This window comes from Delphinapterus leucas, chromosome 17 (genome assembly GCF_059928025.1).
Source record: "Delphinapterus leucas isolate spDelLeu-1000000601 "Yukka" chromosome 17, BTC_Dleu_Yukka2, whole genome shotgun sequence".
Taxonomy (NCBI): Eukaryota; Metazoa; Chordata; class Mammalia; order Artiodactyla; family Monodontidae; genus Delphinapterus; species Delphinapterus leucas.
In genome coordinates this window covers 70,583,984-70,656,072 of record NC_143145.1, presented here as the reverse complement: position 1 = coordinate 70,656,072, position 72,089 = coordinate 70,583,984, and positions in this window count along the sequence as shown.

Genomic DNA, 72,089 nt, shown 5'->3' with positions numbered 1-72,089 from the left:
GCCCGTGTACCGCAAAAAAAAAAAAAAATTAATAATAATTATTTTATTGAACTATAGTTGATTTACAATGTTGTGTCAATTTCTGCTGTGCAGCAAAGGGATTCCTTTATACACATATATACATTCTTTGTCATATTCTTTTCCATTACGGTTTATCACAGGATATTGAATATAGGTCCCTGTGCTATACAGTAGGACCCTGTTGTTTATCCATCCTATGTTTAATAGTTTGCATCTGCTAATCCCAAACTCCCAATCCATCCCTCCCCACCCACCCGCCTTGGCAACCACAAGTCTGTTCTCTACGTTGTGACCCTACTGAGTCTCAGTTTTCACATCAACAAAATAGAAAAGCTATGTCCCATACTCTTCTCACAGGGCCAGCACATGGATCAAGTGACATGATAAAAAAAAGCTAACAGTTTGTAGATTAACAGTGACTAAAAAACAAAATTATTCAAGATGACATGGCTCAGTCAGTGAAAAGAAATGGGCTTGGGATCAGAAGGCCTAGCTCTGGAACTAGCTTGAGCACTTACTTATTTCACTTCTATGTATATATATATATATATATATATATATTTTTTTTTTTTTTTTTGCAGTACGCGGGCCTCTCACTGCTGTGGCCCCTCCCGTCGCGGAGCACAGGCTCCGGACGCTCAGGCTCAGTGGCCATGGCTCACGGGCCCAGCTGCTCTGCGGCATGTGGGATCTTCCCGGACCGGGGCACGAACCCGTGTCCCCTGTGTCGGCAGGCGGACTCTCAACCACTGCGCCACCAGGGAAGCCCTCTATGTACATATTGTTTGACTTTCTGAGCCTCCATTTCCTCATCTCTAGAATGAGAATATTTATACCTGGCATGCCTACTTGAATGAAATTACTCATTATGTAAAAATAGAAGTAGTTAGCATTTAACTGCACGAGGCACAAGGGGTACAGCCCTGAACAAGACAACTTGACTGCCATGGTGGAGCCTATGGCCTCCTGGAAGAAATGATGGATGTAGAACTACTTTGTCAACTGTAAGGTGGTAAGCAAATGTGCACTGTTACCATTTTTGCTAACATTACAAAATAGAAGAAGGGCATTCTAGGTAAACTTAAAAATTTAACCAAAAAAAAAAAAAATTTAACCATTTATCCTGTTCCAAATGTTCCAAATATAGGCAAACTCTCAATAATTTCTGAATTGCTGTTCAGAAAATACGTGAAATCAGCTTTAAAAAGTCGGATTTGTTTGGGTTTCCCTATTTAATTATCAAATATATATGTGAAAATATCTAGCAGAGTGTTTCAAATGTTTACAAAAAAGTAGATAAGATGACACCAAGTCAGATTCTTTAAGTGTATAATTGAATACTGGATATCATGAGGGCCTAAGAGAAATTCCACTACTGTTTTCAGGCCTTTGGGATACGCTGTAAGGAATTCCTTGTCATTTTAGTAAATATAGCTAATTCCATTATGTCCTGATAGGCTGTGTCAGAGGTCATAATGCTATCCTAATGCCAGGGAGATTGTGGTTGATGGTAGTTTGACTACAATAGTAAAGGTGACAAGGAATGGCCCATGATACCTGGTGAGAGTTTGTTTTAAACAAGTGCTTTTTTTTTTTGAAGTAGATTCCCAAGATTATATTAGTTTCAGGTGTACAACACAGTAATTTGATATTTTTATAGATTATACTCTATATAAACTTATTATAAAATATTGGCTATATTCCCTGTGCTGTATATTAACCCTCAAACTTATTTTTTTGATACCTAGTAGTTTATGTCCCTTAATCCTCTTCACCAATCTTGCCCTTCCCTCCACTCCTTTAAATGATTTACATTTAATATAATTTTAGAATAAGGGCTAAAGTTGTGGTAGGTTTTGGCTTTTTCACAAATAATTCAAGTTGCATTTACATTAATTTTCTTTTAGTATATTCTGTCCCTCTACTGACAACACACAAAATTAGCTTTCTAATTCTGTTTATTGTACGTTTAAGTAAATTTATGTGAAATGGTCTAAAATAAAAGGCAAACCCTTTGCATTCAATGGGCAACTCCTGTTTTATATAGTCTCCCTTTTTATTTTTTCTTATTGATATTACTGTAACTGCAAAAAAAACCCCCAAAAAAACTATACTTACCTTTACATGTGCAACTGGATGAAGCTTTCTAACCATTGAAAGTACTAGTAAAGTGAAAATACTGAAACTCATGCTGTAAGAAATACAGGTGTGAAAATAGAAACTAGAGGATTTGACATGTTTGGGACTGACATGTACACACTGCTGTATTTAAAGTGGATGACCAACAAGGACCTACTGTATAGCACAGGAACTCTGCTCAATATTCTGTAATAACTTAAATGGGAAAAGAATTTGAAAAAGAATAGATACATGTATATATATATAACTGAATCACTTTGCTGTACACCTGAAACTATCACGACATCGTTAATCAACTCTACTCCAACATAAAATAAAAAGTTAAGAAAATTCTCAGGTTGGCTCAAAAACAAACAAACAAAACAACAGTAACAACAAAAATAAAAAGAAACTAGAGGGAAGGCTTGGTAAGCTGTCTGGTTTGACTGGCATATCACTCAGATGCCTTTCCACGTGGAAACTTCGTTGCATTTGGTAGATGAAGCTCCTCCTTCCTGGTCAGCAGGAGGTGACTTCTCCAGTTAGCCCTGTGTGAGGCTGGCAGAAGCCGAGGGGCTCGCTGGGTGGAGGTCTCCCTTTGGCACCCGTCCTGTAAGCTGTGAAGGGCTGACATTTGGCATCCATGTGCTGTGCTCAGCAATGTACTTCAAAGCCAACCCTTCCCGCAATTTTCAAGTTAGTGAGCACATCACACTTAAGTCCTGTCTGGTGCTTTGAAAAGCACTGCTGTGTTTTGAATGTGATCTCTTTCACACAAAGCTTATTTTCAGGTCATGAGGAGGATTGATGCTCAGAAACTATAAACTCTTGGCGTTGTTTTCATGCCGGCTTTAGAAATCATTGGCCTGATACTTTCCTGTATAACATGAAGGTCGCACAGCAGGAAGCTTCAAAGGCAAATGCTTACAAAGAAAAGAGTAGGGGAAAAAGGCCTCATGAACCAGGGAACAATTCTTCAACAATTCCTCCTTTAACTCTTTAACGGTGATACATGTCATGTCACCGAGTGCAGGCAGAGTTAGAGAATGAGGGTGTGGTATTTTTCTGGCTAAAGTTAGTTTCAGTAGTTTTCTTTTTCAACCCAAGGCTTATTTCCCGGTCACCTTTCCACAAACTCTCTGATAAAGTAACGGATCTAACACCTAACTAATCCCTGCCAATGTTTCGCCAGGGAGGCTCTCCTGTAAAAGGCTCTTGGCTATTTTCTGTGTCAGGCTGTGGGCCCCTGGCTTCCTGCTCCATCCCAGCACCTGGAATGATGTGTAGCACCTAGGAGGCACCTGATACATATTGGTTCAGTGAATGAACACGGATGTCCCCTCTATCTAAATGGAAGATGTATCCAAGGAGAACAGAGTCATCAACTTTACCAAAAGTGAGTGACTTGCATTTCTGAAAACCCACAGACTTGGTGTGGTAGCTAGTTCATTAAGCCTCTGACCCTCCCAGGAATACCTTCAGAGGTATTTCTTTGGGGACAAAACTTGTAAACAACTCAAAATGTTACAAAATCTTATGGGCACTCAGAGAGGGGAGCATGAGCTATGGATGGAGGGGAAGGTATTTCAACGTGATGTGGAAGTATGCCTAGTTTACCAGATGCAGAGGAGGAAGGGCACCCTGAATAGAAAGAACAATACATTGAAAAGGAAGCAAGGTGTAAATGACATGGCCCTTGTGGGGAGGCAGGGAGGGTCAGGTACAGGGAAGTGTGGGCAGGAAATCAGGCCCGTAATGTTGGCTGGGCCATCCTGTGAAGAACCATGGTATCAAACATGAACTTCCTTTTTTATTTTTTTTTTTGGCGGTACGCGGGCCTCTCACTGTTGTGGCTTCTCCCGTTGCGGAGCACAGGCTCCGGACGCGCAGGCTCAGCGGCCGTGGCTCACGGGCCCAGCCGCTCCGCGGCATGTGGGATCTTCCCGGACCGGGGCACGAACCCGTGTCCCCTGCATCGGCAGGTGGACTCTCAACCACTGCACCACCAGGGAAGCCCAAACATGAACTTCCTTTAGGAAGGAAGCAATAGAAGAGTTGCTGGCAGCGTGGTGCTATAATCAGGTATTGAATGATTTCCGTGTCATCTCCAGGAGTGCTGCAACTGTGCTGCTGCTCTAAGCGGCGTGTGACCAGTGGGCTTCAGTATCCCGGTTAATAAGGGCAGATACTGCGGCCGCACACAGGGAATTTGTTAGCAGTTCACTTGCCGTCATAGAGAGAAAGAGTGTGACATAAAGGACGCATGGTCATTATTTTAATAATGTGTGAGGCATTGTTTGGTTTGGGGATGGGAAGATGACTAAAATGGAAAAAAGACAAATAATTGTAAATGAAGACAGAGGTGCTGCCTTTGAGAGGATTACAGTTTAGTTGGGAGATAGACTGGTAAGCAGTTCTTTACCAGATGCTGGTAGAAATCAGCACAATCCTATGGGGGAATCTCATTTTTGTGTTGTCCCCTTTCTTTAACAGGGAGTAGGTGGCTATTTCTAAAGCTGCCACAGAAGACGTCCCAGCTTGAACGCACAAGCGGTTGTGGAGCTTGATCCAAGTAAGTTGGCAAGGAACTGAAAGCTGCATTTAGCAGAATTCAGACAGTCCTTGGCACTCTGACTGGGGGAGGCGGGGAAAGGGGGAGGGTGCAGATGCTCACTGAGTGTGGGAAGAATCGTGTCGTGGGAAAATCTCTGACCTGGAATTACTGAGGCCTGGATTCTTGATCCTGTGGTGTTGGAAAATTCATTTAATTTTTCTGGCCCTCAGTTTCCTCATCTGTGAAACCAAAGAACTGAACTAGATGCTTTCTCAAGCAAATGTTATGGTTTATGATTTCATGAACCACAGGGACAATTCTTATCCACATCTGGCATTGGAAAATATGGGAAGTTTTTAAATAAACAAGTGGAGATTCTTGGTTTTCAATTGAGCATAAACATCCAGGCATATTCTGTACATTTTATTAGAGAAAAAAAAAAATCAAGATGAGAAGGAAGAGCTCCTCACTCAGTGAGTTCAGGAGCTCAGTGTCAGCCCCTCAACAGGGTCTGAGTCGGAAGGCCAGTCCTATCCTCGTGTCTATGAGGATGTTTCCTCCTTACAGCTGCCAAGATGGCGCCCTTGCTAACCTCCAGGTGAAGAGTTGTCCATTTTGGATCTTTACATTTAGGATTTTATTTGGCCACATTCCATAAGAGGAATGTTGTTCATAAAGGTACTTTCCTGAGAATCTAATCAGTTTGAGATGACACATCTTGGGGGTTGTTAGTTGCATGATTTGACCTGAAATGAGCAGCCTAATTTACTCAGATAAAAGCATGGAATGGTTATATTCTTTTTGATATGAGAGTTTTCAGGCCCTTTAGACCAAATAATTAACATAAAGGCAATAAATAGTAAAGAGTTAAATGGCTAAGGATAGTTCATGCCTATTGGAGAGAGTGGAGACTGATGTTTATGAGGGATGCAAAGGAACCCGAGCCCTTACAGGACAAAGAATGGGGGGAGAGTGCTGTGGTACAGATATCGGGTTGGTGGATGGAGATGTCAGTGAGAAACTTCCACCTAAGAGAGTGAATTTCTTTCTTGAATAGGCCTCCAACTGGCATACCTAGGCAGTGGAGAAAGTATTCAATCAAAGATACAACAAATAAGGGAAATCAGACTAGATTAACCAGGTTACTTTTCAGGGACACAAACTAATCCAATAGGCATCTAGCATTATCAAAAGAAAATGTTTGATCTGCTTCTCTGTATGTTGAAGGCTTTTGGAGTGGAAAACAGATTTATGATTAAAAAAACAAAACAAAACCAAAACGGAAGCAGCCATTGTTGTGGGCCCCTACAAGGGATATTTGCTTCCACGTGGGTTAACTTACCTTTGTTTTTTTTAAAACAGGGGTGGAGTTGAGGAGACTTAGACACTAAGAAGTGTCTACAGGGATGCTGCTTAAATGAATGGTGAGTGATATTGGTGATAAAAGATTGGGGACAAGTGGATATATGATTCGAAAAACTTGGTTGTGGAGCGTGTAATAATGGCTCTCTTCATGGAACGTTATCGGACGTTTCAATGTCTTCAGGTTCCTTGTAAAAACCAGACAGGCTTTACCCTGAGAGTCCTGCTTGTATGGAACCTCCTACTCCCCGGCATCCAATTATGTAGCAAACAATTCTTTCTGAATGTCTGTGATGATCTGTACGTTAGTTGTTGGGCCATATAACTCACATTCTGTGGGACCGGAGGAGACGTGTGGAAGAAAGCCATACTGTTCCAATGGCCCAAGAATAATGCCTGTTTGGGGAAAATTATTATAATCCTTCAGAGTAGATTCAATCTATGGGTTTTCTTATTTGCTTCCAGTAACTTTTAGGTGATTCGTCATTGAGGGCGGGTATGATCTCTATCGTGAGGAGCTTGAAGGCCTGTTGTGAGTCCTCAACCATCTCTGTTTGGGGACTCTATCTGTGGGTCATTCATAAACTCAGAATGAAAAAAAATTAAAAAGTAAAACCTCCTAGACAATAACAAGCAAAGTAAATGAAAAACATAATCAAAACAAGGACTTTGAAAGCTAGAATGAACATAAATAGTATAAGAAAACTAATAAGAGGGGTAAAAATGTGTTAGGTTAAGGAAAGCCAAAATACAATGTAGACACTGAAATAAAGAGGTCAAAGGTGAAACACTAAACCAGAGAATTAGAAAAATAATAAAACAAAACAAGAAATATACACTGTTAAAAAGGATAAAAGTAGCCACACTAAGAGGAAATTTAGGATATTTCTCCAGGGGAATGGTCTGAAAGTGTACACAACTTCAGGTTGTATGTGATTATCTTTGGGTGAATGAGAGTGTAATCTCTAAAAATTATTCATTTTGCTTGCTTGTAAAATGTGATTTCTCTGAAATTATCCTACATTATATATATAATTATAATTATAAGCAAAGCTGCTTATGAAAAACATGAAATTAAAATAAGTAGACAAGATTTAGAAACAAAAAAAGCATTAAATTAGACTAAATGGTAAAAACAGTAAGAAAGACAAAGAAAGCAGGGAGTAATGAATATTCCATCAAGCTGTACAAACCAGAAATTAAAATATTAAAAGAATGAAAAAAGTACTACAAGAATATAAATATTTACAAAATTTATCAGAGACGAAGGGATTTTTAGAAAGCAAAAAATGAAAAGGCCTAAAGAGTTCTTGGGTTCAATGCTCTTTTTTAGGGCCTGAGCTGGAGCAACCCCTCAGCATGAGGTTCCCACACAGGTCCTCGAAGAGGGGGTCCCAGGGCAGAGAGCAAATCCCTGGCCTCTCCAGCTCTCTTATGTTGAGGGTCCCGGCCCCTGTGATCCTCTAAAATAACCAGCAAATGGTGCGACAAAATCAAGTTCCCCTTGCTGCGTGTACGTATTATAAAGCCATCGGGGGGCAGGCACACTCACAGTTTCTGAAAATGCCTGGAGCGTGGCAGCCGTGAGCTTGCTGCCAGCCTTCACCGTCTTGACACTTTCATCTCTGCCTTGAGCTGCTGCAGCAGCATTCAGAGGTAGACACTGAACTGTACACATCCCAAGAGAAGAAAGGAAAGAGGAACAAGAGAATGAATATGGATTGGGCACCTATTCGGGTCAGGCAACGTGCTAGGAATATCACTACGCTCTTTCTTGCTGAGACAGGCTGGGACCTGGGACCTGGGACCCTTTACTGGAGTGCTTGCACCTGGACAAATGTCTCCTCAAGCAACAGAATACAAAGAGACTATTAGGGACTAAAAATAACTGTGTGCATGTGCAGTTGGGACAAGTTATGAACAAGATACAAAAAGGCCAAATCCCAACTGCCACTTCTGAGGTGCCAGGAGCAAAGCAGGGTCCTGCTATGATCCCAGCGCACAGCACCGTCGGGGCTGGGCCGACAACCTAAGCTACCCCTCCAGCCGGACCCACTGATCCGCTATACCACTTAAAGGACCAGCTCGCGCTCCTTGGGGAGCGAACAAGGACACCTGTTACTTGTTTTCTCTCCCTGATGCTGTAGCACAAGTCCCACTGTAATAGGGCTGAACCTTTGTACTCTATTACAAGTTAATCACTAAAGGGATGTTGCTTACAAGCTTAAATTATACATAATGGCCCATCTCTGGGAATGCTGCCTCCCAGGTAATGAGCATTAATCTAAAATACCTTTGTTCAGCTCACAGGGAACATGTGAGCAGGCCCATCTGTGAACGACTGCAGTCAGATAGACGTTAACACACCCCCCTCTAGAGGCTGATGGGAACCAGGAAGTGTTTGACTTTACTCCGTCCCCATTTAGTATGAAAGAAGCAAGATGGGTCTTTGGGTCATGGATTCACCTTCTTCTCCGTCTGCCAGCTTTCCGAATAAAGTCACTGCTCCTTACCCCAGCAACTCGTCTCTCTATTTATTGGCCTGGTGAGCAGTATGAGCTTGGACTTGGTAACACCGATAAAGTCTTGCCTGAGTTTTTCGTCCAGCCTCTTGTCAATTTCTATTGATTAAAGAGCCTAAGAATCCAGGTCAGTAACATTTTGGTCTTTACTATATCTTTTTTAAAAAATTTGATTTTATAGTGGAGTATGGTTGATTTACAGCACTGTGTTAGTTTTTAGTCTTTACTATGTCTTATAAGGTAAATATTTTAATGCCAATTTTGCAGATGTCTCTTTTTTTGCAGATTTTGCAGATCTGTTTTAGTCTTTACTATGTCTTATAAGGTAAATATTTTAACGCCAATTTTGCAGATGTCTTTTTTTACAGATTTTGCAGATCTGTTATCAGAGGCATAGAGAGTTCACATCATTTGCTCAAGGCCACATCTAGTAGTAGAAGTCTGATTCTAAAGCCCTGGGAACTTTTAGCACACCACGCCCCCGAGAGAGCACTCCTCTCGAGTGGGGAGGAAGCCAGTGAGAGTGGAGGCTTTCCACTGAAGCCAAGCCAGGGCGTAGGGTCTCAGAACACATCTTCCTGGTAGTCCACGTTAGCGTGAGGGCAAGGCTGAGAGGTCCCAGATGTCTCCGCTCTTCTCCTGCCAGTGAGAAGGAAGGCCTCCAGCCACGGGGAAGTGGCAGAGAGACTAGAGTCAGGCTGGTGGAGGTTCTCAAAGAGTGGCCGCCAGACCAGCTAAGCACCTGTGAGCTGGTCATAAATGCAGAGTCTCAGGCCCCACCCTGAACTATTGAGTTCGAATATGTCGGGATGGGCCCGGGAAACGGAACAAGCTCTTTAGGTGATTTTTAAACACAATAAAGTGCAAGAACCACTGCTGTAAGGGGGCCAAGGAGTTGGACGTGGGGTTTGGAGGAAGGGAGCTTAGATGCTGGGGGAGAAGATGGTGAGCAGATGAGGCTCTGAGCTAGTCTACGGTGTGAGAGGTGGGGTTTTGATGGGAAGGATAAGAAAAATTAGGCACGGGGACAATGGAGCCAGTCGTGGGAGTGGGAAATGGCCTATAGTTAACATCAGATTGAATCTCATCTCCGTCACCAACAGCTGAGTGGTCTCCAGCCATCCCTTTCCTTTCCCTAAGCCTCGCTTGTTTAGGCTCAGGTGTTGCCTCTTATCTCATGGGGTTGCTTTAAGGCTGCAAAGCAAGTTAATATGTGTGTGTCCTTGACATATAGTCAGTGCTCAAAAAATAGTACTTGAAGTTGGAGCTGAGGTGGGTGAGGCAGAAGAGTGGTGAGGAGAAGCAGTTCCTCCTACTCTCTGGGTGACCTTGGCCCACTCGAGCAGGTCCTGTGGTTGAAACGTTCCTTTCTGGCCTCCAGGCAGCCTGAAGTTGCGTGGAAAGGTCAGTTCTCAGCTTGGACTGATTTAAACAATGAAGCATATTTTGCCTGTCTTCTGTTGAGACCAAAAGCTAAGTACATCCCACAGAAGAAAAAAGGGGTGGGTTTTCTCCAAGTTATAAGTTCTGTGCTGTGTGGAGGACGGAGGAAGGGGTTGGTGAATGCAACCTGAGAAGCGGGGGAGCATATACACGATTCAAAGCATCCTGTGCTCGGAGGGAGAAGACCTGGATTTGAATCAGCCCTGGTCTGTGATTTGCGTAACCTTAGCAAATTATTTAACCTCTCTGAACTGTAGGTTCTTCATTTCCAAAAGGGAAATTTTGTGAGGATTGGAGAAAAATGAAGGTGAACACATTCCTAATGGTGCCAGGCGCACGATAGCTGATAAGAAGTGTTTTCTGAATCTCAGTTCTGTCTCAGCCTTGCCCTGAATACAGCGGGGGTGGGTGGGAAGCTATTCCACAGCAACACCTGAGAGATGTCTCCTCTGCGAGGTTTGTTAACGCAGGCCCTTTGAAGAAGCCGTGTTTTTTTTTTTATATTTTATTCTATTTATTTATTTTTATTTTGGCTGCGCCGGGTCTTCGTTGCGGCACCTGGGATCTTTTAGGCTGTGTCTTTAACAACGATCCCTACGTATTTGCTTGACACTGTTCATTTGCCTGTGAATACATCCCATTCCCCGTCTTTCCCCGGTTGGGGAGAATGTTTGCCAAGCCAGTTGATCAATTTCTCTAAGCAAAAGAGGACGTTTCAGGCCCTGTCTTTTCTTATGTCCGCGTTCCCAAGTCAGGGCAGCCCCTCCCCTTTGCTAGTGTCTCGTGTTTGGAGTTGGGAATGGGGTCTCTTTCTGGCCAACGTGAATAAGACTGAGACAAGAAGCAGCTGGAAGACAGCATCATTTCATGGGCACTGATTTTACTGTAAGGCCGGGAGGATGGCAAAGTGGGGGACGTTTTTAGTTTCTGTAATAGTCTCCTCTAGAAGGATGGCAAGAGGGAAAGAAAAATCAAACAATCGGTCGGCTCTCTTGCCCCGGGCTCCATAATTTGCCTTTTACTTTCTGCATTTTCCTATTTGAGTCTGAAAAGCAGAGGACCCAAGCAATCAGCAACAGATGTCCTCGTGCAGTCTGCGTGGTACATGAATTCAGTTAGCATGCAAATTGTCATCCTAGGGCGATTCCTGGGGACTGCCGAAAAGACAGAAGGCTTGCTTTGCAAAATAGATAGAGGGCATGATTAAAATGTCTGGATCCAATCATATGTTTAATTACAATCCCTTTTTTATCTCAACTACAATGACTGGTAGCTATTATGACACAATATTGAAAATGTGTATGACGCATGGTGGCACTTGGAAGGCTGATAGGTGGTCTGTGTTTGATCAAAATGATCAAAGCTCCTCACCATGGAGAGCCCCCTCTCCTTCTCTCTCGTCTGATCCACTTAGACGAGCAGAATATGATTTACAGGAGACAGTTTATGTGATTTCCATCCCCCTAGAGCAGGGGCATAATTTTTGCATCACTATTTTCCCTAGAAACAATGGGAACTTGACAATGCTTATAAACACTCAGTAACAGACCCTGCTCAGGGTTGTCTACAAGGCATTTCTCCTGCTTCAGCTCTCGTTGACTCTCATATGTTCAAATACTTTTGAATTTTATTATTGGGATAATTGGAAAAAGACAAAAAAAATTGAAAGTGCTGAGAGGAGAAACTCTTGATTATTTCATTGTATTCATACAATCCGATTATATTTGGGGGACCCCAGAGAACACAAGATGACTTTCTCACCAGATCATGTGTTGAGCATGAAAGTTAACTACTTGGCTGAGGATAAGGATACATTTCACTTTGTAAGCTGTGGAAGTTGCATCAGCTGAAGCTGCTGGTGTGTCTGTTATAAAAAGAATTTATACTGGAATTTTTTTTCTGTCCTTAAGCTGAAACTCTGGAAGGCAGAGAAATAAGGCACAAAAACAACACGCCTCATTATGGGGATTTTAAACATGTAACCAGCATTATGGGGAGAACTAAGTTTGGCAACAATTTGATGAAAACATCCAGTATTAATTTGGACTTCACTTTATCAGATGAAAGTCTTTTACACATTTCATGGCTAGGTAGTTGCATATTTTTTCACATCTTGAAGGTTTCGGGTTAGACCTTTACGTAAAACTTGGGTTGTGGTTTCACGTATATTTGCGTCTCTATTCTAGAGGTGTCCTACCCTCCCTTGCTCTCCTTTTATGTTGGTTAATGTGGTATAAAGAAAACACAACTATTCTTTACTAGCAATAAGAAATTGAACCAAGTACTTATCGTGCTACTGCTCTGCACTCAGTAAGGTGCTGGCTGTGAGGCTGTGAGGGGCTTTGGTGGACTTAAGGCTTGAATCGTGCCCTCAAGGATTTTACAGCCCAGTGCAAGCTCTACAGTGAGCCATATCTGAGGCAGAACAGAGATAAAGAGATGGATGATAGAAAGACAGATAAGGAGAGAGTTGGGGAGTTGGAGAGGGAGGGATGAAAAAAGCTTGGGCAGAAGGGTAGGCAGAGAAAGAGAAATGGCTAGAATCCTCGAATCCTTTATCAGCTGTGTTCTCTTACTGTAGATTCACAAGGAAGTGGGTGGGGGATGGAGTCCAGGGAAAAGCTATTTATTGTCATAAGGCTTTGGTTGCAAACTCTTTTGTTGGAATTCCAGCTATAGTTGGCTGAGATGCACCCTGGGTGAATCACAAACACTGTTTTTGTTGTTTGTTTGTTTTAACCTGCAACCCAAGGTTTACCCTAAAAACAGGCTGAATGACCTATTTAGCTTTTACTCTAATTCAGCCCTTTAGATCCTATACCAGTAGCTAATATTTATTGAGCTCTTACATGTGCCAGGCATTGTACTAAACACCAAAGAGGTGTTTTCTCATTGAGTCCTCAGAAAACTCCCCTTGGAGGTATCATTTTTCCAGTGATTCAGGTGAAGAAAGTAAGCAACTTATCCACGGCTAGGGCTCAAGTAGTCAGTATTCAGAACCTGGGTGTTTAACCACTATTCTGAGCTAAGTTGATACTAATGGGGAGAAGATAAACCTAAGGAAAGATTGAAAAGCTTGAGTGAAAAAAGCTGACCCTTACCCCCCATAGAGTCTTACGATATTCCTGTTATAGAAACTCTATTCCTTAACAATAGAAACCAATTGTATTCCAGTCTCTGCTTATATCCAATCTCACTCTCCTCTTAGGGAGAAGGATGGAGTTGTGGGGTGTGGGATACTCCCTGGCATGAAGCGTATGCTGTAAGGACAGGTGAGAGGGTGAAGTCTGAGTAGCCTGGAGCAGAACTTAAGCTGGTCTTTGTGAAATGAGCTGAGTAGGTAGTGAGGGAAGGAGGGTGTACTCCACTTGCGTAGGAAGGTATCGAGAAGGATGGAGGATACAGTGTGAATTTTCATGGAGGGTAGGGACCAGGGTGGGACTCTGCAGAGCTACAAGGAGATCTTCCCAGCAGAGGTGGATGGCTTGTGTTGGAGATGAGGGTCACGATGGAGGGCCTTATATCAGGTTCCTTTAACTCCTTAAGTTGCCGGGGCTCCCCTTCCCCCTCTTGTGACTCTGATGGTATTTGAACGAGACTGGGTACCGTGACCGTGCGGCCTGGCGCGAGCTCTCGTTCAACCCCACGGTGGGGAAGATGCCAGGATTGCCATGGGGACAGAAAAGAAGCTGGACTTGCCACGGGTTGTTCCCGCGTTTGTCCGAGTTTCAACGGGAGGGAGCAGGGCTGCTGCTGAGCAGAAGCAGATCATAAGGAAGCCTTAAAAAAAGACAAGCAGCGAGAATAGCTGCCGGGAGAATGTCTCGCTTACCACAGCTGCGGGGGCGTGTTAGCTACTTTTATTCCCTAAGGAACTCCTTCCTGCTTTGTCACTTGCTCCTCTTGGTGCCATGCTGGGAATGGTCACTAAATGTCACTGCTTCCGGGTGTCAGAGCCTCTTGAATGTTCTGAGGGACTAGATCAGCATTCTCCCTAGTAGTTTACATCCATGCAGCGACTCTGATGTGCCCTCCAGATGCAGCTACCTCGTGATTGAGAGCAAGATTTTAATTTAATGGCATTTTGCACTTTATAAGAGTGTGCTGTCTGTGTGTGTAGCCAAATGTGAGGTGATTACCCGACCATAGTCAGACTGAGTTTTGTGTTGTTTTCCAGGGCTGGAGGTGGATCAGCCCTGATAGCCCAGCGCTCACCACCTTGCACCCATTCTCCCTCATACTAGTAAAGCTTTGTGAATTTGAGTCCCAGGTAATTCTGTGACTCTGGGGTTTTCCCAAGTCTGAGCACAATGGGAGTCAATCTTCCAGGCACAGGGAGAAAAGCATCTTTTCACCTTGGGGTTCCTCTAAGACCTTTTCTGAAGGAAGCCTAGACATCTTCTTGATTGAAATAACTTGACTGACAAAGCATTTGATTTAGTTGGCATTTTAAAACTCTAACATAATTTAATATCACTGTATCGGTTTCCTGGGACTACTGTGACAAATTGCCACAAGCTGGGTGGCTGATAACAACAGAAATGTATTCTCTCTCTGTTCTGGAGCCAGAAACCTGAAATCAAAGTGTTAGCAGGCCCCTAGAGAGAATTCTTTCTACCTCTTCCAACTTCTGCTGGCTCTGGCATTCCTTGGCTTGTGGCTGCATCACTCCAGTTTTTACCTTTGTCTTTGCATGCCTTTATCCTCTCTGTGTCTGTATCTTTTCCTCTTCTGTCTCTACTTATTGTTGGATTTAGGGCCCACTTGGATAATCCAGGATAGTCTCATCTCAAGGTTCTTAGTAATGTCTGCAAAGACTCTCTTTCCAAAATAAGGTAACATTCACAGTTTTCAGGTGTTAGGATGTGAACCTATCTTTTGGGAGAGCCACCATTCAATCCACTGTAACCTTGCTTCCTAAAGAAGCTGCCTTGAGAAAACATGACATTCAACAACTGTAAGATATAGCACATGTTTTAAAATATTACATGTGTAATTTTTAAGATGTGGATGATTCAAGAACATCCCTGGAAGGGGGGACCTTCAAGATGGCAGAGGAGTAAGACATGGAGATCACCTTCCTCCCCACAAATACATCAGAAATACACCTACATGTGGAACAGCTCCTACAGGACACCTACTGAACACAGGCAGAAGACCTCAGAGTTCCCAAAAGGCAAGAAACTCCCCACGTACCTGGGTAGGACAAAAGAAAAAAGAAAAACCAGAGACAAAAGGATAGGGACGGGACCTGCACCTCTGGGAGGGAGCTGTGAAGGAAGAAAGGTTTACACACACTAGGAAGCTCCTTCGTGGGCAGAGACTGCAGGTGGCGGAGGGGGAAACTTCGGAGACACGGAGGAGAGCACAGCAACAGGGGTGTGGAGGGCAAAGCGGAGAGATTCCCGCACAGAGGATCGGTGGCGACCAGCACTCACCAGCCCGAGAGGCTTGTCTCCTCACCCGCTGGGATGGGTGGGGCTGGGAGCTGAGGCTCGGGCTTCGGTCGGATCCCAGGGAGAGGACTGGGGTTGGCGGCATGAACACAGCCTGAAGGGGACTAGTGCGCTACAGCGAGCCGGGAGGGAGTCCAGGAAATAGTCCTAAGAGGCAAGAGACCACTGTCTCGGGTGCACGAAGAGAGGGGTTTCAGAGCACCTCCTAAACGAGCTCCAGAGATGGGCATGAGCCGCGGCTATCAGCGTGGACCCCAGAGATGGGCATGAGATGCTAAGGCTGCTGCTACAGCCATCAAGAAGCCTGTGTGCAAGCACAGGTCACTATCCACACCTCCCCGCCCGGGAGCCTGTGCAGCCCGCCACGGCTAGGGTCCTGTGATCCAGGGACAACTTCCCCGGGAGAACGCATGGTGCACCTCAGGCTGGTGCAACGTCACGCTGGCCTCTGCCGCCGCAGGCTCACCCCACATCCGTACCCCTTCCTCCCCCGGCCTGAGTGGGCCAGAGCCCCCGAAGCAGCTGCTCCTTTAACCCCATCCTGTCTGAGTGAAGAACAGACGCCCTCCAGCGACCTACATGCAGAGGCAGGGCCAAATCCAAAGCTGAGCCACTGGGAGCTGTGAGAACAAAGAAGAGAAAGGGAACTCTCTCCCAGCAGCCTCAGGAACAGCGGATTAAATCTCCACAATCAACTTGATGTACCTGCATCTGTGGAATACCTGAATAGACAACGAATCATCCCAAATTGAGGTGGTGGACTTTGAAGCAACAGTAGACTTGGGGTTTGCTGTCTGCGACTGACTTGTTTCTGATTTTTTATGTTTATCTTAGTATAGTTTTGGGGACATGTTATCATTGGTGGATTGGTTTATTGGTTTGATTGCTCTCTTTTTCTTAATTACTTCTAAACTTTTTTTATTTTAATAAAATAAAAAAGAGGCCTGGGCCTCTGAGGTGGGAGAGCCAAGTTCAGGACATTGGTCCACCAGAGACCTCCTGGCCCCATGTAATAACAATCAATGAGAACTCGCCCAGAGATCTCCATCCCAACGCTAAGACCCAGTTCCACCCAACGGCCACTAAGCTCCAGTGCTGGATGCCCCATGCCAAACAACTAGCAAGACAGGAACACAATCCCACCCATTAGGAGAGAGCCTGCCTAAAATCATACTAAGTTCACAGACACCCCAAAAGCCACCACCGGAAAAGACCCTAGCCACCAGAAAGACAAGATCCAGCCCCACCCACCAGAACACAGGCAGCAGTCCCCTCTACCAGGAAGCCTACACAACCCATTGAACCAAACTCACCCACTGGGGGCAGACACCAAAAACACAGGAACTGCAAACATACAGCCTGCAAAAAGGAGACCCCAAACACAGTAACTTAAGCAAAATGGGAAGACAGAGAAATATGCAGCAAATGAAGCAGCAAGGTAAAAACCCACCCGAACTAACAAATGAAGAGGAAAGAGGCAGTCTTCCTAAAAAAGAATTCAGAGTAATGATAGTAAAGATGATCCAAAATCTTGGAAATATAATGGAGAAAATACAAGAAATGTTTAACAAGGACTTAGAAGAACGAAAGAGCAAACAAACAATGATGAACAACACAATAAATGAAATTAAAAATTCTCTAGAAGGAATCAATAGCAGAATAACGGAGGCAGAAGAACAGATAAGTGACCTGGAAGATAAAATAGTGGAAATAACTATCGCAGAGCAGAATAAAGAGAAAAGAATGAAAATAATTGAGGACAGTCTCAGAGACCTCTGGGACAACATTAAACACACCAACATTCAACTTATAGGGGTCCCAGAAGATGAAGAGAAAAAGAAAGGGTCTGAGAAAATATTTGAAGAGATTATAGTTGTAAACTTCCTTAACATGAGAAAGGAAATAGTCAAGTCCAAGAAGCTCAGAGAGTCCCTTACAGGATCTATCCAAGGAGTAACATGCGAAGACAAATATTAATCAAACTGTCAACAATTAAATATAAAGAAAAAAATATTAAAAGTAGCAAGGGAAAAGCAACAAATAACATAGAAGGGAATACGCATAGGTTAACAGCTGATCTTTCAGCAGAAACTGCAAGCCAGAAGGGAGTGGCAGGACATAATGAAAGTAATGAAAGGGAAAAACCCACAACAAAGATTACTCTACCCAGCAAGGATCTCATTCAGATTTGACGGAGAAATTAAAACCTTTACAGACAAGCAAAAGTTAAAAGAATTCAGCACCACCAAACCAGCTTTACAACAAATGCTAAAGGAACTTCTCTAGGCAGAAAACACAAGAGAAGGAGAAGACCTACAATATCAAACCCAAAACAATTAAGAAAATTGTAATAGGAGCATACATATCAACAATTACCTTAAATGGATTAAATGCTCCAACCAAAAGACATAGACTGGCTGAATGGAAACAAAAACAAGACCTGTATAGATGCTGTCTACAAGGGACCCACTTCAGACCTAGGGACACATACAGACTGAGAGTGAGGGGATGGAAAAAGATATTGCATGCAAATGGAAATTAAAAGAAAGCTGGAGTAACAATTCACATATCAGACCAAATAGACTTTAAAATTAAGACTATTTCAAGAGACAAAGAAGGACACTACATAATGATCAAGAAATCAATCTAAGAAGAAGATAAAACAATTGTAAATATTGATGTACCCAACATAGGAGCACCTCAATGCATAAGGCAAATGCTAACAGCCATAAAAAAGAAAATTGACAGTAACACAATAATAGTAGGGGACTTTAACACCCCACTTTCACCAATGAACAGGTCATCCAAAATGAAAATAAATATGGAAACACAAGCTTTACATGACACATTAGACAAGATGGACTTATTGATATTTATAACATTCCATCCAAAAACAACAGAATACATTTTCTTCTCAAGTGCTCATGGAACATTCTCCAGGATAGATCATATCTTGGGTCACAAATCAAGCCTTGGTAAATTTAAGAAAATTGAAATTGTATCAAATTTACTTTCCAACCGCAACACTATGAGACTAGATATCAATTACAGGAAAAAATACAAACACATGGAGGCTAAACAATACGCTACTAAATAACCAAGAGATCACTGAAGAAATCAAAAAGGAAATAAGAAAATACCTAGAAACAAATAACAGTGAAAACACGATGACCCAAAGCCTATGGGATGCAGCAAAAGCAGTTCTAAGAGGGAAGTTTATAGCAGTACATTCCTACCTCAAGAAACAAAAATCTCAAATAAACAACCTAATCTTACACCTAAAGCAGTTAGAGAAAGAAGAACAAAAAAACCCCAAAGTTAGGAGAAGGAAAGAAGTCGTAAAGATCAGAGCAGAAATAAATGAAAAAGAAATGAAGGAAAAATAGCAAAGATCAATAAAACTAAAAGCTGATTCTTTGAGAAGATAAAAAAATTGATAAACCATTAGCCAGACTCATGAAGGAAAAAAGGGAGAAGACTCAGATCAACAGAATTAGAAATGAAAAAGGAGAAGTAACAACTGATCCTGCAGAAATACAAAGGATCATGAGAGATTACTACAAGCAACTCTATGCCAATAAAATGGACACCCTGGAAGAAATGGACAAATTCTTAGAAAAGCACAGCCTTCCAAGACTGAACCAGGAAGAAATAGAAAATATAAACCAATCACAAGCAGCGAAATTGAAAGCGTGATTAAAAATCTTCCAACAGACAAAAGCCGAGGACCAGATGGCTTCACAGGCGAATTCTATCAAACATTTAGAGAAGAGCTAACATCTATCCTTCCCAAACTCTTCCAAAATATAGCAGAGAGAGGAACACTCCCAAACTCATTCTATGAGGCCACCACCACCTTGATACCAAAAGCAGAAAAAGAGGTCACAAAAAAGAAAACTACAGGCCAATATCACTGATGAACATAGATGCAAAAATCCTCAACAACACACTAGCAAACAGAATCCAACAGCACATTAAAAGGATCATACACCATGATCAAGTGGGGTTTATCTCAGGAATGCAAGGATTCTTCAATATATGCAAATCAATCAGTGTGATACACCATATTAACAAATTGAAGGAGAAAAATCATATGATCATCTCAATAGATGCAGTAAAAGCCTTCAAAAAATTCAACACCCAATTATGATAAAAACTCTCCAGAAAGTAGGCATAGAGGGAACATACCTGAACATAATAAAGGTCATGGATGAGAAATTCATAGCCAACATCATTCTCAATGGTGAAAAACCGAAACCATTTCCACTAAGATCAGGCACAAGACAAGATTGCCCACTCTCACCACTATTATTCATCGTTTTGGAAGTTTTAGCCACAGCAGTCAGAGAAGAAAAAGAAATAAAAGGAATCCAAATTGGAAAAGAAGAAGTAAAGCTGTCACTGTTTGCAGATGACAGGATACTATACATAGAGAATCCTAAAGATGCTACCAGAAAACTACTAGAGCTCATCAATAAATTTGGTAAAGTAGCAGGATACAAAATTAATGCACAGAAATCTCTTGCATGCCTATATACTAATGGTGAAAAATCTGAAAGAGAAATTAAGGAAACACTCCCATTTACCACTGCAACAAAACGAATAAAATACCTAGGAATAAGCCTACCTAAGGAGACAAAAGACTTGTATGCAGAAAACTATAAGACACTGATGAAAGAAATTAAAGATGATACCAACAGATGGAGAGATATACCATGTTCTTGGATTGGAAGAATCAACATTGTGAAAATGACTCTACTACCCAAAGCAATCTACAGATTCAATGCAATCCCTATCAAACTACCACTGGCATTCTTCACAGAGCTAGAACAAAACATTTCACAGTTTGTATGGAACCACAAAAGACCCCGAATAGTGAAAGCAATCTTGAGAAAGAAAAACGAAGCTGGGGGAATCAGACTCCCTGACTTCAGACTATACTACAAAGCTACAGTAATCAAGACAGTATGGTACTGGCACAAAAACAGAAGTATAGATCAATGGAACAGGATAGAAAGCCCAGAGGTACACCCATGCACATATGGTCACCTTATTTGTGGTAAAGGAAGCAAGAATGTACAATGGAGAAAAAACAGTCTCTTCAATAAGTGGTGCTGGGAAAGCTGGACAGCTACATGTAAAAGAATGAAATTAGAACGCTCCCTAACACCATACACAAAAGTAAACTCAAAATGGATTAAAGACCTAAATGTAAGGCAAGACACCATCAAACTCTTAGAGGAAAACATAGGCAAAACACTCTATGACATAAATCACAGCAAGATCCTTTTTGATCCCTGTCCTAGAGAAATGGAAATAAAAACAAAAGTAAACAAATGAGACCTAATGAAACTTAAAAAGCTTTTGCACAGCAAAGGAAACCGTAAACAAGATGAAAAGACAACCCTTTCTCCCAAAGAATGGGAGAAAATATTTGCAAATGAAACAATTGACAAAGGACTAATCTCCAAAATTTACAAGCAGCTCATGCATCTCAATATCAAAAAAACAAACAACCCAATCCAAAAATGGGCAGAAGACCTAAATAGACATTTCTCCAAAGAAGATATACAGATTGCCAACAAATACATGAAAGGATGCTCAACATCACTAATCATTAGAGAAATGCAAAGCAAAACTACAATGAGGTATCACCTCACCCCGGTCAGAATGACCATCATAAAAAAATCTACAAACAATGAATGCTGGAGAGGGTGTGGAGAAAAGGGAACCCTCTTGCACTGTTGGTGGGAATGTAAATTGATACAGCCACTATGGAGAACAGTATGGAGGTTCCTTAAAAAACTAGAAGTAGGACTACCATATGACCTAGCAATCCGACTACTGGGCATATACCCTGAGAAAACCATAATTCAAAAAGAGTCATGTACCACAATGTTCATTGCAGCTCTGTTTACAATGGCCAGGACATGGAAGCAACCTAAGTGTCCATCGACAGATGAACAGATAAAGAAGATGTTGCACATATATACAATGGAATATTACTCAGCTATAACAAGAAACAAAATTGAGTTAACTGTAGTTAGGTGGATGGACTTAGAGTCTGTCATACAGAGTGAATTAAGCTAGAAAGAGAAAAACAAATACTGTGTGCTAACACATATATACGGAATATTAAAAAAAATGGTTCTAATAAACCTAGGGGCAGGACAGGAATAAAGATGCAGACGTAGAGAATGGACTTGAGGACATGGGGACTGGGAAGGTTAAGCTGGGACGAAGTGAGAGAGTGGCATGGACATATATACATTACCAAATGTAAAATAGCTAGCTAGTGGGAAGCAGCTGCATAGCACAGAGAGATCATTTTGGTGCTTTGTGACCACCTAGAGGGTTGGGATAAGGAGGGTGGGAGAGAGAGGCAAGAGGGAGGGGATATGGGGATATATGTATACATATAGCTGATTCACTTTGTTATACAGCAGAAACTAACACAACATTGTAAAGCAATTATACTCCAATAAAGATTTTTTTAAACATTTCTAGTCAGAGACTAGGAAAGGTGGGTTTTTTTTTTTTGCGTTACGCGGGCCTCTCACTGTTGTGGCCTCTCCCGTTGCGGAGCACAGGCTCTGGACGCACAGGCTCAGCGGCCATGGCTCGTGGGCCCAGCTGCTTCGCGGTATGTGGGATCTTCCGTGACTGGGGCACGAACCCGTGTCCCCTATATCGGCAGGCGGACTCTCAACCACTGTGCCACCAGGGAAGCCCAGGAAGGGTGTTTTTTTATTTTCACTGCATTTGAGACCTGGGTCCGCTAATTACCAGCTGCAGACAGGTCTCTCCTTTGTCACAGGAGCTGGTCACTTTGGAGGTTAGGAGGATAAAACACCACAGGACTCACTTTGTAAACTGAGGAGTGGTATGCAAAAGTAGGTGGAGGAGTTTGATGCTGTTAGCGGGACATGAGAACTTGCAAAGTGGTTCACTTTTGGGGGCCATACTACAAAGATGCTTCTGAGTCCATGAAACCATCCAGGTTTGTACCATACTACTCGAATTAAATACTTTTAGTGTGCAGCAACTAATTTTGAGTTAGGATTTCCTTATAAACAATATACATAGACATGAACTCGATCAAAAAACATCTAATGGTAAGATGTTCAATAATGAAAAGACTATTTCCTTTGCAGTCCTTGGCACGTATGGGGTTGGCCAAAAATTTCGCTCAGGTTTTTCCGTAAGATGTTACAGAAGTCTTAAACCCAAATACTTCGGTCTTCAGAAATAGCTCTACTGTCTTGATTTGGTCATCTGCCCTGTGCTTTCTGTCATGCAGCACTTACAGCCTGTAGTAACTAAAGAAGAATCAGCAGTTTATGAAAGCACAACAGACTTACGGGAGGGTAGTTTGATCAGATAAACACATCTAATGGCAAAGTTTATATCACTGCAAAATCATACACTAGAGAAATTTTAATGCATAGAAATCATCCTTAAAGTACTCAGACTAGATTTTCAAAGTCATTTATTTTAATGATGCCTCATTAGCTGTTTAAAAAAAGAACCCAAAACTTTTGAGTCATTATTTTATCTTACAAATAGTAAGTATTCTTTGTAGACAGGAACTGTCTGTTAAAGTAATATTTGACATCTACTGAATCAAAAATACTTTATAGTGAAAGGCTGACATCTGTTTACTATATAAAAAATGGGTGCTGTGTATTTTTACTAGAAGAATTTTCCTTTAATAAGGCAGCCTAAAGTCATCTACACACACCAAACCAATTTACAGCCCAAACCTGTTGAATACCAACACAGCATCATGGATGCTTAGCGATCCTTTCTTTTTTTTTTTTTTCCAGCATTATTCTGATTTGGTATTGAGTTTGTATAGGAAATGTGCTTGTCTTTTGTTTGTTTGTCTTGTTTTTGAGTGAAAGGATATAATAGCCATAAAAAGGCCTGGGTTAATTATTAATTTGGTGAGCTTTAATCTTTTCAGTGCTCTCAACTTTGATTTCATTATATTGGTAGTTGATCTTCCTTATTTAAGAAGATCAAACTGCAACTGAGCTTTTTATATTTTTCAATCTAGTAGTAAGTAGCAAACAAAGTCTGTATGTTTGGCCAATTCCACCGGAGATCTAAGACACTGCAATTAGGAAGAGACCAGACAGAAGACAGTCAACTTGGTAAAGGGTTTAAATCTGTGTGTAATCTCACACAGGTGCTGCTTCCTGTGCTCTGGAAAATCCCTCAGCACAAAACAGGCCAACTGAGCCACACCTGGGTTAAAGCAGAACATCTGGACCTACTCTTTCCTACTCACTCATGTTCTTCAAATCTTCCCAAAACAAATGGTGCTTTAGCGCAAGTCTGACACCAGAGATTTGTAAGCCCTATGTGCACTGCCAAATCCAGTTTGATACAAAACACAGCTACCTTTCTTGAATCAAATACATTACAGATACGATACCTGCATCATATATTTCAATTAGACAAGCCTCAAGTAATTTATGGGGGTCGTTTCCACCACTAGTAATAAATTTCACAGTGGCATTAACATTTAAACAGGGAATTGTAAGGAAGGTTGAAATCCAACATCTAATAAATGCCCTAGCGTTCATTGGTCACATGCTCTTTGTTTTCTAGTCGTACAACCAATTGGCTGGGAAAGTTCTGAAAATTAAATATGGGTCTAGTTATACTTAATGAAATGCCAGTTTTAGTGGGTCTCAGTTTCCTTGAGAAAAAGCACATATCTGTTAAACTTCTAAATGTACGATTTTTACTTAATGGAGCCACTTAATTCTTAGATGTTCTGGGAGGTTTTGTAATTAGTTAATAACAATGTATTGTAGGTATACTGTGGGCCTAGCATTATACTGGAATAACTGAATTTACAAGTGATCCAGAAAACTATCAGTGTAATTTGTGTGGCCTTACATAAGGCCTTTCAGTAAGTGCTTTATGTGGAATTTTGGCATTTCAGCTCGGGCCGTTGCCAGGGAGCAGGAATGGTCAGGAGGAAGAATGAATGGGATGGAGCAGGTACGCCTTTTTTTTTTTTTTAACATCTTTATTGGAGTATAATTGCTTTACAATGGTGTGTTAGTTTCTGCTTTATAACAAAGTGAATCAGTTATACATATACATATATCCCCATATCCCCTCCCTCTTGCATCTCCCTCCCACCCTCCCTATCCCACCCCTCCAGGTGGTCACAAAGTACCGAGCTGATCTCCCTGTGCTATGTGGCTGCTTCCCACTAGCTATCTATTTTATGTTTGGTAGTGTATATATGTCCATGCCACTCTCTCACTTCGTCTGAGCTTACCCTTCCCCCTCCCCGTGTTCTCAAGTCCATTCTCTAGTAAGAGCAGGTACGCCTTTTATGGCTCCCATAAATGATGCAGAAACGATGGGGTTGGTGTGGAGGAGATCAATAATATGTGTGTACATTTTAGAGAAACACATCTAAACACATCTTCCAGTGTTAACATTTTGAACTGCTAATCAGTTCATTACAGTAAACTTATTACACTTGCAATGCTGATCTGTTTATTGTTTGAATTCCTTGGATTCAGTTGGTGTTAGTCAAATCTACTATCTCCAAGAAGGCTTGGAGGCAAAGAGGAAGGAGGGAGTGGGGATCAAGGGCGTGGTGGGATGGAGGGAGTGATGGAGAAGGAGCGGCACAAAGAGGACCTGTCATGCATATCAATGTGTAGTAATCGAGAAGGCAGGTTCTGGAATGTTCAGAAAGCAGTCTCACCTCTCAGGGGGTATTATTGCTAGTTTAGCAGAAAGCTCTGAAGCACCAAATGATACCTTATATTTCTGAAGCATCGGGATTGAGAGAGGTACCTTTGGAATTCAGGGTAACTTGGATCTGGTCTAGATGCTCCCAAGGTAGGGCTAATGGGAGGGCCTCCTAGAGGAGAGGTGTATATACCGTGACTTGGTAGTGATGCAACTTGGCCTTGAATCAAACTCAATGCCTCTTGGCAATACAGCCCAGTCACTCAGATAATGGAAGCGCTTAATTTTCTTTTCCAAAGTTTCTGGGCAGCATAGTTTGTTTTTGGTGGAGCGGATGCATGCTTACAATATTAAATGTATGAATCAGATAGGCTTTCAGATTTAAGAATTCTCAAGTTGGTAATTTTTGTGAAATTTACTTCGTTTTAAAAAATAATCAAAATTGTAATAGCTTTGTTTTCCCTCTGAACCTCATATTTTGTGATGTGAATGGATACATTACGCACCTCAGAACTGGTTTTCTTGTGTCAGTTTCTTGTATCCAGAATCAGTGAAGGATAACTTAGAACTGAAAGGATTGCAGAGGGTGTGGGGAGTAGGGAGGAGAGTAAAGGTTTCTATCAAGGAAAAGCAGGCAAAGTGTGGGTACACAAAAATGGAAGATGAAGTATTCTAGAACATACACATAAAGCTGGCTTTTGTAAGATTACCAAGAAATGGAAAGGATTAGAAAAAGAAGCTAATGCTCGAAGCTAAAAGTTTTGAGAGAAATCGCTCTTACAAGAGGAAGGTGTGATATAATACAGACATAGGATACCTACCCTAAAATTGTGTGAGGGTCAAAGAATTTTTGGCAGGGAGAAAAAAGTTCCAAAATAGATACCTAATGGAGAGGCCGTGGGAGCTTCCAAAGACGTAAAGAAAGTAAGTGGAGTAACCCAAGTTATAAATAATGGGGGTAACACATTGCCTGAATTGTAGGAAATGAGTTTTGTGAAGGCAGAGATCATGGCAGGAGATGTCTGATTTCTCAGCTCTGGCACGAGGCCTGGTACACAATGGGTAATCAGCTCCTGAAGAATGAGCAGAGCTGTAAAGGTATAAAGTCAGGCAAAATTAGCAAGGATGGGAAGATATTTGTTAGGCAGTAGGATAAAAACAAAGAAAAGGAGATGATTTTCTGAATAAAAGAAACCATAAAAGATAACACAAATTTAGCCTTTTTGTGAATGAAACTTAGATTGGAAAATGTAATCCTGAAACACTTTCTTGGGAGGAAATGTCTAAGTTTCAGATCATGTTTTCCAATCAAAACATACCCACTTGAGAATATGAACACAAGATAAAATTAAATGGCCTTATCAAATAGTTTAGCTGAATATCATTCAGATCTGTGATAGACAGCTACATTCCACATGTTTCTACAGCCCAAGAGGAAGGAGCTTATCATCTGGGCCATCTCACTGCTCAGTAGTATCTGGTTGGATTTCAAGTTTGTTAAACACCTAAATTATTTTGATGAGACTACACAGTGCTTTTCTTTTGTACTCACTTTCTAAAAATGAGAACACACACACACATATATATATATATTTTTTTTCTATGTAAGATGCAAGTGAGAAATACCTTTTTCTTCTATTTAATGACTGTCTATTCCTCCGGATGCTGTCAATAAAGTATTTTATAGATGGGGAAAAATAAAGAAGGATTTGACTGGTTAAGAGACCTGAGTCTGTAGAATTTTAGTGGAATCCTTGGAAATGATTCTCCGTCATCTTTATTCAGGAGACAAAGCAGGACAAAGAGCCTGAAATGAAATGCTAAGGAAATCTAGCTCTTAATATTGATTAGTGTTTACTGCAAGGATTGATCTACAGGTATTATGAAGACCAAAACATTCAGGGTCATGGTCTTTATTCCTTTATAAGCCATATGGGAGGCTGCCTGAGAAATTTTCCTCCCTGGTGTGGTTGGTGGAGGTTCACTCCAGGGGGTTGGTTGAGTAGCTGCCTCCCCGTGCTGGATCCAAGAAAGAGACCAGCCTCTTCACTTTCCCTTAGAGTCTTTAGTGGAGCACAGGTTGATCTCAGAGCTATTCTATTATGTTTTTGTTAAATCTTTAAGGTTGAAGCTGATTAACTTTTAGATGAAGCCACACTCTGAAATGAAGTTTAAAATGTCTTAACCTTCAAATAGGAATGGAATTCTCCCCAGTCATTATTAGAATCCACTGATGTTACAAATTTGTGGACGGATGTTATCCATTAAGGTGAAAGCAAAAAGGCTATAAAGTTGACTCAGAAGGCTAAGTACTTTACCTTCAGGGAAGCACACATAAAAATCTGTTCTGAACCATGTATATAGTGATAGTGAAAGCTTTGAACACCTGGTTCTTAACTGGCTAGGCAAAGTCATATAAAATACTGACATACCTTCTACTTACTGTTATTTTGATCTTTAGGCAGGTTACTATTTTTATTACACGTGCTTAGGAATTTAGCCTCAACGATCGGTCAACCCAGAGGGCATTTATTGAATGCCAACCATGTGCTAACAGAAACCTAGGACGAAGTCTAGTCCTAGGTTCAGACTAGACTTCTCAGGACCTGCCTTGTTCTAATGCTTGGACTAATGGAAATAATGGTTAAGTTCAGTAGTTCTTAACACCTTTTCTTGGTGATTTGACAAGTTGACATTTTTCAGAGAGTTCAAAATCTGCAAGGCGCTACATGCCTGGCTTGGTTACCTGGGCCGGTTGTAAACATGACACTAATGAGACCAAGGTTCAGTTCCCATATGGCCTAGGGTGTTTTGAAGGTGAAAAATACCACAGGCTGTATCTCTAACAATGCCTAGCTTCTTGATTTGCCAATAATCACCGTGGTTCAAGAAGGAGGACCACTCTAGAGAGAATGGGGCTCCGGGAAAATCCTCTGTCACTCCTGGAAAAATAATCCAGGAACATCATCCTGGTTAAGGTGGCCATAAATGGGAGAGAATGGAACCCAAGATTATCATCATAAAAATCAAATTTCCGTGTGTGTTATGAAATGTATGCAAGAGGATAGTGAATTTATTGAGCATTTCCTGTCTATCTGCTCTTGTTCTGAGCTTTATTTTATATGTATTAACTTATATAACCTTCATAATAGCTCTGTGAAGTAAGTACTCTCGATAGTCCTATTTTATTCATAAGGAAACTGAGACATACAGACCATTATCAGTTTGCTCCAAGAACGCATGGCAGGCTGATTCCAGAGCTCTTGTATTCACCATTGCACTCAACAGGAGCACTGCTTGGAGAGGAAATGCGTTAGCTTGCTAGTCAGCTCTCAAATAGGTGAGAGCTACTGAAGGGCTAATCCTGGTTCACTGATGAATGGTAGCTACGTAATGGTCTTTGACTCTATTGCTGGACAATTACATTCACCAATTAGCTAAAATTAGTCCATGAAATTTCCATCCTTTCAACTCTTATGACACCTTAAACTAAGAAAATGTGCACTTGAATGTTTCTTTGCAAATGTCCTCAGGTGTTTTTGAAAAAGACTTCCAAATTAAAAGCTACCTCTACTATCCATCCAATAAAACACCATATAAGTTACTGCATAAAATCGAACTAGACATTCAAAATCAAAGTAAAAGACATGATCTTCCCTCTGCTGCCTTTCTCCCATCAGCCTCACGAACAAGTCCAATCTCCCTTATGGAGAAAAACCTCCCATTGACCCCAGCTTTCCAACAGTCTATTCATATCCAAAAGTCCTTGCTTTTAAGACTGAATTCTGACAATCACTCTCATTTCTTAATCCCCTTCAAATGTGCTTTCCTGTTCTATTCTACTGAATTAAGTCCCTTGAACAGTATCAATCCTCTCTTATTAGGTAACTTTATCTTTTCTGGGTGCGTTTATTCTGCCTGCCCTCTCCATAGAATTTGCTCTCACTTCCCAACCCAGCTCTTATATTCATTACGCTGTGTCATTGAGGTAAGTTTCTCTTACCTCTCCTGTTTGTTTCACTTAGCCTGGCTCAAACACAGGCATTGCCTTAGGTTCTTGTTCTTATCCCTCTCTTCTCCTCATCCTCTGCTCTCACCCTGGGTGACCTTATTTTCATCCAGGTACTCAACAGTGACTTGTGTATGGGAGATGCCAAAATCTAATCTGTGTAGTCCTGAATTCTCTTCCAAGGTAGTTTTCCATCTTCTTGCTATTTATTTTTCTTCTGGTTGGCCTACCCATATTGCAGACTCAATTTGTCCAAACTATGTCCCTGCCTCCGGACTATTCTTGAATTTATGCCTTACCAAGCTGGAAATCTGACTTATCCTTGGCTTTTCCCTGTCCCTTATTCCCTACTTCCAAGGGTTTGTCAAGTCCTGTTGATTCTATTTCTAAAAACTTTTTGGAATCAGTCTGTTTTCCAATTCTATTTCTATGGGAATAATTGAGACGCTTCATCCAAAATTGTTGAGCACCTACTATGTGTCAGGCATTGGGCTAGGGGTACAAAGGTAAATAAGGGTTCATTCCTGCATCAGGAGCCCTCCAGTTCAAGAGAGGGGACAGAAGGAAACAAGTTACTATGTTATGATGGCAGGAAGTCTGTGCAGTGTGTTCTGGGAATACAGATGTGGGAGAACAATGTGCTATTGGCACAGGGAATGGAATCTGGTAGTCAAACACATTAGAGGAATTTGCTTGTAGCAAAATACCTCTTTCTGAGCACCAAATAAACACTTAATTACATAAACAATGTTTTAGTTACCTTCTTTCATATCAGCTGAGATTTTTTTAGAAATGATATTTATTCTAAGTGTGATCTGCTTCTCCCTGCTGACAGTGAGAATTTCAGTATTCTGAAGGTCTACCTGCTCTGTGCTATGTGACCCATGTGAAATTTAGAGCTCTCCTGTGATTTCATATCACTGAGTGGAAAATACAGGAAATTCTATCCTGAAAGAACCACTCAAAATTGTCATTGTGGCTCTTACTAGAACCAGAAAAAAAAAATGTAACAACATTGAAAAAATTTTTTAACACTACTGTTCATTTAAAACTTTAAAAAACTTAATATACTTAGATGTGGAAGAGTAGCTTATTAGCTCAAAATTTCATATTTAATCCAAATATTCTTGTGTCTGGGGTGTTATTAAAATCATTATCGAATGTCAAAATGGTTAAGTATTGGCAATTTTATGTGATCTAGCCTAAGAAATCTAAAACTTCTTTTTTTTTTTTTTATTTATTGGGAGCAGTAGAATTGAGAAAGTGTATTATGATGTTAAGGGTAACTAAGGCAAGGTCATCTTTATGGATTGGCCGTTGACATTCTTCTTATTTTATTCCTTTAATTTTCTTATTTCAGTAGAGATTCTTGAATGTTTAATACTTTACTCTCTATGATATGAATATATATTTTGCGTGGGGGCATCTTGACAAACCATCATTTAGAAGCTAGGTAGTTCTTGGATTTGGAGCTCGCTATGGATGTCAGAGGTGGGGAGAGCTAGGTCTCTATTTTTAAAGACAAAGCATCTAAGCGTCAGGGACGTCAACATACCCAACACTATGGAGCAAATGATTCATAGAATTGCAACTAGAGCTCTTTGTTTGCAGAGGCCAAGGATCTATTCAAGAGTTGAGAGAGAAATAGAAAGGAATTCAGAGGATTTGTGACGGTATTAAGGAGTGGACCTCGTCTCTAGGCAACCACGACCTTCCAGTTTCCATTAATCCATACTCCCCTGGCCACACTGAATAGGCTCCTTCTTACATTATTCTTGCCATGAGATCTGTTGCCTTCACATTGGTTTCCGAGTCACCAAACAAGACGTTCTGTGGCAGGAGGGACATGTACTTACAGTACCAGGCACTAGGATGAGACTTGGTCTTTAGTTCCAAGAACTGGGAAATACAAATACAATTCTTTAAAGAAAATCAGGTTTCTAATGTAAAATATTCAGTTACTTTGATATATTTACTATTACTCTTATTCCTAAAGAAACAGATAAAAGATTAAATGGAAAAACCATTTCAGCTATTATTCTGTTCATATGGTCTTTGGAAATGTACTCAAGAAAATTAATTTTGGGAAAATGTTCAGTTACTAATTACACAGTTTTCTGTTTTGCCAAAATGTGTAATCTAAAGAGGAAGGTATAATTTCTTAACGTAATAATCATGTTCTAGAGGCTCTCTGGACATATATGATATTTCAGTGTTGTCTTATTTAATAATAGAAAAGTGTTTTGAAAATATCACATTGCCAAAAGAGCAAAGATATTAATCCTAAAATTATTATTCTACTTTTAGCGTAGGTATATTTTAAACTTTTTATTTAACGAAACCCAGCAATTGAAAACATCACCCTAATCTTCTGTAGAACATATAAAAAATACGGAATTAAAACGTAGTTTGCTGAGAAAAGTCACTAGTGGTCTTGGTACATTGACAAAGTACTCTCAATTCTCTTTGAACATTTAAAAGTCTGTTGTATCATGCTCTGGACAAGCTTTTAGGTTTAAAAAAAAAGTTGGCTAATTGACCTATTTTAAACTCTTCTCACTGTGTCGCCAGCCTGAAGACCAGAGTGCTTTTCTAAAGAGTTGGATTTTTTATGAGGTGTTAAATCAACATTGCCAAATGTGACTTTGTGCAGCTCTCTGCACCCTCATAGTAGAGTGATGCAGGCTACTTGATCACTGTGTATCTTTAATAGCCCACGATTAACCCTTCTTATAAGGAAATGTGTGGGATGTCTTGGTTACATATAAATCATCATGAATAGAGCACGTTTGTATTTATATAGGACTGAGGCCAGGAATCCATCCACGTATCCATTTATATTTGTTCTGCAGACTTAAAAATGTTGGCAGGACAGATTGCATGCATGGCATCTTGAGTAGTGATGCATTCTTGATATACTGAAGAAAAATGGGTAAAGCAGCTTGGGTTTCCTAGACTTTCGGCAGGGAGGAGAAGGATTTTGTTTCCAGAGTATAGTAATAATCTCTTACCTCCAGATAGTCCTCTCCGGTTCACAAGTGTGAATTATCCTATATTCCTTGTGTTCCAAGATCCTCACAGCTACCCTGAGAGCTGAGTAAGGTAGGTGATACCCTCAATTCATAGTGGAGGAAACCATACCCAAGAGAATTGGCTTGAAAATAGACTGAAAGTGGCCTTCAAGTCCATTGTCTTACTAGTATTTTCATTACAGAAGTCTCAGTGTGGTCTTAGGAAGTTTGAGAAGACAAAGCTTTAAAAAACCTTAACCTGCAGCATTTGGGTGCTCAGGCCCTAGACTAAGCTGGTGGTTCATTTTTCCATATTTGGGAATTTGATGATGGAATTATCAGTGTACTTGAAAATCTACCTTGAGAAGAGGATGGGAATACATAGCAGAGGCAAAGAGGGAATTTAGGCATCTAACCTTATAAGTTAGTGAAGGTGGAAGGGAAAAAAAGAACTCAAGTAAATATTTTAATGATTCCCAAGTGAATTTTAAAAGAGTTTGGATTCTAAATACACTGAAGCCTCATTATAACATTGTTTTTGAGGTTTATGCTTTAGAATGGCCTCAGAGGTGAAATCTTGACCCTCTTTGGACGAAGTCCTGATTTTCATAATTTGGTGAAGAATGTTATAGTCATAGCTTAATGTTAAGGCTACACCTACTTTCTTGATAAAATAGCCATTTCTTCCCTTTGAGAGTGTTTGCTAAATAACGAGGAATAAATTCTTCTCTTCTTCTTGTTACATGGATATTAGTGTGCCCTGCCCTTCTAAACTAAATTGTAAATTCTAAAAAACTGGGGACTAAATACTACCTATACTACTTGCACAATAAATATTTATTGAATTAAATTACTTTTTAAATTTGCTAGGTGACTTTCAGACAAATACTATATATTCCATGTGGCTGTGCAATTTATCTTTTGTACAATCTTTTAAATTTTTAAATTATATATATTTTTTTATACAGCAGTTTCTTATTAGTCATCAATTTTATACACATCAGGGTATACATGTCAATCCCAATCGCCCAATTCATCACATCACCACCCCCACCCCCTGCCGCTTTCCCACCTTGGTGTCCATACGTCTGCTCTCTACATCTGTGTCTCAATTTCTGCCCTGCAAACCGGTTCATCTGTACCATTTTTCTAGGTTCCACATATATGTGTTAATATATGATATTTGTTTTTCTCTTTCTGACTTACTTCACTCTGTATGACAGTCTCTAGATCCATCCATGTCTCAACAAATGACCCAGTTTCGTTCCTTTTTATGGCTGAGTAATATTCCATTGTATATACGTACCACATCTTCTTTATCCATTCGTCTGTCGATGGGCATTTAGGTTGCTTCCATGACCTGGCTATTGTAAATAGTGCTGCAATGAACATTGGGGTGCATGTGTCTTTTTGCATTATGGTTTTCTCTGGTTATATGCCCAGTAGTGGGATTGCTGGATCATATGGTAATTCTATTTTTAGTTCTTTAAGAAACCTCCATACTGTTCTCCGTAGTGGCTGTATCAGTTTACATTCCCACCAACAGTGCAAGAGGGTTCCCTTTTCCCCACATCCTCTCCAGCATTTGTTGTTTGTAGATTTTCTGATGATGCCCATTCTAAATGGTGTGAGGTGATACCTCATTGTAGTTTTGATTTGCATTTCTCTAATAATTAGTGCTGTTGAGCAGATTTTCATGTGCTTCTTGGCCATCTGTATGTCTTCTTTGGAGAAATGTCTATTTAGATCTTCTGACCATTTTTGGATTGGGTTGTTTGTTTTTTTAATATTGAGCTGCATGAGCTGTTTATATATTTTGGAGATTAATCCTTTGTCCGTTGATTTGTTTGAAAATATTTTCTCCCATTCTGAGGGTTGTCTTTTCGTCTTCTTTATGGTTTCCTTTGCTGTGCAAAAGCTTTTTCAGATTCATTAGGTCTCATTTGTTTATTTTTGTTTTTATTTCCATTACTCTAGGATGTGGATCAAAAAATATCTTGCTGTGATTTATGTCAAAGAGTGTTCTTCCTATGTTTCCCTCTTAGAGTTTTATAGTGTCTGGTCTTACATTTAGGTCTCTAATCCATTTTGAGTTTATTTTTGTTTATGGTGTTAGGGAGTGTTCTAATTTCATTCTTTTACATGTAGCTGTCCAGTTTTCCCAGCACAACTTATTGAAGAGGCTGTCTTTTCTCCACTGTATATCCTTGCCTCCTTTGTCATAGATTAGTTGACCATAGGTGTGTGGGTTTACCTCTGGGCTTTCTATCTTGTTCCATTGATCTATGTTTCTGTTTTTGTGCCAGTACCATACTGTCTTGATTACTGTAGCTTTATAGTATAGTCTGAAGTCAGGGAGTCTGATTCCTCCAGCTCCATTTATTTCCCTCAAGACTGCTTTGGCTATTCAGGGTCTTTTGTGTCTCCATACAAATTTTAAGATTTTTTGTTCTAGTTCCGTAAAAAATGCCATTGGTAATTTGATAGGGATTGCATTGAATCTGTAGATTGCTTTGGGTAGTATAGTCATTTTCACAATATTGATTCTTCCAATCCAAGAACATGGTATATCTCTCCATCTGTTTGTATCATCTTTAATTTCTTTCATCAGTGTCTTATAGTTTTCTGCATACAGGTCTTTTGTCTCCTTAGGTAGGTTTATTCCTAGGTATTTTATTCGTTTTGTTGCAGTGGTAAATGGGAGTCTTTCCTTAATTTCTCTTTCAGATTTTTCGTCATTAGTGTATAGGAATGCAGGAGATTTCTGTGCATTAATTTTGTATCCTGCAACTTTACCAAATTCATTGATTAGCTCTAGTAGTTTTCTGGTAGCATCTTTAGCATTCTCTATGTATAGTAGCATGTCATTTTCAAACAGTGACAGTTTCACTTCTTCTTTTCCAATTTGTATTCCTTTTATTTCTTTTTCTTCTCTGATTGCCATGGCTAGGACTTCCAAAACTTTGTTGAATAATAGTGGTGAGAGTGGACATCCTTGTCTTGTTCCTAATTTAGAGGAAATGTTTTCAGTTTTTCACCATTGAGAATGATGTTTGCTGTGGGTTTGTCATATATGGCCTTTATTATGTTGAGGTAGTTTCCCTCTATGCCCACTTTCTGGAGACTTTTATCATAAATGGGTGTTGAATTTTGTTAAAAGCTTTTTCTGCATCTATTGAGATGATCATATGGTTTTTATTCTTCAGTTTGTTAATATGATGTATCACATTGATTGATTTGTAGAGTCCTTTAAGAAAATTAAAGAGTCCTTGTATCCCTGGGATAAATCCCACTTGATCATGGTGTATGATCCTTTTAATGTGCTGTTGGATTCTGTTTGCTAGTATTTTGTTGAGGATTTTTGCATCTATATTCATTAGTGATATTGGCCTGTAATTTTCTTTTTTTGCAGTATCTTTGTCTGGTTTTGGTATCATGGTGATGGTGGCCTCATAGAATGAGTTTGGGAGTGTTCCTTCCTCCACAATTTTTTGGAAGAGTTTGAGAAGCATAGGTGTTAGCTCTTCTCTAAATGTTTGGTAGAATTCACCTGTGAAGCCATCTGGTCCTGGACTTTTGTTTGTTGGAAGATTTTTAATCACGCTTTCAATTTCATTACTTGTGATTGGTCTGTTCATGTTTTCTATTTCTTCCTGGTTCAGTCTTGGAAGCTTATACCTTTCTAACAATTTGTCCATTTCTTCCAGCTTGCCCATTTTATTGGCAGAGAGTTGATTGTAGTAGTCTCTTAAGATGCTTTGTATTTCTGTGGTGTCTGTTGTTACTTCTCCTTTTTCATTTCTAATTATTGATTTGAGTCCTCTCCCTCTTTTTCTTGGTGAGTCTGGCTAATGGTTTATCAATTTTAGTTTTATTGATCTTTGCTATTGTTTTCTTTGTTTCTATTTCATTTATTTCTGCTCTGATCTTTATGATTTCTGCTAACTTTGGGTTTTGTTCTTCTTTCTCTAGTTTCTTTAGGTGTAAGATTAGATTGTTTATTTGAGATTTTTCTTGTTTCTTGAGGTAGGCTTGTATAGCTATAAACTTCCCTCTTAGAACTGCTTTTGCTGCATCCCAAAGGTTTTGGATCATTGTGTTTTCATTGTCATTTTTCTCTAGGTATTTTTTGATTTCCTCTTTGGTTTCTTCAGTGATCTCTTGGTTATTTAGTAACGTATTGTTTAGCCTCCATGTGTTTGTGTTTTTTACATTTTTTCCCTGTAATTGATTTCTAATCTCATAGCGTTGTGGTCAGAAAAGATGCTTGATATGATTTCAATTTTCTTAAATTTACTGAGTCTTGATTTGTGACCCAAGATGTAATCTATCCTGGAGAATATTCTGTGTGCACTTGAGAAGAAAGTGTAATCCACTGTGTTTGGATGGAATGTTCTATAAATATCAATTAAATCTATCTGGTCTATTGTGTCATTTAAAGCTTCTGTTTCCTTATTTTCATTTTGGATGATATGTCCACTGGTGTCAGTGAGGTGTTAAAGTCCCCCACTATTATTGTGTTACTGTCGATTTCCTCTTTTATAGCTGTTAGCAGTTTCCTTATGTATTGAGGTGCTCCTATGTTGGGTGCATATATATTTATAATTGTTATATCTTCTTCTTGGATTGATCCCTTGATCATTATGTAGTGTCCTTCCTTGTCTCTTGTAACATTCTTTATTTTAAAGTCTATTTGGTCTGATATGAGAATTGCTACTCCAGCTTTCTTTTGATTTCCATTTGCATGCAATATCTTTTTCCATCCCCTCACTTTCAGTCTGTATGTGTCCCTAGGTCTGAAGTGGGTTTCTTGTAGACAGCATATATATGAGTCTTGTTTTTGTATCCATTCAGCAAGCCTGTGTCTTCTGGTTGGAGCATTTAATTCATTCACGTTTAAGGTAATTATTGATATGTATGTTCCTATGACCATTTTCTTAATTGTTTTGGGTTTGTTTTTGTAGGTCCTTTTCTTCTCTTGTGTTTCCCACTTAGAGAAGTTCCTTTAGCATCTGTTAGAGCATATTAGAGCTGTTTGGGTGGTGCTGAATTCTCTTAGCTTTTGCTTGTCTGTAAAGCTTTTGATTTCTCCATTGAATCTGAATGAGATCCTTGCTGGGTAGAGTAGTCTTGGTTGTAGGTTCTTCACTTTCATCACTTTTGGTATATCATGCCACTCCCTTCTGGTATGTAGAGTTTCTGCTGAGAAATCAGCTGTTAACCTTGTGGGAGTTCCCTTGTATGTTATTTGTCATGCAAATATGCCAGATTTTTGTTGTTTTTCCCTTGCTGCTTTCAATAATTTTTCTTTGTCTTTAATTTTTGCCAATTTGGTTACTATGTGTCTCGGTGTGTTTCTCCTTGGGTTTATCCTGTATGGGACTCACTGCGCTTCCTGGACTTGGGTGGCTATTTCCTTTCCCATGTTAGGGAAGTTTTTGACTATAATCTCTTCAAATATTTTCTCAGGTCCTTTCTCTCTCTCTTCTCCTTTTGGGACCCCTATAATGCGAATGTTGTTGCGTTTAATGTTGTCCCAGAGGTCTCTTAGGCTGTCTTCATTTCTTTTCATTCTTTCTTCTTTATTCTGTTCCACAGAAGTGAATTCCACCATTCTGTCTTCCAGGTCAATTATCCGTTCTTCTACCTCAGTTATTCTGCTACTGATTCCTTCTAGTGTAGTTTTCATTTCAGTTATTGTATTGTTCATCTCTGTTTGTTCTTTAATTCATCTAGATCTTTGTTAAACATTTCTTGCATCTTCTAGATCTTTGCCTACAGTCTTTTTCCGAGGTCCTGGATCATCTTCACTATCATTATTCTCAATTCTTTTTCTGGAAGGTTGCCTATCTCCACTTCATTTACTTGTTTTTCTGGGGTTTTATCTTGTTCCTTCATCTGGTACATAGTCCTCTGCCTTTTCATTTTGTCTATCTTTCTGTGAATGTGGTTTTCATTCCACAGGCTGCAGGATTGTAGTTCTTCTTGCTTCTGCTGTCTGCCCTCTTGTAGATGAGGCCATCTAAGAGGCTTGTGCAAGTTTCCTGATGGGATGGACTGGTGGTGGGTAGAGCTGACTGTTGCTCTGGTGGGCAGAGCTCAGTAAACTTTAATCTGCTTGACTGCTGATGGGTGGGGCTGGGTTCCCTCCCTGTTGGTAGTTTGGCCTGAGGCCACCCAACACTGGAGCCTACCTGGGCTCTTTGGTGGGGCTAATGGCAGACTCTGGGAGTGCTCACGCCAAGGAGTACTTCCCAGAACTTCTCCTGTCAGTGTCCTTGTCCCCATGGTGAGCCACAGCCAGCCCCCGGCCTCTACCTACCTCCAACACTAGCAGGTAGGTCTGGTTCAGTCTCCCCTGGGGTCACTGCTCCTTCCCCTGGGTCCCGATTCACACACTACTTTGTGTGTACCCTCCGAGAGTGGAGTCTCTGTTTCCCCCAGTCCTGTCGAAGTCCTGCAATCAAATCCCACTAGCCTTCAAAGTCTGATTCTCTAGGAATTCCTCCTCCTGTTGCCGGACCCCCAGGTTGGGAAGCCTGACGTGAGGCTCAGAACCTTCACCCCAGTGGGTGGACTTCTGTGGTGTAAGTGTTCTTCAGTCTGTGAGTCACCCACCCAGCAGTTATGGGATTTGATTTTACTGTGATTGCGCCTCTCCTACCGTCTCATTGTGGCTTCTCCTTTGTCTTTGGATGTGGGGTGTCTTTTTTGGTGAGTTCCAGTGTCTTCCTGTCGATGATTGTCCAGCAGCTAGTTGTGATTCTGGTGTTCTCACAAGAGGGAGTGAGAGCACATCCTTCTACTCTGCCATCTTGTTTCAGGGCCACAAACTTCACCTGTGCAGTTTTTAAATATTTTTTTAATATTGTTTTTCATGACTATAACTCCCTCATCCATATATAAAATGTCTACCTACTTAAAACAGATCTTGACCTCAAATTCCATGACTGTAAAATATTATGCATATGCATATGTAAAACATAATGAGCATATGGCCTTTACTAATATGAAGGTCACTATGGTATCATTTAGTGATTTAATGCTGTACTTGGTTCAAATTCTAGCTGTGAAACTTTGGGCAAATGACTACATTATTCTAAGTCCCAGTGTCCTCATCTGTACAACAGTGAGGATAGCTCATAAGAATGTTGTGAGAATGAAGTGAGGCAATGCACGGTACTTGGCGTATAGTAAGTTTTCCTGTATTAGATGTTATTATGATTATTTATTTTTATTTTTTAAATTATGATTATTTTTGAATTGAGGATATTTAGTGGTGGATATATAAATGCTTGCTCCAAATAAGGTAATTTTAAGATAAATGATATCCTTGAGTGACAGTTGAATTGCTTTCACAATTTTTTTTTTCCTGATCTGAGTAAAAACGTTGTAGCTTTTATGTCTCAAGATAACAATAGATGTTATCAAATGTTTGGGAAATTAAATTACATAACCAATTCACCTTTCTAATTGTGGTAAGTCTTTGCTTCCTTTGACCTGTATAGTTCACTAGTATTTGCCAACCATGGCCTGTTCTCACCACTACACTGTATTTTCCAAAGATGACAACACCTCTCATCCCACATGTATCCTGCCTCATCGAAAACACTACTGAAGTTCCTACAGCTCTGAGACACTAAACTGTGTCTTAGGGCTGCCAGGAATCCTTTAGCTATCAAATGTTTATCAGCCTTTAAGAGGCAAGTTCTTCCTTATTACATAAAATCACTAGTCACATGGTTGAGTGGTTTCTTTTATTTGAACGGTTTCTGATAGCTGCAGCAAAGGGAAGGAGAGAGAAAAGCCACACAGATTTGAGAGAACTCAAATCTAATACACCACATATTAGGGATTGCTAACCTTCCTTGACTCTAAATGTTTGCTAAAAATACAACCCAGGCCCCTTCCCTGAAAATTCTGAGCCAGTAGATCTGGGGTGGGGTCCCAAATCTGTATTTTTTAACAAGTTTGTCAGATGATTCTTCTGATCTGGCCAGTTTGGAAAACACTGCATAGAGAAACCTATGAGAGTACAAGAATAACCTCAAGGAAACATTCCTTTATTTTCCTCTCATTTTAGAAATGTCAGTAAGCAAAAAGAAACAGCAAGTAAATAATAACCTATAATATTACTTCTCAGAATTATTATAGCTCTTAACAAGTGTTCCAAGTGGGAGCCCTGAAACCAGACTGTTAGGGTTCAAATCCAGACTCTTCCACTACCAGCGTCACCTTAGGCAAGTGATATAATTTCTTTTCTTGGTGATGTCTTTATTTGTAAGAAAGCAACGAAAACATTACCTTCTAGGGCTGTTTTGAAGATTAAATGTGTCAATACCTGTAAAAGTCTCAGAACAGTCCCTGAAACTCATAATAAACACTCTACAAGTGTTAGCCATCCTAAAAAATAATTTAAGAACTACCAATAATAGCATTCTTACCACTACTATCACTACTACATTGTAGCAAATTGTATTTTCCAAAGATGACAGTTCTTTCCATCTCACATGTTCTTCCACAGTGTACCTTGCTACTCTCCACATCCAGAAGGAGAGTCTAATTTCTCTTCCCTTGAAATTGGGTGGGCCTATGATTGTTTTGACACGTAGATTACAGCAGGACTTCCAAGGCTTGGTCATAAGAAGTAATGTGCTTGCCGGAATACTCATGCTTGGAGTCCTGAGATGACATGTGAGAAGTCCAGTTATTCTGAGGCCGCCATGCTGGGAGGAAGCCGAGTCATATGGAGAAGCTACATATAGGCGCTCTGGTCAACAGGCCCTAGTCTTTGATTCATCCCAGTCCAGAGGTGTCAGTGAAGGAGCCTGTAGGCAATTCCACCCTCCTGTTGTTGTCACCTCCAGGTTTCCCAGCTGAGGTCCCAGACATCGTGGAGAAGAGAGAAACCATTCCTGCATGCCTTGTCCAAATTCTTCACTCACAGGATCTGTAAGCCTTGAAAAAAAAAATGTTGCTGTTTCAGGCTACAAAAGTTTGGAGTATTTTTTTATGCAGCAGTAGTCCCTGAAACATACATCTTTCCAACTCCATGAATGTAGAGATCATATGTCTTGTGCACTACTTAATCTTTGTCACATAGCATATAGGAGCCCTCAACTATTTGTTGAACAATGTATTATATTTTAAATAATTCCTCATTGTTGGGAAACTAGATAGTTGTCCATTATTTTCAATGATGCCACCTATCACTTGGAGTGAATACATGAGGGTGGAACTGCTGAGTCACAGAGTATGGTAAATGGTCTTGATATGGAGATAACAAAACATTCAATTGCTATTATTGCCCACGAAGCATCATCCAGAGAGAGCCTATCAAAGTTAAATCATCAGCATGTACCTTAGAAAAACAAACATGTGTCAATTAAATGCACATGATTGACATAAATCAGAATGATGACTTTTGAACAGAACACCAATATATTAACTTAAAACAGGGGGTTTGCTAGCCTAGTGGTTCTTCACTTGACGTCTAGAAGTCCAAGAAAGTCATGAAAAGAGGTCCATAGGTTGTGTTGAATATTTGTGCAAACCTAATTTGTCTTAGGCAAGATGTTAAGAAGCATGATGAGTTCTGTCTCCTTTGGCCAAACTTACGTTATCTTGTGTTGTCCAGGGATTCCAGTATTGAGGTCAAAGGAACTTTGAGGCATAGTTGCTCTAGCACAGCAGTCCCCAACCTTTTCGGCACCAGGGACCAGTTTCATGGAAGACAATTTTTCCACGGATGGGGGGTGGGCTGGGGGGGACGTGCAGGTGGTAATGCGAGCGATGGGGAGCGGCAGATGAAGCTTCGCTCACTCTCCCGCCGCTCACCTCCTGCCGTGTGGCCAGTATGGGTCCTCAGCCCGGGGGTTGGGCACGCCTGCTCTAGCATATGCTATTAGCAGAGTCACATATCAGGCTGTTTCTGAACTGAACACATCCCATCCATCAACTCTGACAAGACACAGTGGTGGTAGCCAAAATTAAGGGTCCAGTAGCAGTAAAGAGTGCTCTATGTCTAAATCCTTATTTAAATTAATTGCTTATCATCATAAGCAATCATCATTATTATTTTATTATTTATTATCATTATAATATAATTATATTTAAATAAAATTTATTTATTTATATTTAAATAATATTTATTTATTATTTGTTATTAATTATTATTATTATCATTAATGATTTATATGATTTCATAATATTACTGTGAGTACTTGCTGATTTGGGTTCTTTGGGTGAATCTTAGTTTTTTTTTAACAGAGCACACATTACTGTAACTTGTTTGGTCATCAAAAACCTTTCAAATCATATAATCTATATGGACAAAATAATATAAAAACATAGGGGCAGACGTTTGAAAACTGCAGATATGTGTACGGGGGCAGGTTGTCATTTGCAATTGCTCCAACACTGAAGAACAAATTAAGTCATTTGTAACAAAGATAAATGGATTACTTTTTTTTCATATCTAGGGTATTTACAAAAAGCTTTTCCCCCCATTCACTGAAGAGTAAACATAATAGAAAGCATTGGGATTTGGGGCCAGAGAACAAGGGGGTTAAATTCTAGGCAGCTCATGTGTAACATCGGGGTATTATCTTATAGGGTTTTGTGAAGACAAAGTGAGTTAACACATGAAAGATCCAATCGCAATGGATGATGCACCAGTGTTCAATAAATGTTAGTGGAATCCAAATGTATCTTTCTAGATACCTGTCACTGACTTTCAGAATTGGGGCATCCTCTTCCTTGGATAGTACTGTAAGCATAATAATTTTGGAATTTTTCTAGCCACAAAATATTTCAAGCTTATGCCGATTCGTAAGACCTGAGATAACGTCTTTCTTTACATTACTTGTATTACTGGTTACCAAATGAGCACCACGTGAGAACCACCTCATAATGCGAGTTACTAGATAGATGATAAATCGTATCTGTTTTATCTTATTTTAATGTCAATTGCAGAAGATGACTTTTTCTTTTTTTTAATTGAAGTAGAGTTGATTTACAATGTTGTGTTAGTTTCAGGCATACAGCAAAGTGATTCAGATATATATATATATATATATATATATATATATATATTCTTTTTCAGATTCTTTTCCCATTTAGGTTATTACAAAATATTGAGTGTAGTTCCCTGTGCTATATAGTAGGTCCTTGTTGGTTTTCTATTTTATATATAGTAGTGTGTATATGTTAATCCCAAATGCCTAATTTATCCCTTCCCCCTTTCCCTTTGGTAACCTTAAGTTTGTTTTCTATGTCTGTGAGTCTATTTCTGTTTTATAAATAAGTTTATTTGTATCATTTTTTTTGGATTCTACATATAAGTGGTATCATATGATACTGGTCTTTCTCTGTTTTACTTCACTTAGTATGATATCTCTAGGTCCATCCATGTTGCTGCAAATGGCATTATTTCATTCATTTTTATGGCTGAGTAATATTCCATTGTAAAATATATATACCACAAAAAAGATGACTTTTTCTGATTCTATTCTTTTTTAAAAAGTAAATTTATTTATTTATTTATTTATTTATTTATGGTTGTGCTGGATCTTCATTTCTGTACGAGGGCTTTCTCTAGTTGAGGCGAGTGGGGGCCACTCTTCATCGTGGTGCGCGGGCCTCTCACTATCGTGGTCTTTCTTGCTGTGGAGCACAGGCTCCAGACGCGCAAGCTCAGTAGTTGTGGCTCACAGGCCTAGTTGCTCTGCGGCATGTGGGATCTTCCCGGCCCAGGGCTTGAACCCGTGTCCCCTGCACTGGCAGGAGGATTCTTAACCACTGCGCCACTAGGGAAGCCCCTCTGATTCTATTCTTAACCTCTGAAATTGTATCATATCTTTTGGAACTTGTAGATTCATAGTGCCCATGAATGAAAATGTAGTTAAATTAATATTACTAGAAGTCAACTGAGAGTTCATTTGTTTTTGTTTTCCTGTCCATTGTATTGATTAAGAAACTGAAGTCCAAATAGGTCAAGGAACTCTAGGGAGAAGCAGAAGCAAACTGAGTAATCTAACAAAATACTCTCATTTTACATATGTGGGGGGCTAGACATTCATTGTTGTAGAACAGACTACCTCTTGGGAATCACGTCTTCTAGTCCAGTGCTTTTCCTAACAACCTCCCTGTGATTTTATAAGTCATAAATTTGATATTACCAAATTAATAATAAAAATGTAGATGCCTAATTGCTAACTGAGAAAATGCCTCATACTATGTTTGAATAAGGTTCTTATGAAAACGTTGAGCAAAATTTAGAAAGTTTCTTTGCTGTAAAAGGAATTACAAAGTTAAGATATTTTCAGTTGGAACATAAGGTGACTTTATAGTGACAAATGTTCAGGTGATTGCAATAATCTTAGTGTCTTTTGTATACTTTTCATTTTGTCTTGAGTCTTAAATCCAAACAAAGTCACTGGAATATCAAAGGAATGAATTCAGTTCCTGGATAGATTTGAAGCTCAGTTTGACTCCTTATATGGTTAAAATGTATTAAAGCTCACATCTGTCTTTGAATGATAGGAACATAAAAACGTACAGTAAATTCTGATAGAAGTTGAATTCATTTGTTTTCACAAAAAAAGATTTGATATTGTCGTGCTTACATAGGCACTGAAAGCAGTTAGGTATTTATATCTACAGAGTTTATACCTTTCTTCCTTTTCCTAGAAGTGAATTATTTTCAAAGATTTTTTTTTTTTTCCTAAGCTCCCCTAACAAAATGCTGTCAGATCAGAACAACTTGCCAATCACCCTTTGTCAACTCAGTAGCAAGCAGGACAGAATATACTGTAAACTTATTGCTGAGACCACACCATGGGTTAAAATCAACTGCTTTCTTTAATCATCTCACATATTTGTTATTCTGTCTTTTGGTTGTAGAAACGTATCATAAAACTGAGGGTAACAGATTAATTGTTTTACTCTAGCAGTTCTCATGAATAATTTTCCTAGACTCCTTCCTATGTAAAAAAAAAAAAAAAAAAAATGAGACAAGTAGCCCCTTTTTTTGGATAAGAATTTTAACAACTATAACTCTGAAAAGGGTTGAGATGGAAGTGAAAATTTTACAAAAGTGATTAGACACAGTTATATATTTATTCTTTTCAGTAAAGGAATGAGAAAAGGTAAATGATAAAAAGTAAATTATTTGCTAAAAAAATGTTTGTTAGTAGAATGTTGCCCAAGAGCTGTCTATAATACTGGAAATATTGCTTGCCTGTTCTGAATCTGTTCCAAGCCTCCTTAGCGCCGCTCACCCCCTGTCACCTCCCAGTCAGGTTACCTATGATGTTTGTTGTTTGTTAATTGCTTGGGAGTGGGGAAAGGGATTGCAAAGAGGGAAAGGAATAGAAATAAAAGTGCTTTCTTGGGCTTCCCTGGTGGCGCAGTGGTTGAGAGTCCGATGCAGGGGACGCGGGTTCGTGCCCTGGTCCGGGAGGATCCCACATGCTGCGGAGCGGCTGGGCCCGTGAGCCATGGCCACTGAGCAAAAAAGTGCTTTCTTTGCAAAATACGGAGTGTCCATTCAACATTTCCCACTCTATTTATATGAAAGGAAATAAATCAGAAGACCACAGTGAGTGATCTCAGGATATTGAAAAGGAATCAATGATTATTTCTAATAGAAAAATCCCTGTATCTTTTAAATCCTCTAGTAATTTTCTCTTTAGGTGTCCAGATGTAGGAAATGAGACTCATCGTCTAGAATCTATTATTCCAAGATGACAAAGAAAGATTAAGCATTATGTGTTTCTCCTGCTTAAGCCCAAAGTATGTCTACATGATGAGAGCAACATGAAAAAAGTCAGCCACAGGTCTTTTTGAAATTTTTCTTTCTTTTGCAATATTGTGTCAAATATCCAGTTGTGTTTTCTTCAGGCTGGTTATTTGACCGCTGTGGGGTGGAAGGGAGGGGCGAGAGCGAGGAAAGAAGGGAGTGACTGGTAGGAGGTTCAGAGTATTTCATCCTGATCTTTTGCAACATGTGGTGGTCAAGCCTCATCGACCTATATGGTCAAACCACATGAAATTGCTGTTTTTATTGGTCAGAATGGTTACATATCAGCAATTTCATATGCTGCAACGTACTAGGTAATAGTGAACACCTATGCTCTAGTTGTTCATTCATTTAACAAGTATTTATTGAGCCCCACCTTAAATGAGAGAATGTAAAAGACCAAAGGCTCTTCTAGAGCCCCTTGGCTTGGGGCTTGCCTACTCTTATTTCTTTTAAGACTACTTAAGAGGTCAAAATTACTTACTCTGGGAGTTAGGGTGTTAGGTTCCTTTTTTCCTCTCTCCCTCTCTCTTGGCTCTGCTGTGTTCCTAATTTTTACATAAGGGTGATTAACTTCTACATATAATTTTCATCTTAACTTTCCATTTAACATGAGAAAAATACTCCATGTTATAAAATTTTCAAAACTTTATTTCAAGGGCTATAAAATATTCCTTTAAGTGGATAGTTTATTGGCCATTCCTATATTTAGGGGACATTTAGGTAGTTGGGTTGCTGTCTTTGTGCATAAAGTTTTTTTCTGCTATTCAGGTTATTTCCCTAGGATAGAGTCCCCACAGTGGAATTATTTGGTCAAAGGGTATGAACATAGAAAAATCTCTTGACACATGTCAACTGGAAATAGCTGTATTTTAAATTCTACTTGATGTATGAAGTTTGATTCCTCATCAGTGACAGGATATGTTAAAAACTCTTTCAAGCGACTTGCTTACATGGTGGTCCTAAACCATATTCAATGACAGTGTCATAGTCTGGATAAAGGAAGAGCTTTGGAGTTGCTGGTATCAAGAGAACCACTAGCTTTTCTCAAAGGGAATGGTCTCTGAATAAGCTGACACCCCAAAGAAAGACCAAGTTCCCAAAACATACAAGATTTCTTAAAGTTCTGTTTGTAATTATTTTTGCCTTGAGGAAATGAGGGAAAAGGAGACCTAGTGCCAGCCTATGTTTGGGGAATTTTCTAAAGAACACATTACAATTTTCATACCTGGGAAAGAAGAAGTAAAAGACGGAATATGTTTAGGTTTAGTGTACTTTTGCTTAACATATGTGATAAACCAGAGATAATTTAATATTGGTCAATAATATCTATCAACATGTTTAAAAATTCTCACATATTTACTATAATGTATCTTCCTGAGTGAGATAAAGCAACTCGACTCATGCTAATTAGACTCTAACTTCTCTGGGTCTGAAGAGAAAATAAGCCAGTGAGGAATAAGTGCCACAGGTGATGCATTTGGTGAGTGGCAAGCTCAGGGAGCGGGAAGGTACCACAGGGTCAAGGTGTGACTGCTGTGTGTGTTGGCCATCTTGCTTGTTCAGATGATGCTTTGAGACTAGCTTACCTGGAATCCAGAAATAGGGCCCAGCTGTGGTTCAAGTGGGATCATTAACACTGCATGGATCATAGCCACATCAAGCAAGAGGGAATGCCTAGACCATGAGAATACCCTGCCTTGGGGCCAGGGCAAAGCATCAGAGGACAGGTAGTTATCAGGCCTCTTGGAGCTACTTCCAGGGGAGGCAGTACAGTAAAGGTTTGGAGCATGGATCCAGACAGCTTAGAAACTGGGTGCCACTCCTTGCTAGCTGTGTGACCTCAGATGAGTTCTTAACCTCTCTGTGCTTTCGTTTATTCTCTGTAATATGGGGCTAATAATAGTCCCTACCTCAGGGTGGCTATGAAGATTAAGAGATTTCATACACACTAAGTGCTTAGAATGGTCCTTGGCATGGGGTAAGTACTATCTATTTTTGTCTTCCCAGAATATTAAAATAAATATCCAAAGAGGATTACAAAAAGCTTTTGGTAGGTTTAAATGAACATATTTAACAAATTCACCTTTTATACACACAGTACAGTGACTGTAGCGCAACTTCATTTGGGAATTAAGTCAAAAGTCTAAATCCAAGGCCCTTTGTGATATGAGGATGACAAACAGGCCTCCTGGTAAACCCCATGCAAGGCCCCGGTGGTCAGGCCACTGCTTCCTTCCTTGATCACTACGCTGATTAAATAAGTGTCTTTTCCTTTTTAAAGAGAGCGCTCCACTCAAATGAAGCATTTATTGCACTAGGGAGCAACTTTGATAAAGTGGCTCCACCTCTCCAACTTTTCCAGCTACTCCAGAGCAGCCCTTCAATGCAGAGAACACACAGTTGAGGCTCCATGTGTTAGCGCTCCTGAGATGTGGACGGCTAAGTGGTGTGAAGCACGGCACTCAGGACTAGGGAGAAAAGTCACATTGGGACATTGATGGAAAATGCATGGTTCTCCTGGTACCCTGACACGGTGCGGTTGAATGGCAGGTCAGACGCTGGTCAGAGGAAATAGTGCAGAACAAGACAAAGGGTTTCTTTTGTTTCTATTCTGGTCAGAGGAAACTGAAGAATTCAAGGCTTACTGATCAGTGCCAGCCACCCCAAGCTTTGGAAGGTGATCTGGAGTAGCTGTTCCTGAAAAGGTCTAATTCTGGGTTAAACGTTGGAGATAGGACAGTTCCTTCTTTGTAATTAGACATTTGAAACAATACTGTAAAACATCCTTACCTGCAACAAGGTCTTTACAGAGGTCTAGAGGACCTCAGGTCTTGGTCAGACTTGCAAAATTCCTTGTGCATTAAGAAAAGTGGTACCTGAAATATGGATCAAGGAACCCTAGGCATTTTCCATATTCCAGAGACCAGATACCAAGGAAAGGTGTGTTATTTCATCTCTGAAACATGAACATGTTGTAGAGTTTCAACAAAGCATTGCTATTGACTTTAGGTCACTTGTATGTGCCTGTAGTAAACTGAAGACCTTTTGCTTCTTTTGACAATTCCATTTAGCTGTTATGAAAGCTGTTTTCATAGCTTTCCTCCCTCTTAGATAACCATTTTTCCTTGTTTCTCAGTATCAGTGTCTCACGATAAAGCCTCTTATTATGTGATACCCAAAGTATTTTTGATCTTTTGTTTTTCTTTAATATATACTCAAATATAAAAGTGATAAAATTTATAAACACTGGTTTTTACTTAAATTATGTCTTTTGACAGTAAAATGGGCTCTAATAGACCTGAAAGATAGAATTACTTCAAAAATGACTTAAGGTTAAACAGAAATTTAACTGTCTGATTCCAGGGCTATTAGCTATGTGTGAAAAGAAAAACTGCAACATGTGAGTTGAAAAGATTCATTAAAATTCATGGCAAATCTCCCTGGGTGTGAGTCAAATTGGAAACTATTGCTAAAACTATAGCAGAATATGTGTCATGCCTCTAGGGTCACTTATTTGGAATTTTTCTCACACAAGCCATATACCTAGATTTTTATCTCCTCCAAGTGTAGCACTTAAGCTTACCAAAAGCATGTTAAATCTCCTCAGAAGTGAATTTCTCCACTGTCCTGGAGAGTTGTTGTACGTTTACCTCACATGTGCTCTCACCAGGTAGTTCTTTCAGCTGTTGGGATCACTCAGTTGGTGTGCTGCTTTGTGTCTGACGGCAGGAGTAACAAAAGAGCCTCGCGGATAAAAACTAGTTGGAGCCATTGTTGAAGATGTTGGGAAAGATTAAAAACAACTGGAGAATTTGCTGGAGCAGCATGAAAAATAAATTACCTGAGTGAAGTAATGATTAATGAAGCTACTTTTAGGAACCAGCTAAAATTGTTAGAGTGTTCTTACATATTTCTAGGGGTGCTTCTCTTTTTTGGTTTGTGTACACAGGGGTATATTATAACAATACTTATGCTTTAAATTCCTAATTTAGAAATGAAGTTTTATTAGACTTAAAAAAAATTGGAATATACTTTCTCACCATCGCAAGATTCTTATGTCTTGCCAATGGCCTTTGGAAGTATGAAACTTCCATGGTAATGTAAAGAATGACATGTTGTCAAAAATTATTTTTGAGGTTAATTTAATAATTTAAATTGGCATATGTTAGCAACTTTCCTCCATGGATTGTGTTATTCAAACAAAGAGGTGCAACCAGCATATTTTATCTACCGATCAACAGAAAGTTTTGTTCACGGGAGAATGGAAACAAAAATTCTGTAGGCTGGAAATATTTAACTTGAGCACATTTCTAGAATAATGGAATTTCTGAGACAGAAGACTTAGATCAATGTCATACATTTTTAACTCTGGTGAGGGCGAAGAGAATAGAAAAGGGCTAAATTTAGGTGTATAAATTGGTGTGTGTATACTTTCTAGATGTGGGGAGCAGAAGCAAATAGAGTTCAGGAAAACAAAATACTCTTCCATTTCCAAACACTGTGTTTCATATTAGAGTAATTTATCAAGAACTCATAAGTTATAAATCTTTAGCTTATGACTACAGCAAGGCCCTCAGGTTGAACCCAAGCTATATATGCTCTGAGATTCCAGCATATCTGAAAGGCTTGTCTGAGGACTATTTGAAGAAAGTCCAAGAAGCCTCCTGAGAAGGAGTGGGTCACTCCTAAGGCCGAGACAGGGCTGGGGAACGAGGCCCATATGAACAAGGCCGGCGGGGAGTGGCGGGGGCACTTCTGGCAGCGTGCCGCTCATCTTTGTGTTTCATGTGCCCTTTGCTTTTCTTGGGGGGGTTGTACCAGATCCCAGGGGAGAAGAGTCACAGTGAAACCAGTAAGAGAGCTTTCTCACTTTTTTATTAAAGTGTCTGAGCTCTTAGCGAGTATAAGGTAGCACCACTTTTGTGACCAGGTAGCAGAGTGTGGAGGAAACGGGGCCCTTGTATGGAATTGAGCAGGTTGTGTGCAGAGCACAACTTGGGGGGACGGGGGATGATCACCTGTAGAATCACAGGCAAGGGCCTGGGGAGAGGTGTTCTCTCCACTTCAGTAGAGAGGCCTGTGCGGTAGGGGTGATGTCATGACCGCTGGAGCCTGCTCTTACTTTGGCGAGAGGCAGCTTGGATGTGGAACATGCCTCGGGGCATGGCTGGCTTGGGAGGTTGGCTGGCTTTGGAGAGTTAACAGCCTCAAGCCCAGTAGGAGGTGTCACTTCTCCCAGTAGCAGGAGAAATGGTAGGAAGGATGTCCTGTGGGAGCAGGTGGGGTGTCTGCATTGTGAACCCACTGAAGCTATTGAGCAGGGGCTCCCAGACGGGCAGGTGGGAAATCAGACTAGGGGAGAGAGAGCGAAGCTAAAGGAGAAGTGATGTTTTGTGACTTGTACTCTGACATGTACCCCTCCAATCTCATGAAGCTTCTGGAAAAGTGGATGTTCTGTATTATATTCAGTTTAAGAACTGAACTCATCATTTGGTAGTAAAGAATATAATTGTCACTATTTATTGAATGGCTACTGAGTGTGAGGGAATATCAATAGTCCCTTAAATGGTAGTGCATCAATATCGTGCGGTTTCTTCTTGAAGGCTGATGTGAGCCCAAGTCTGTAAAAGGTGGTGGAGCGGTACAGCTGAGATTCTCAAGGCAGTCAGGGGGGTCCTCCTTTGTATGGATGGTATTTCAGGCATATGGATGGTATTTCTGTGCATACACTTCTGCTGTGTGGCCGCTTCATTTCTACTTAGGTGGCTTTTCAAATCAGAGGCTTAGCTAACTCTCAGGGTGAATGTGTGTCATCCCTTCCCTCTAATCTGTAACCCTTTGGAACAATTCAGTATCATTATACCCATCTGATAGATGGCAAAACTGAGGCTCATAGAAGTCAAACGAATTGCTAAAGTGGGCAGCCAGTAGAGGTGATATCTTAATTCAAGCCCAGATCCATGTCTTCCTACAGCCAATGATCTGTAAGGTGTTCTCTAAAGCTAACTGCTGTATCCCATTGTAGGTAGGGGTAAAGGACCTTAGGCATTAGAGATTCACTTTTTAGTGCAATTGCCTCATTAAATGTTAGAACATACAGATGGTGTTTTCTCAGATATAGCAAATATGATTCAATGGAGGAACAACCACATAACTAAACTATAAATCTAGTTCTCCAGTTTGGCAAATCTTCAAGTCGTCGTTGATTCTCTGGACTCATTCTCATATCTAACTTTGTATAAAAACTATAATGATGACTTTTTGGTCCTGAGAAAGAACTCAACTTCTAATTGAGGTCTGTTTCTTTATGAAGCAAGACTGCATGGGATTTAGCACAAATATGGAGAAATATGAACCCAAGTTGGGTTTCTTGCTATGCCGATCTATTAGGATAATTGCTTTGTTCTTGATGTTGTTATATTTATCTATATACAAACAAATGGAAAAACTTTATAAGAATCATGCATGAGTATTGTCTCTTGTGCAAACCCATCATTAACAGGAGAAGTTGTGGGAAAGAAGATTGGGTAAGAATAGAAAGTGATTCAGAGTCGGCTTGGCAAAGCTAGAGGTCTACACAGAACCAAATATTACCCTATCTGGTTATGTAGCTGTCGTGCATGTGATTTTTACTATCTAATTAACTCATAGACTCCTGATGATAAACACTATCACTTATTCTTTGTACTCTCTGCAGTACCCTAGTGCAGTGCAGGCAGAGTAGACAACCATAAACTTGGTTTTGTATTCAAATGCAAACTTACAACTAACTTGGATCTTAATTCCTGCTAAGGCATAAGTTCTAAAAGCACCTCCTCTTCATGCATTTTATTTGACCTTCAAAGTGACCAAGTGTAAGAAACCAAGTTATCCTCTCAAGCTGCAAGGCATGGACCAGATGTTAGCTTTTGCAGGAAGCCTTGCCAGGCTCCTCACTTTGGGCAAGATGCATTTTCTCTGTGCTCTGTGCATACCGAATTTGAGGCATTTATCTCATCTTTTAAAAACTGATTTGATTTGTCGATCTTCCCTATGGGCCTGTGAGCTCCTCCAGGGCAAGGGTCAGGTTTATCTCTCCACCGCAGCACCTCCCCCAGGTCCTACCACTGTGTGATATGCGCTCAGCACACGTGTGTGTGAATGACTGGTCCTCATTGATCCTTTGTAAAAGGACAATTCATTTGTATGTGAAAAGATACTCATAAGCATATGGAAACATTTCTTTTGAAATGGGCAAACTAGCTCTGTCCTAATTTGGAATTGCTAAAAGTCATTAGCTTTGATTTAAATAAAATGTGAGAAAACTCCAACAGTGGGAACCACAGAAATTAAATCCAAGTCTTCAGTTTGACCATGTTACTGGGATATTGCATAGTCCCATCTCTGCAGGCTTCTTCCCTTTTTGGAGGCAGTGGGAGATGCTCACACTCTCTGTGTATGGGAATGACCGAAAAAAATAAGTCAACAGTTCTCTCCATGGTGTACAAATATGACATTACTTATTCGATTCTCATCTACAGCTGCTATGTAGAAGGACTGTGCCTGTTTGACTTTTCTCTACACCTCACTCGCTTGCTAAGACTACTTGAACGATGCATTTCCTCTCTCCCTCCCTTCTGTCCAGCAGGCTGGGCTGTCAGTATCTGTGGTTTTCCACTGGTTGTCACGCCACATTGCTTAAGGCTGAGCCTCCCTGAGCCCTTTAAACGTTGATTTTTCTCTTCTCCTTTTTTAATTTTAAGATAATAGAAATGTATCTATTGATAATAACAAATATTGGGCTTCCCTGGTGGCGCAGTGGTTGAGAGTCCACCCACCGAGTCAGGGGACACGGGTTCGTGCCCCGGTCCAGGAAGATCCCACATGCCGCGGAGCGGCTGGGCCCGTGAGCCATGGCCACTGAGCCTGCGCGTCCAGAGCCTGTGCTCCACAGCGGGAGAGGCCACAACAGTGACAGGCCCCTGTACCGCAAAAAAAAAAAAAATAATAATGATAACAAATATTAAGATAGATAACATTTTCTATACAGTTATTTATTTATAAAAGTAACTTCAAAATGGATCCATTGTCTGGTTCCATTTTTAACAGTTATGAGACATTTGGTAACTACATTATCATGGCTTTATTCTCAAGTATCTGGATGTTACTTTGAATTCCCCAAATGGTTTCCTGAATTTGTATGTGAATTTGGTCTATGAATCACAATATTGCCATACCATTCTTGTTCTTAATATAAGTAGAACGTGTATTCTGTGCATTGAGGGAAAAGAGTTTTCTTCTCCATATATAATAACTAATATCATAGTTGCTAGTATTTTTCTGAAGTAGGGCAATGGGATAAGTGCTAAAGAGTTGTGTTGGTGCAGCTTGCTGCAGCTGAGTTGATGAGTTATAACTCTTAATCCAAATGAAATACAATTTTATTTGAGGTAGATCTGCAAGTGGGAGAATGACTATGAATTCTGCAATTCCAAAATAACTAATGTACTTGGTTGGAAGCCAGGTACACTGTGAGTTCTGGACTTAAGTGCTCTGTGGGAAATACAGAGAGAGACTTTAACATGTGGATTCTCAGAAGAGAATGCAACTGTTCCATACAAGAAATATTGAGTTATTTTTAGTGCTTTTTAATGTGTGGTTGACTATGTATTTTTGAGTGGTGCCATTTTTAACACTTGGCAATGCAAGTCCAAGATTTTCATTTCCTGGGGTAATTTTCATAACTCACCCATTCATACAGCAAGCAATTAGTGAGGATTGATGGGATAGCCCTGTATTTGATTTGATGAGAAATGCAAGGGAAGTAGAGGCCAGGTCTGTCTTCACTGGATGTATAATATTGTTAGAAAATACAACTGATACAAGCATGTGTGTATGTGTGTGCATATGTATATATATATGACAAGTAGAAAGCAAAAATGGTACTGCAACGTATCGACCCTACTATGCTATTGTATAGGCAGAGGTTTTGGAGCACCTGCCTTTGAGGAGCTCATTATCTGGTGGGGTAGGGATGGGGTTAGGGAGAGCCAGATGGATGGGGTGATAATCAAGGGATGAGCCAACTCCCTTCTTGTTGTGAGAACATGATTGACACGGCTCTAAGTTCTGCCTAAGAGGGAGGCTTCAGAAAAGAAGGAGAGTGTGAGGGTGTTCTTGGAAGAAAGTGTAACCACACTGGGTTTTGTGTGCACACACTGAGAGAGGGCAAAGAAGAAAAGAAGTTCCTGTGAGCTCAGAAAGCCTCCTTTGAGAACTGAGTTACATCTTGCAAGAAATTTGTATATCACAATGACAAATATTTATAATTTATATTATTTGATGTATGCATGGCAAAGAGAGAAAAATGGAAAGAGAGCTGAGGCAAGAAAATCCGCCCAGGCAAAGGGGCAAGAGGTAGAAATGGGTCCATAAGGAGAGTGGTCCATTGAAATGGAGGACCTTTTACTAAAAAGAAATCACATTAGATGGATTTAGGGATGAATAGGCTGAAGGCTTGGGGCAAATGAGAAACGAAAGGTATTTACAAAATACAAAACATGAGGTAGGTGCAAGTGATCCCAGGAGGCAACACAGTATATTGGTTAAACGAGGAGTGAGTTTGAATCATGGCTCCATTACTCACTGGCTGTGTAATCCTTGGGCAAATTATTCATCATCTCTGTGCCTTAGTGTCCTCATCTAAGAAAAGGGGGAAGTAATAGTTCTGACCCCACAGGGTTGTTGTGAGGATTAAATGAGTCAATATTTTTAAGGGCTTAGAACAAGCTCAGTACATTTATATGCATAAATAAAAGTATATACACTAGGTAATAGAAAACTACTATGGATTCTTAAGCAGGGGGTGATAAAATAGTGCGTGAGGAAGATTATCCTGGTAGTGATATACAGGGAAGACTCAAGTAAGGGACATTCTGGTGGCTGGAAGACAAGATGGGACAGATCTCATGGATATCTGGATGAAGACAGTGGAAGCTAGGAGTAGGGTGGAGGAAACGAAGAGATTTGAATGGAAGATATATTTCAAAGAAAGAAAGAACTGTTAGAACTTGGGGGATGGGTATGAGGATGTGAGAAGTTGTAGCCAAAGATGACTCTGATGTTGAGAGTTTAAGAGGCTGGGAAGAGAGTGGTGCCATGGACAAAAAATGAGGGAAGTTATGCATGGATGGACCTCAAAGCTTCGCCCATGAAATCTGCGGCACTTCGCCTGAATGTGCTCAAATAATAATAATCATTAGCTAGAATTTCATCTTCCTTTGTGCTTTTGTGCAATTCTTTTGCCATCTGTTCTGGGAACAATTCAGGATGTCAGTGCTCTTTGAATGGGAAGCAAATTCTAAAAGAAGAGATTTCTGATTTAAAAACATGTACTTCCCAAGCACTTAATTCAGTTAAAAATAAGACAAAGAGAAGAAAAAACGTAACTTTCCAATTCCTTGGAATTTTACAGAATACAGTTGAAAACTTATTTCAGTTGGGAATAGAAAAAACACAGACAATGAAACACAATAAAACAAAGCACATACTAGGTCAAGAAGTGACCCTGAGGCAAAGTCTTAAATCTTAAAGGTCAACAGGTCAGTACACTTTAAAAAACTGTATTTATAGCTCTTCATTCTTCCACGGGCTCACTGTGCCATGTTAAGGTTATTCACTCCCATATACCATAGCCCATAATGTCACTTGAGGTATCCTTATGGCTTCTCCAGGTATTAAAGAAGCTTGATATGTTTTTGTTTCATTAATCTTTTCTCAGAGGCCAGTGATGAGTTCATCTGACTCTTTTCCATCAAGTTGAAAATTCTTTTCAATTAAAAACTCATCTCTACAGATGGTATTAGCATCAGGAGAGGCCTATTCTGTCTAAAATAACAAATATTGAGATATTTCGGGAACTGCTCTATAAATCATTGGAAGTAGAATCAACTAAAGGCTTCAGTTGTGTGCGTATGCGTGTTTTGTTTTGAGTGAATAAAAGTTGAACTGATGAGAATTTGGCCCATATGCTTTATTGTTGCTGGAATGGATCTGTTTCATCCCAGGGCCCGGGCAGTTGTGTTGCACATGAATGTGGACTATTGTGAATACTTTACCCAAGCTATCAACTATGAAAGACTTTATCCAACACATGATTACAAAGGCGACAAGAGAAACAGTTTAAACCAGGAGAGAATGCTCTGTTAAAGAGGATTAGAAAGACCATTTATTGAATAGTATGGATTTCTTCCAAGCGCCCGTGTGCAGAAAGCATGCAATGCGTGAATAATTCATCTAGAAATTCTATCATGAAGTTGTATCAGTTTCCACAGTAAAACCTGGCCATGGAGGAGGAAAATACATCAACATCTGTGACAAGCTCTATGAAGAGACAGTGGCAAAGCCTTTCAGGCACCAGGAGCAAAGCAAAATATAATAAATTCACTTAAGTGTCAAATTTGTGTCGGCTGAATAATGACACCATATGTCTGGGCTGCTATGTCACCGTAAGCTGCTCTAAAAAAACACTTTATGGAAACGGCTGTCAGCCGGGGGAAGGAATCTTGCTGGCGACTGCCTTTCTATCAAAGAAAACAGAGGATGTCCAGTAAATGCAGCTCTGATGATCAGAAATGACTGGTGTTTTGGTTTGTTTTGTTTTAACTAATTTGCCAGCATCTAGAGTGAGCCTGCTGTTGAGATTGGGACACGCAGAGTTAGAGGCTGTCTTGGGTGTGTCCCTTCAAACCCTCCCAAATGAGGGGGAGCAAAGCTTTCCAACTCATCAGTTGGCCTGTTCTGCGTGGGTCTTAACAATATACATTGTCTTCATCTGGCTCTCTGAGCAATTCACTTGCCAGCATCTTACAGGCATTGTCTCACCAATCCTTACGGCAACCCCAGGAAGAATCAAGGACTCAGATGTTCTTTTGCTCCAGGGCAAACTGAGGCACAGAAAGGTTGTTGTCACAGTAGTCCCTTAGGAGGCATGATTCTGGGGACAACTCAGCCTTCTTTACTCCAGAGTCAGCTTTCAACCAGGCGTGCCAGACACGCTTTATATGGGAAGGAGGATTTGTCTTTCTTTCCTGGGCCTCTGCTTCCTTCTGCTGGCATGCACAGTGCTGGCGGGGTGCCCACAGCAAGGCCGCTTCTCCACTCCAAAGGCAGCGCGACTGGGTTCGACAGCCGTGTGAGCAGAGATTCCACAGTTACACAATGAGATGCTGTTACCAGACTTTTCATGGTTGGACACAGAGACCCGTTGCATGGTGATTATGTTCTGGGTAACGGTTCTCAACAGCCCGGGGCTCTGCAGAGTACCTGCCCCCATCATGCACTGGAATCAGCCGCCCCATCTCAGCTGCACATCGCCGCCTTTGTCTGTACCTTGGTTTTCCATCACAATGAGTCCAATGGTACTTAAAGTAGACGGTGGCAAAGATGAAGCGTTTCGAATGGGTTCTACTTAATTTTATTCACAAGGTCATAGGCAGGACCAAGGAAATTGTGTGACTCAATCTGATATAAGGAAAATTACGTATATATTAGTTTTCCACTTAAGACTTTCCCTCAAAGAATTTAAAGTTAAAAACTTTTAAACAAGGCACCCAACCAAAGGGTGCATATCTGAATCACTTGGAGAGCTTTCCTGTGTGTGTGTGTGTGTGTGTGTGTGTTTGTGTGCCCTCAGAGACTGATTCACTGGATCTGGAGCACAGCCTGGGATTTTAATAACCCCACCCGCAGTGAATCTGATGTGAAGTCAGTGATGCCTCAGAGGGCTGCACACGCCCTATTCCTCTAGCCCTGCCACTAGGGAGTAGAAAACATAAACAGTAAAGTGAAACAGATAAAAAAGATTTGTGGTTTCCTGACCAGACAGAGGTGTTTCCCATTCAGCAGCGTAATGTAAAGAAATGGAGAAGATCTTATAAATGCAGTAGTTCAGACTGAATCTGAAAAATAGACTTCAAGCCATGTAAAGGAAGCCTGTGGAGCAACCACAGCCAAGATGTGTCGAATGGATTCCCTTGTCCCACCATTATCCTTGTCCCATCCCAGTTGTTTATGGTAATAGCCCAGTTTTCTGTTGACTGCTTTCCCTCTCTTGAAATCGAAGGACGGAGGTTATACAGAGGAAAGATGGCCACAAATTAGGAAAGGGAGGTATTTCTTCACCCCGTTGAGCTTGGGCTGAGCCTGCAACTGCTTTAATCAACAAAATATAGCAGGAGTGACACCCTGTCCATTCTCAACCTATGTCTTTGCTTCTTCTTTCTTACCACATTAGCTCTGGGGTTGTTCCCCCTTGAAACCCACCTGCCATACTGACGGGTGGCCCAAATCACATGAAGAGTCTGCATGCATTCAAGCATTTTGTTCAACATTCTTAGCTAAGCTCGTGGCCGAGAACCAATACCAACTGTCACACAGGAGAGTGAGCCATCTTGGGTGTTCCAGCCCAGTTGAGCCCCAGAAAACTGCAGCCTCAGTCAAGAGCCCCTGGAGCAGAAATATCACCCACCGAGCTCAGTCAACTCACGGAATCACAAGAATTAACAAAACAGTGGGTGTTTCATGCTGCTAAGTATTGGGATGGTTTGTTATGTAGCAACAGATGACTGAGACAAAGTGTATTTTCCAGTCCATACCAGTGTGAAGGTAAAAAACTTGGATCACAATTACAATTTCAATGTAGTACTTTTGGCTGTACCTTCACCTACTTTGTGGTAACTCCATTCCCGTCATGTTCTTCCCACGTAATTTCTCTAAGGGTTACTTAGAACATACGATCTGAGAACCAGTCCTTTTGGCCAATGTGTTGTTGGCTATTTTTAAATTCTCTGATGACATCTCTGCTCTGAGGTGATGTCTCTTTTCCCTCCTGACATCAAGAGTAGCAGCCCGGCCCCCGGTGTCTCTGAAGTAGCACTGCCGTTGACCATGATGGCTGTGAAGATGACCATGGGCCCAAATGTGAAGACCCTGGGATCTGAATCAAGCCTCCATCTCTGTTACTATTGCAGCTACTGGTGCCTGTGGAACTTTAGGAAATAGTTCATTATTATAATTAGTGACATAAGTGGCTATATCTTTATACTTAATATTTGTTCAATTGAGCTAAAGAGTTGCATCATACTGCTTAGATTCTTTATTATTACCATTTTTTGGTGGGGAGGACCCAAATATTCTAACTTAAGAACCCTGAATCAATGTTGCTAAAGTTGAAACATTTTGTAGGTTCCTACAAAGAGACTGACAAATTGTTATAATGGGTCCAGTTGAGGAAGGAGGCTTCTAATCAGGTTTTCCTCAACAGGAATTCATGCTTTATTTATGTGAGCTAAAAGATTTGACTAATCTTTTATCCTCTAAATAATAAGAGTAGAAGATGAAAGATTTTTCTCTTTAGATGTCAATGATAACTTTAATAACATCCCAGCCTAACAAATAGGAAATATTTAAGAAACAAAGATTGGAAATCCAGAAGAGAACAGATTTTAATTTCTGATATACTAATTCAGTACATGTCTGGTATCACACTTTTTACACCAATATCTTGGGATTATTTCTGGGAAATAGTTATGTGTACTTATTGCCCTTCTGTCTGTTCTAAAAGGACTAAAGTTGCAACAGATGGCAGGTATTTGAAGTATAGGATCATTGAAAATATGAGGCTATATACAAACATAATGAGATGGGGGAATGGGAGAACAAGAGGAAATGAACATAGAGCAAGAGGGTATCAAGATGGAATTGTATTCTGAGACTTTGTTACAGAACAGCTCAATTCTCTTGTATGTGGTTTTGGAAAATTGGAGGGAAGGAGAAAGTCCATGCTTCCTGGGCATCTAGGCATCAAGAGATTAATGGGAAGATGAAGGTGACATTTATGCCTGAAACAGAACCCTCTTTGATATTCTCCTTTGAGATCCTAAGAGAAATAAGAGCAGAAAATGATTCCACTACCTGATTAAGCTACTTCAACAGTAACATGGTGATTGGACAATGATTAATCCCCTGTGACATTGATGCATTTCTAGTGTCATGAAACATCTTAGAAAAATGGAAACAGCAGAGAGAACTGGGGAAATGGACTCTTTTCATAATATTTTAACTAAAAAATGAGGTTTCGGGGTCTATCTTCAGAAATTTAAATACTTATGTTGGAGAATTATTGTCAAATATTTCAAAAAGTAAATTGAGTTCCTCTGAGTTATGTTAAGCTTGCTAGTTTTCATAGTAGAGTATGACTACGTCCTTGCTTAGTTAACATGGCTCTTTTTCCTCATAATGAACATCTGGTTAAATTCTTATATACAAATGTGAAGGAATTATATTTTTTGGAGATACAGTTCTGGGAGTCCATGTGACTCTTGGAACTGTCTTTAACCTGCCAAAAGATGCTCTGATAACTTTCAAATTTTGAGACTCACTTTGTCAGACGTGTTGGCAAGAGGCCTGCATTTGAGGAGTAAACCTTTTAGAAGTCAGACCCCTTAGCCAATTTGGAAGATTTTGAATTTTTGTTGGAACAATGAAGTTGAGTTCTAAACCCTTTCACCACATGTTGTAAATATTAACAATGAAGGTAATGTGGGTGGTGGAGATGTTTTTTGAAATGGGGATTTCAGTATTGGCTGAGATGATAATAAAATCATTCACTGAGAAACAGAACAGGAGGTTGTTCTAATTTTGTATTTGCCTATTTTTCATAAGGAAAAGGGAACAAGAAACAGCTTCAGCATAGTAATCAAGTTTATAGAGTCAATGCTAATGGATATAATGGGTTAGGCCAAATTACACAAGTATTTATAGTTTGAAATTTTGAGGAGGCACATTGCTTAGTAGCTAAGAAGGCAAGTTTTATGGTCAGTTTCCCTGGGCTTAAGCAGTAGCCCTGACACTTACAAACTATATGCACTTGAGGCATACAGACATTAAGCAACTTGCCCAATTTTCTCACCCTAATGTCTGCTAGAGTTAATAATTGGACTTAACTCATGAAATAGTTGTGAAGATTTGTTTTAGTTCTTGGTATATGATATCTGGGGTGAAACACTAAGGGCTCAATAAATATTAGTTGTTGCTGTCATTATTATTGAATAGAAAAAATTGCCCATGAACACATTTATTCACTCAAGAAAAAGAAAAAGAATTTCTTATTCATTAGCGTTTTCTAGTATCTTTCAGATACTGGGAAAGAGAGTGGAGGAATTGAGAGAATTTCCACAGTTATGCACATGACTTTCAGGAATTATTCCTGAAATGAGAATCTTACTTATAATGCTTGATATATTGGCTAATGGTTTTAACTCCTTTAATACCATTCCTTAAATAGATACTGGGCTAGAACACTTCTTCTACCCTGCTGGATATGGAAAATCTCTAGCAACCCCTTCATTTTATTATTGAGCCAAAATTATGCTCCCATAATACCAGCCAAGCAGCAGAGACAAGACACTCTGTAGGCACATAGGAACATGACATACAGCAGTCCACCAAGGCAGAATGCAGTCCCAAATATGGGAGTAAGATCAGAAAATGTCACTTCTGAAGGTGAATACAAGAAGAGAAAACATTATGGATTAGTTTGTCGTCTGCTCAACCGCAGAAGTAAGCCCTCTGGTTGGAGTCTAATTTCTGTGTTGCCCACGAAGCTATTTTGTTTCCAAATTGCCATATTGGAGATGCAGGATGTATCACAGATTCAGTCAAGGGCCCTGGACCTCTTCCTTGGTCCTGACAAAGTTATCAGGGTGTTTTGTTATACTTTGTTTTTTTGTCAGAAAAAGAATGTTATAGTCTGCTCAATACACGTAGATCACATATTTAAAGGGATTATCGCCTTATCATTTAGGGATGGTGGTGATTTACCTGAATTCTAGAAAAGGATCAGGAGGGTAATTTATCAGAGTGTCAGCACTGACCCAAAGACCATCCTCCTGTCCTCATTGAGAACTATGCCTGGGAATGGAGTTGGGCAGCCCAGTGTATCACCCCTTGGTAGTACTCCCTGTGAGATTCACCCAGCTGCCTTTTAAATGTAATTTAGATTCCCATGTGACTTCTCCTGTAGAGGAAAGAATGATCTGATTACCCTCAAGGGCCACTCGGAGCCTTTGGGAGTTATATCAATATTTGTCCCTGTGAATGAATACATTGATGTTTTGAATGATTCTCATAGGTATTTTGCTCATGTCAACATCTGGAAGCCAGCCACCCTCAGTCAATAGAAATGCAAAAACCCAAACACCATACATTGCAGAGCTAGACCTAGCAAGGGCTACAGGGGACCTTTCCAAGATTCAGCCAGGCAGGGTCAGTCTGGGACAGTCAGCATCCTCATTGACCTTGCTCACCAGCAGTGAGGGACTAGAAGTTCAAGGCAATCCAGCCTCCATCAGCGGAGACGTACGTTACCACACTCCTACTAGGCCAGGCAGTGCTCTGCGTTTTCAATGGGCAGAGAGTGGCAAGAAAGTAGTTCGACTGACAAAGGAATTAGTGAGTATAACCGCTGAGATCCTGTGAGGTTTCCTAATCTCAGCTCCAATTATGACGTCATTGGCACATCATCGGAGAAGACACTTGATTTGTGCTAGATTTTCTTGGCTCCGGTCCGATTCTATGAAAAACTGAAGATGAGCTTTTATTTCTTACATCTCAAGTTCTTGGCAAATATCCAGAGAAATACACTGTCAAGAAGTAGTCGCTGTGTTTGTTTAAAGTCTGTCTTATTCAGTGGGGTGATATACGACTGACAGCTCAGGAAACGTGTCCAAGAGCCACGGAAAGGTGAAAACATATCATCAAAATATGGCTAATATCGAAACTCGTCTTCATCTCCAGGCCATCGGTTCCTTAACATTCTGGATCTTGATGTGGTCCTAAAAACTCTTATCCTAGAAGAAACAAACCACTCCCAAAACTGTTAAGGCCCAGATAATAAAAAGTTTTAATTAGACATATCCTGTTTGCTCCCACAAAGCCTAAAGAAAATATTGACTATTTTTGCCTTGCCTGTTTAATTCATGGAGGAATATTGTTAGAGAAAATCCATATACCTTTGGAGAACAGGTTTGAAATGGGGAATACTTGTCCTTGTTCTTAAAAAAAAAAAAAAAAGGGCCAACCTCAGCACAGCCGTGGCTGACAGAAGCTGCCCTCTGCTTTACCTGTGGAAAGTGGCAGCAAACCCCCGTGTGTCCGCCCAGAAAATTCCCCCAGGCCCCAAACCTGCAGTCTCAGAAACCACTAACAAGGTGATTTCTTTGCCCTGACACTCCCTTCCCCTTTGCCAGAAACATAAAGAAGATGAGCTACCTCATAAACTCCTGGCTACCTTTGCTCCCCCTGAAGTCCCAAGTTCTTTGTTTATCTTTTCTTTTTGAACCCTGGGAAAAATATATCAAAGTGACTCAGTCTGCCAAAAGTTTGTGCACTTAGGAACTGGCACAGTGACAAAAGCCTGCCGAGAAAAGATTTCTGTGTTTCTTAGTGTCATTTTCTCCCTTGAGATGTTTCCAGAGACTTGAAAGCAGGGCTGTGCCGAGGAACTGATTAAATTGGCTCGTATTAAAATTGAAAGTCGGTGTGAACAACCAGCTCTGTCTGCATCCACTCCCAGCCCAGCAGCCCAGGTAACTAGGATCACTTATCACAGAGACGAGAGCTGGAAAATACCATTCCAGCCCTCATCCCCTTCTACCTGGCAAGGGGAGTGTTGTTGCCTGTGGTCTCCATTGTTTAGTCTGATTGAATTTTAAAACTTGCTTCAGGAAGAGAGTGGCCCAAATTTCCTTGAGGAGTTCTCTCCTTAGATGAAAACTGGTTCGGCTAATAAGTTGAAGATTTCTTTTGGTTAAGCTCATCCCATTATCTCGAGAGAGTCCTTGCCTCTTCTGTGCTTTGTGGTCTCAGGAAATTGTTGAGTTCTCCAGTTTCTCCACATCTGAGGAGGAATTGTCTCATCATTAAAATACTGTTTGGAGAAGATGAGAGAGCAAGGGCCATAGTGAGTGTTGGAACTATCTACTCCATGACGAGTTACATGTGGCCTCAATACCGCTTCGGAAAACTCGAGTGTTTCCAGAACTGGGAGAAAGCGCTGGTGAACCTTGAGGTTGACCTTGCTCTGTGGTGGAGATGCTGAGCTCAGCAATGAGAGGATAATCTGGGTCCTGGGATCTACACTGGGCTCCGGGCCTGTTGGGACCATCTGACCTGAATCCTTGACTGAATTGAGAAGGTCAGTAACGTTTGTGGGGAGAGCGGACCACCACGTCCGAGACCTTTCTGCCTCTTCCAGGCTCTCCAGCTGTCCACAGCTATTGTGTCTAGTGCTCTGACCTTCACTCATCCTTCCGAAAATTGTCACCTTGGAAAGCATTTGCTAAATCAACAAAACTGCCGAGCAGATGCCGGGGTACCCCTCCTCCTGACCACCTTGGGGCATTTACCTTTAACAGTGAATAGTGCCTTTAAGCTGAAGGAACACTTTTCCAACTCCAGAATTCCAGGTGCCTGGGACAGAAGTGGCAATTGTGGAACTTTTTTTTTTTTCCTTTGTGGAGGTACTGGAGAGAGAGAGGCTTATCACAACCCTTCAGATGTCATGCCACGTAAATAAAATGATAGACCACATCTGAGAGCCCAGTGATATGTTTATTGAACTTAAACTTCACTCCTGCCTCTGTTAGGCAGGTACCATTATTGTTCCTATTTTATGTATAAGCAAACTAAGTCTTGGGGAGCTCAAGTAACTTGGCCAAGATTCCATAGTAAGAGGTAGAATCGGAATTGAACTTATGCAGTCTGACCCTAAACTCTATGCTCATAAATCCCATGTACTTTTAGTAGTGGTGGTAGGCGTGATACTCGCCATGCCAGTGAACATTTTTGATGGCTTTATGCACCATGCATTGTGATAAGCCCGTCATGTGTGTTATCTGATTTAATCCTCGGGATCGTCCCATGAGGCAGGTAGACTTAAAATATTCCCTTTCTACATACAAGGAAAATGAGGCACAGAGAGGCAAAGGTTATCTCACTGAAGGGCTTATTCATGATTACATCACTAGTAAGTTGCAGAGTTGTGGGTTCAACCCAAGCCAACCGACTCTAGCGTCTGTGCTCTCCCCACATACCTGCCTTTCTTGATGACTCAGCCTTTATTTTCATAGAGACAGACGTGGCCCTGCCATCCCAGTGGCCATGATGACATGCAGACCTTCAGACGTTGCTCTAGAAACTGGTCCACTCATAACTTACTGTGCTTGCTGAGGACAGAGGATGACACCCATAGGAGGCAGCAAGATGACAGAGTGGACCCGGTATCATCTGGTCCATCATCTCTGTGCTCTCTTATGGAATCACATCTATTCCAAGTGGAACCAAATTGGTCTCCCTTTAGTTTCTCGTCCCCACTGCGTATGTAAAACAATGATCAGAAAGCCAACCAAATGCTGTGTATCAAAAGGTCTCCCAAACTGACACCACATGGATGATGCTAAGGAGAAAGAGTTTAGTTATTTTAAACAGAGAAAAGAGAGAGAGAGAGACAGAGAGAGAAAAAAGTGGAGGATTCTAACCTGCAAGTCAGCTGGGATAAAGATGCCACGTGACTATATCCCAAGCCACCCAGGGGAACCACTGGCCCTAGGGAAGAAGGAACCAGACCAGATGCCCCTCAGTAACAAAGCTTGGCCATTAGTTGGGGAGACAGGATGACAATTCCGAGGATGGCCTGGTGTATCTGAGGGGCTGTAAGTACAAATGTAAAGAACTTCTACTCGGAGCTCTGTGACATAAGCAACACTGCTTGATGACTTGCCCTTCGAGATGAAAAAGGCATCCTTCCTCACTTCGTTTCCCAGGGCTTTAGCCTTCCTAGTGTCATTGTGTTCCCTGGTCTTTTGCAAAAGCAACTGGTAGGAAAGAGAGCTTATTTCCTCAGGGGTTGAAATATGGGAGGTTATAGCCTGTTGCTGCTGGTGGCCCTCTATTCATTACAGGATGCCTGTAAATGAAGCGCTGTGAAGGACTGCAGGTCTGAGAGATGGAGACATTATTGGAGCCTCTGGATTCTGATCCCTTCCTGCATAAACCAGTCTGATTTGGGTTTTCCAACCTTTACCACCCAAAGTTTCCACAGTGGGGTTGATGGTGATGGATTGGGTCAATTTTGGTTAGATTCGCCAGGGCGAACCTCTCTGAGCATCTGTGGGTCTATGGACAATGTGCTAATGGTGCACCATTTCCCTGGGTGGAATTAGGGACGATTTTTGGGGAGAAACAATCATCTCTTTGTTAATAGAAAAATATTATACATACAATTTGAACTTTTTCTAGAATTGTGAGACAACCCACTGACTACACTACTTCTTTGTCTCCAGGCCCTTGGTGTTGGAGATAAAGCGTTTCTTCCTCTAAACCACAGGGATGATGGCGAGAGAGCTCACAGCTAGGCTTTTGCCCGTGTGCACACCTCATTTGTCTTCCTTTTATAAGATGAGGTTTAGTCTTCTCTCCTATAAGTTAGTTTAGCATCTTTTCTAACCCAACATTTCCAAATTCTCAAATCTTGGGAGGTCAATTGCTGAGTTATTTGTCAAATAAAATCATGACTGTATTGTGATATCTGCAAACTGGGAGATACTGCTGACTGATAGCTTCTGGAGGCAAGGTGGTGCTCTCCAAAGAGAATCCCAGTATGGGACCAGATTTGTTTTCCTGGCATCTTTATCTCCTGCTTTAACACACACACACACCCCATTAACATGAGAGGTAAAATGGGAAGCTTTCTTTGAATAAAAGCCCCTCAGGTAGGCTAAAGGCTCCACTTATACCCAAGGTCATCTTTGTCCTCTATCCAGCTGCTATACTTCTGGGTACAGATTAGAAATTGTGCATGACAGGGGCAGTGGGGAGGAGGGGGTGAAGCATGGGGCCCTGGAAATGACTAAATTTACTAGCTACTCTGAATTAGCTTCCTGTATTTCATCCTGGGGGAAAAGAAATTCAGAGCAAGTGACAAAAAACTACTTCTGGCTTTTTTAATACCCTTGGCAGGGAAGGTTTCTAGCCTTTCAAATATTCTTGCAAATGGAAGCTTGAAGAGACTGTGTGCATGCTCTCGTGTGCTTTCCACACAAACTCTGCGTTTGATATTAGTTTTGCAAGGGGAGTTCACTCTCCTGAAAGTCTTTGCTTTTACCGTGGATCCCAAGATGAACAATGCCAGCCATCGACATCAAACTTGCTGCTGTAGAGTATAGCACCTTGTGTTAATAGTATCATACTGTATACTTAGAAATTTGCTTAGAGGTCAAATCTCAGGTTATGTTCTTATCACAAAAATATAAATAAATAATAGGGTGGAGGAAGGTTTTGGAGACGGTGGATCTGTTTATGGCATCAATGGTGGTGATAGTGTTTAATTAATACTTATCTCCAAAATCATCAGATTGTATACATTAATTATGCATGCCTTTTTGTAGGTCAAAAAAGAAAAATCAAACTGACCCCTCTTACTCAAAATGGAATTCTTCATTTCTTTTTCAATTCTAAAAACAAGGAGAGCCAGGGTTGCTCTAAATCTACTGAGCAATGTGTACACCTAGCAGCAGAATTAGAAGAATGGGATGTGTTTCTCTAAACAGATATATGTGTATTTTTTCTCTTGTGCTCTGCGTACATGGGCCATTCACACACCACTGAGCAGGCACATTCTGTTAAATAATGTACTGTTAATATTTTGCTTCCAAGATTTTAGTAACTTCATAAGATAGCCTATTATTTTTAATCGTGAATTTTTCGATGTAAAATCTTTAGAGATAAGCATACAGAGAATAGTGTGATGAACTGCCATATACCTATCACTGAGATTTAATACATATTTGCTTCATCTGGGGAAGTATTTGAAAGTCAATCATAGACCTGTAATATTCCATCCCTAAATATTTACTTCCATGTGCATCTCTAAAAGAACTCTTCTATAATAACATTAGTGTTATCATCCCTATAAAAATGAATAATTTTTAGTAGTAAACGTAAGTGGTAAAGTTTCTTTTAACTTGATGTAACAGCGAAAATATTTTACATGTTGCATTTTTCGGTTTGTACCCAGAATCTTCTCATCATTTATATCATTGTCAACAGACAATAGTTTTGTTTTTTATATTTGGAAAAAACCTTGATACCACGCTATGGAATGAAACACTTCTTGTGTTCCATCTTAGAGGTTTTATTGAAAAGCTCATTGAAGAAATGTGTGTCATTTTTTTCTCACATTCTTTAGCATATGTTTTCTTGTTCAGAATGCATGTGCTTTTGGCACCGTGGATAATCATTTATTCCTTCTGATGTTTTCTGTGGGACTTGATAGCTTACTGTGGGAACAGCTGAATCATCTCTCAAGTCATACTCCTGGTGCACGTGAGAACAGACGACATATTAAACTCTTTCCATACTATGCAGTTTAAGTCACTAATGTGTTGGATGGTCAGTTGTAATAACTACAACTTAAGATTTTCAAAGGTCTTACTAAGGACCTTGTTAGAAACCATGTGTTTTCACAGTGTCTGTGGATGCTGTATAAGGACAGGTCTTAAAAGGTGACCAATACAAAAGGTCCTCTTGGACACTGGAAAGGAGCTCTAGAATACCAGTAAAAGGCATGTATTGAGTTCCAGCTTGCATCTTATTCGCTGTGTGAACTTGGGCCAACTAATTGACTTCTCTGAGCCTCAGCCTCCTAATTTGTTAAATGGAGCAAATCACAAAGTTATGGGGATTAAATGATATAAAACTTTTTGGAAAAACATACTCTCTATTGACATAAGCTGAGAGGGACTGTGCTATGGACTAAACTATGTCCCCCCAAATTCATATGTTGAAGCTCTAACCCCTGATATGACTCAGTATGACTATAGTTGGAGATAGGGCTTTTAGGAGGTAATTAAGGTTAGATGAGGTTGTAAGGGTGGGGTCGTAATCCTATAGGATTGGTGGCCTGAGAAGAAGGAGGAGACATCTCTCTCTGTGTGTACAGAGTGAAGAAAAGCCATATAAGGGTACAGCTCGATGGCGGGCATCTGCAAGCCAGGAAGAGAGCTCTCACCCAAACTCAACCAGCTGGCACCCTGATCTCAGACTTCCAACTTCCAAAACTGTGAGAACATAGATTTCTGTTGTTTAAGACACAAAGCCAGGGACTTCCCTGGTGGCGTAGTGTTTAAGAATCCACCTGCCAATACAGGGAACTGGGGTTTGAGCCCTGGTCTGGGAAGATCCCACATGCCGTAGAGCAGCTAAGCCCGTGCACCACAACTACTGAGCCTGTGCTCTAGAGCCTGTGAGCCACAACTACTGAAGCCCACGTGCCACAAATTTTGAAGCCCGTGCGCCTAGAGCTGGTGCTCCTCAACAAAGAGAAGCCACCGCAATGAGAAGCCCGCGCACCACAATGAAGAGCAACCCCTGCTCGCCGCAAGTAGAGAAAGCCCGCGCGCAGCAACAAAGACCCAGTGCAGCAAATAAATTAATTAATTTAAAAAAAAGAGACTCAATAGTTTTTTCTTTTTTTAAAAAAAAGACACAAAGCCAATGGTATCTTGTTATGGTTGCCCGAGCTGCCTAACAGAGCGTGTAAGAAGGGAGGGTGTCCTGTGGATGGTGGTCTCTCAATATTAACTAAAAGGTGATCAAGAAAATGAGTGTACTTCGTAGTAGCAGGAATGTAGATGAGACATAAAGGAGCATGTCGAGGAAGAGCCTTGGTCTAGAAGGACAGTATTGAACTTTTAACCTTGCCTCAATCATCTCCTGTCTGAGTGATCTTAGACAAGAAATAAAGATGAAAGCCTTTGGGATTTTAGTTTCCTAATTTCTAAAATAAAGACATTTTAACAAAATATTTTTCAAGGTCCTTCTTCCTCTGAGAAGTTCATTTGAGCTCCATGAACTTTTTTGCCTTCACCTGACGAAACAATGAAACACTTGAGGGCTATTTGGAAGGATTATGGAGGCATGCACCTTATAAATGATGCTGAACCTCACCAGTCTTGATAATTCATGCTATTTACCTGGAAGTAAGCCTGCTAGTTTCTCTCTGGAGTTCTCTCCAGCCATCAGGTTTTCTGGCACCTGGTCTTTATTTTGAGAATTTTGTAGATAGAAATGATGAATTTTTAAATTCAATAGACAGAAGCTATAGTGAGACTATTAATCCAAGTAAAAGTATGCTAAACCTTACTTTATACCTTGAGAAAGTGTTTTGCTTATTTTGAGCCTGGCCTTGACACACACACACACACACACACACACACACACACACACACACACACGGGTTAAGTGATGGCCCCTCTAAAGATATATCACCTGGAACCTATGAACCTTACCTTACCTGTGACCGTGGTAATTAATTAAGGATCTCGAGAAGGGAGCATCTTGAATTTTCCACGTGGGCCCTAAATCCAAAGACAAGTGTCTTATAAGAAGCAGAAGATGAGAAGACACAGGAGAGCAGCAGCTCATGTGAAGACAGGCAGAGATTGGACTGATGCAGTCACAAGCCAAGGAATGCCTGGAACCACCAGACACTGGAAGAGGCAAGGAAGGAGACTCCCTTGATGCCTTCAGAAGGAGCAGGGCCCTGCTAACACTTTGATTTCAGACTTCTGGCGCCCAGAACTGTGAGAGAATAAAGTTCGCTTGCTTTAAGCCACCTGGCTCATGGTCATTTGATGTGGCAACCCTAGGAAACAAATATGTACACATACTCTTTATCCCCTATACTTTCATTATATACCACTTCCCAATAGATACATACAAAAAAATAGATTTAAATGATTTGACATCTTCAGAAGATAGGAATATTTCTGGAATTAAGATATGGATGATTCTGGCATCGAAGGGTGAGTATTTATCAGCATGCCAATATGCTTTTGGTTGAATATTGAGACGAATCTTCCTGGTAATCAGAGTTAGCTCGGTTTTGAAAGATGGAAGAACAGTGGTAATGTTGAGCAAGTTTGGGGCTTTTGTGTAAGTGGAATTTTTCAGCCTCAGCGCTGGTG